The 65,893-nt window shown below is 41.4% G+C and overlaps 1 protein-coding gene and 1 pseudogene across 1 annotated transcript; one reads left to right on the top strand and one right to left on the bottom strand.

Annotated features, from left to right (window-relative positions):
- Positions 1–9,766: 9,766 nt before the first annotated feature.
- On the bottom strand, positions 9,767–21,082 carry LOC747977 (collagen alpha-1(I) chain). Its single transcript, XM_054686577.1, has 5 exons — positions 21,026–21,082; positions 15,963–16,082; positions 15,003–15,094; positions 10,300–14,900; positions 9,767–10,152 (listed from the first exon to the last, which is right to left on the bottom strand). The coding sequence occupies exons 1-4, from the start codon at positions 21,080–21,082 to the stop codon at positions 13,370–13,372; spliced, it is 1,800 nt and encodes a 599-aa protein (XP_054542552.1). The 3' UTR covers positions 9,767–10,152; positions 10,300–13,369.
- A 17,957-nt stretch (positions 21,083–39,039) lies between these two features.
- LOC129144332 (mitochondrial carrier homolog 1-like) lies at positions 39,040–62,218 on the top strand (annotated as a pseudogene).
- The last annotated feature ends 3,675 nt before the right edge of the window (positions 62,219–65,893 follow it).

Below are 65,893 nucleotides of genomic sequence, written 5' to 3'. Positions count from 1 at the left end.
AAAGACTGAAATGTTAGACCTAAAACCATAAAAACCCTAGAAGAAAACCTAGGCAATACCATTCAGGACATAGGCATGGGCAAGGACTTCATGACTAAAACACCAAAAGCAATGGCAACAAAAGCCAAAATTGACAAATGGGATCTAATTAAACTAAACAGCTTCCACGTGGCCATCAGAGTGAACCGGCAAACTACAGAATGGGAGAAAATTTCTGCTATCTACCTATCTGACAAAGGGCTAATATCTAGAATCTACAAAGAACTCAAACAAATTTACAAGAAAAAAAACAACCCCATCAAAAAGTGGGCAAAAGATATGAACAGACACTTCTCAAAAGAAGACATCTATGCAGTCAACAGACACATGAAAAAATGCTCATCATCATTGGTCATCAGAGAAATGCAAGTCAAAACCAAAATGAGATACCATCTCATACCAGTTAGAATGGCAATCATTAAAAAGTCAGGAAACAACAGATACTGGAGAGGATGTGGAGAAATAGGAATGCTTTTACACTGTTGGTGGGAGTGTTAATTAGTTCAACCATTGTGGAAGACAGTGTGGTGATTCCTCAAGGATCTAGAACTAGAATTACCATTTGACCCAGTGATCTCATTACTGGGTATATACCCAAAGGATTATAAATCATGCTACCATAAAGACACATGGATACATATGTTTATTGCGGCACTATTCACAATAGCAAAGACTTGGAACCAACCCAAATGTCCATCAATGATAGACTGGATTAAGAAAATGTGGCACATATATACCATGGAATAGTATGCAGCCATAAAAAAGGATGAGTTCATGTCCTTTGCAGGGACATGGATGAATCTGGAAACCATCATTCTCAGCAAACTATCACAAGGACAGAAAACCAAACACCACATATTCTCACTCAGGTGGGAATTGAACAATGAGAACACTTGGACACAGGGCGGGGAACATCACACACGGGGGCCTGTCATGGGGTGGGGGGGCTGGCAGAGGGATAGCATTAGGAGAAATACATAATGTAAATGATGAGTTCATGGGTGCAGCAAACCAGCATGGCACATGTATACTTACGTGACAAACCTGCACGTTATGCACATGTACCCTAGAACTTAAAGTATATATAAAAAAATGTGACCCTTACATTGATAGGGCCTCCAGGGCCTAAGAAAAAAAAATGAAGTGCTCTGAGGCTTCACCTTCATCATCATCGCGGTAAACCCACTTCTGGACAAGATATATTATTGTGGAGTTTTCTGAGAATGCTCAGTTTCTCGAATTAATGAAAAAGCTCTTCAGTTTTGATACTTGGAGATGGGTAATATTACAAATAATCAGTTGCCTGCCCAAGATGATGGATTATTCTGTTACTGACAGGGTTCCCTTTTCAAGTTTTATTTGTTGAACTATGATCATTCAAAAATTCCAGCATTTTGCATTATTCAAAAAAAAAAAGAGCCCAAATTATGATTAGCCACTTTCACGGGGTGTGAGAAATGGAAACAAAGGATTATACTTATCCAAAAGCATTGTTTTTCTCAGTATAAAATTTTCTCCTGCAGACTTAATAAGTAAGAAAATTGTATCTTGCTTGTGTTTGCATACTTTCTCCAAGAAAATTACATACAAATATTAGATTTAATTGGTGGTTGAAAATGAGGAAAGAAAATAGTAAAGCAAGGAGCCTAAACTCATTAGAATAACTTCTACAAAACTGGGAAAAAGCCATCTTTCATGTCTTGCTTAGATCTCCATGGTAGGTAAGAAGTGGACAATTTAGATAATTGCTGTAGGTAGGAAATACAAACAGTCTCTGTAGATAATTCTAGAAGAAACTTTTTTTTCAGGACGTCACAAATCAAAAAAATAATTTCCTTAATTTTCTGCTTTTACTACAGAGCATTGGTCTTTAATTTTTTTCCCTTCTCAAGTACACATTTTAACAGTCTAATATTTGGCCATATTTTCCTCACTTCCTTCTGAGGATAAAGAATGAAATAATTAAATGGCCAAAAGAGGGATGGAGGAGAGGTACAGAATGAGGATTCTCAAGAGAAGTTGGAAAATAAAGATAATATGAATTTGTGGAATAATAAATTTGTCTGGTGTGATGGTTAATACTGAGTGTCAACTTGATTGGATTAAAGGATGCAAAGTATTGTTCCTGGGTGTGTCTGTGAGGGTGTTGTCAAAGGAGATTAACATTCGAGTCAGTAGACTGGGACAGGCCGACCCACCCTCAATCTGGGTGAGCACCATCCAATCAGCTGCCACCATAAAAGCAAGAATGGAAAGAACAGACTGCCTGAGTCTTCTGGCTTTCATTTTTCTCCTGTGCTGGATGCTTCCTGCCCTCGAACATCAGACTCCAAGTTCTTCAGCTTTTGGACTCTTGGACTTACACCAGTGGTTTGCCAGTGGCTCTCAGGCCTTCAGCCACAGACTCAAGACTGCACTGTTGGCTTCCCTACTTTTGAGGTTTTGGGACTCAGAATGGCTTCCCTGCTCCTCAGCCTGCACAGGGCCTATTGTGGGACTTCACTTTGTGATCGTGTGAGTCAATGCTCCTTAATAACTCCCTTTCATGTATACATTTATCCTATTAGTCCCGTCCTTCTAGAGAACTAATACATCTGTCCTCCCTATCATCTTCTCAAACTATCTTTGGAGTATGGACTCTGGAAGAGAGAGGCCTACTGTTTGGATAAGATGGTCAGGCATCAATCAGGGACTTGCTTGGCCTGTCCAGTCTGGGCAGTAGGGTGCGTCAGGTGGGCTTAATCAGTTCAGCTGCCTCCTGTTGATAATGCATAAACAATGTTTGCAACCTTAGAACATCAAAAACAACATGAGGGGTTAATAGGGAATAATGGTACCCATATTAAATAATTGACTCACCAATAAACTAAATTTAATGCACATTTCATCTTCTTCACCAAGAATTTGAGGCAGCTCACCAGATACACTTGTCAAAAAGTAAATAAAAATTTTAAAGAGTGTGGCGATAGAAAATGGAATAGTAGGTTAGTAATCGTGGTGGTGGTATTGGGTACTGGGCAAATAGAACACAAACATCCCATCCAGAAGGGCCTGCCCGGACACTAAAATACAATGAATTTGACTCAGAAACCAAATTTGTCATCAAAACCAGTGATAAGAGAACTAGGGTTAGTTTAAAACTTTGATTAATCATGAGAGAGAGAAAAAAACTTGTTTCTTCTAGGAAGAAATGCTATTCCTATTATTGCTTTTAAAAGGAATTTCTCAAGTAAATATTCATAGCAAACAAAATAATAGATTTATAAACTGTTTCTTGTATTGTCAGTTGACAAAGACCAGCTGAGTTTTCAAAAGGCTACTGGGTGAAAGCAGCTCTTCAGGGAGTAATCCATAACTAGATACAGTTTCCTAAACAGTTCACCCAAGCATACATACGAAAACAACAAACTAAAAAGAACACCTACTATAATTCTGATACTTCTGATTCCTTCTCAATATGGTGTTGGTAAAATTGGCTAAGAGAAACGCTTCTGTCCTGGTTCTGATTCAGGTTTTCTTTTCTTTTTGTCCATGTTCTTTATAAACATTATGTATTATAGTTGAATAACTGTAGAAAATTTGTTTCTAATTGCTCTTGTTGAGATTTTAAAGGATATTTATTTGCTGCATTTTATTTATTTTTTTAAGACAGGGTCTCATTCTGTCATCCAGGCTGGAGTGCAGTGGCACTACCTTGGTTCACTGCAGCCTTGACCTCCTCCTGGGCTCAGGTGATCCTCCCACCTCAGCCTCCTGGGTAGCTGGGACCACAGGCGTGTGCCACCACACCCAGCTGATGTTTTGCATTTTTTGTAGAGATGGGGTTTTGCCATGTTGCCCAGGCTGGTCTTGAACTCCTGAGCTCAGGGGATTCTCCCACTTTGACTTTGGCCTCTCAAAGTGTTGGAATTACAGCGTAAGCCACCATGCCCAGTCTGCATTTCATTTTCTATAGCTATTTTCTCTCTTTGGATCACAGAACCTTAGTTTCTTTTTGAGATGGTAACTTGTAGAACAGAAGAATGGCCACATGGTTTCAATAAGGTTAATAGACTCCCAATACTTTTATAGATAAGATAGAGGAATATAATTTGGGCGGCTGATTTGTAACCAACTCAATAACTCTATCCCAAGGCTGTAGGCCGTCATTCTGCATGGAGGACTCTGGCATGCTGTGAGGATTAGTTCAGGTATAAGAAATGCAGAAGGAAGGGTAGTGGAGTAGACAGAGCTCAATTTTGGGCATATATGTCGGAGGTTCAGGTTGAAATTTCCTTTATTAGTTGAATATATTGATTTGGGGACAGAGAGAAAGAGACAGAGAAGGGGTAAGAGGGAAGGGGGAGAGAAAGGGGAAGAGGAAGGTATCTAGTGATATAACAAACATTTATTAAATATAAACCAATTATGTAACAAGTGATATCTAAGCACTTTACATGTTGTAACTAATGAGACCCTGGCAACCATGTCAGGGTTATCTCATTACAATCTCCATTTCACGGATGAACTGAAATATGAGTGGTGAACTACTTTTCCCAAGCCCACGCAACTGGTAGGTGGTAAGAACTGAGATATGAACCCTGCTTGAAGATAGGGATTTTTGGCCATTATCAGTAAGTAAGTGATTGCTGAAGTCATAGGCATGGCTGAGTTGCTCAGGTTGTGTGGATGAACTGAGGTACATCAATTCCTAGAGGACTCATGTGTTGACTTTAGAGGTACAGAAAAAATAAAGGCCACATTTTGGGAGACTGTGTTCATAGCCTTCAGTCCCCAAAGCTTGGAAAGTGTGATATAGAATGGGTAATAAGAAGAGCATGGCAGACACCTGGGAACGAAGTTTCAAGAAAGTGGGAATGCAGCTGACATCCAAGGACCAAAGCAAGCAGGAAGGTGCCAGAGACAGCAGCAGAACCATTTCAAAGCAAGGATGGGTGAGAAAGCAGATGGCAGTGGATGGTTGTGCACCTGAAAACTTTCAATGCAGGGTATTCTAGAAGCTTGACCATGAAGGGGAGGGAGAAAGGGTTGTGGCTAGCTACTTAGAGAACTGAAATGAAGAGAAGGGTTTTAATCTTTCAGTGAGAGAGGCTTGAGTGTATTTTAAATATTGAGTGGCAAATGGAGAAAGAAAAGGTGAAGATGCAAAAAAAAAAAAAAAAAAAAAGGGTAATACTTGGTGAAAGGTTGTGGAGGGTGCAGGAACAGATGGACTCCTAAGCCCAGGTGCTGAGAACATCTTGAATAGAATTGCGTTCTGCTTTAGGATGGAGGAAGGAGGTAATGATGAATGTATGAGCACAGCTAAATGTATAGGTAGAATGCCCATGCTTCTGACAGCTAAAAGAAAAAAAAACAGAAATTAATGTATAGGTAGAGGAGAAAACTTTATGCTTTTCATCAAGAGGAAATGGAGGCCCAGACAAGCTAACGAATTGGTGTAGGGTCAGTCTCACAGCCCTTTCCTTTATAAATCACCCAGTCTTGGGTATTTCTTCACAGCAGCATGAGAATGGACTAATACAATAACACAGTAGGGTGCTGGTTATTTTCTATTAGGTTGGTGCAAAAGTAATTGCGGTTTTAGACTGTGAATTTTAAATCATTATTACTAGGCTCAAACACATCTTTATTAATCAAAATAGGAACCATTATAGTCAACACATTTTTGCCAACAAGAAATAAATTTCTTTATTCCTGTAGAATAAAAATCTGCTTTGGGGCCGGGAACAGTGGCTCACGCCTGTAATCCCAGCACTTTGGGAGGCTGAGGCGGGCGGATTACAAGGTCAAGAGATCAAGACCATCCTGTCCAACATGGTGAAACCTTGTCTCTACTAAAAATACAAAAAATTAGCTGGGTGTGGTGGCATGCGCCTGTAGTCCCAGCTACTCGGGAGGCTGAGGCAGGAGAATCGCTTGAACCTGGGAGGTGGAGATTGCAGTGGGCCAAGGTCACACCACTGCACTCCAGCCTGACGACAGAGTGAGACTCTGTCACCAAAAAAAAAAAAAAAAAAGTGTGCTTCGGGATTTGATGAACTCTTGGAAAGCATTTTCTGCATCCTGCTCGTTGTGGAAGCATTTTCCCCACAAAAAGTTGTCAAGATGCTTGAAGAAGTGGTAGTCGGTTGGCGAAGGGTCAGGTGAATATGGTGGATGAGGCAAAACTCTGTAGCCTAATTCGTTCGACTTCTGAAGCGTTGGTTGTGTGATGTGCAGTGGGGAGTTGTTGTGGAGAAGAATTGGGCCCTTTCTGTTGACCAATGCTGGCTGCAGGTGCTGCAGATTTTTGTGCATCTCATCGATTTGCTGAGCATACTTTTCAGATGTAATGGTTTCGCCAGGATTCAGAAAGCTGTAGTGGATCAGACCGGCAGCAGACCACCAAACAGGGACCATGACCTTTTTTTGGTTCAAGTTTGGCTTTGCAAAGTGCTTTGGAGCTGCTTCTCAGTCCATCCACTGAGCTGGTTGTCACCGTTGTCTATAAAATCCACTTTTCATCGCACGTCACAATCCAATGAAGAAATGGTTCATTGTGCATAGAACAGGAGATCACACTTCAAAATGACGATTTTTAAAAATTTTTGCTTAGCTCATGAGGCACCCACTTATCGAGCCTTTTCACCTTTCCAATTTGCTTCAAATGCCAAATGCCTGTAGAATGGCCGATGTTGAGTTCTTTGGCAAGTTGTAAGAGGATCAGCTTGGATGATTGCTCTCAATTGGTCAATGTCAACTTCTGATGGCCGGCCACTATGCTCCTCATCTTCAAAGCTCTCATCTCCTTTGCAAAATGTCTTGTACCATGACTGCACTGAATGTTCGTTAGCAGTTCCTGGGCCAAATGCATTGTTGATGTTGCAAGTTGTCTCTGTTGCTTTCTCGAATAAGAAAACCGCTTGAATTTGCTTTTTGTCTAACTATCATTTCCATAGTCTCAAATAAATATAAAATAAACAGCAAATAATAAGTCATTAGCAAAAAAAAAAAAACCCCACAAAGTGTGAAATGTGCATTAAAATGATGTATAACATAACCACATTTAAGAATGTATTCCAATATCAAATAGCAAATTTCAACAATGCAAAAACTGCAACTACCTTTGCACCAACCTAATACATGCTGTCTTCCTCCTCTTCCTCCATACTTCATGTCTGAAAAGGCTGAGTTACGCAGCATTCCTCAGGTTCCCTTGCCAGCTGGCTTTTGATTGGAAGTCCTTGTTAACAAAGAAGGAACGAGCCTTCTACTAGAGAACATAGCTGTGTTAGGATGTTCTCATATGGCTGTAAATACCTGAGGCTAGATAATTTATAAAGAAAGAGGTTTAACTGGCTCATGGTTCTGCAAGTTGTATAGGAAGCATGATGCTGGGCTCAGCTCCTGGGGAGGCCCCAGGAAGCTTACAATCATGGTGGAAGGTGAAGGGAGCAGCAGGCACATCACAAGGCCAGAGCAGGAGCAAGAGTTAGGGCGTGAGGTGCCACACACGTTTAAACAACCAGATCTTGTGAGAATTCACTCACTGTTGTCAGGATAGTACCAAAGGAATGATACTGAACTATTCATGAGATATCTGCCCTCATGATCCAACCACTTCCCACCAAGTCCAACCTCCAACATTGGGGATTACATGTCAACAAGAGATTTGGGCAGGGACACACATCCAAACTATGTCAATAGCCATAGTTCTATTAAATTGGAAGCTAAGACTCTTAGTTATTTGGGGCTTCTTTTGCCACTGTATGTACTACCAGATTACCAAGGGGAAATTTTGTCTCTGCCCTCTTCTCCCCACTATTATCTATCTTCTGCTGTGTTTTACCCCAGAAGGCTGATTTCTGTGGGTTATGTCACCCAATGGCTTCCACCAATAGAAGGTCCAGGCAGGAAATAGAGAAGTGGGAGAGGCGGAGATCTGTTTTCCCTACTCACTGCTTGCCCAAAGTGGAAGCCCTTATAGGGCTTGGGTGACACTTTCTTTACCTTGGCCTTTCTCTAGGTAGGTTCTGTGCGAAGCAGCCCCTGATACTGTGCCCGTAGGAGGTTAGCTGGGGAGCGTTCATGGGATGACCACTTGGGGTGGGGGAGTGAGAGGATCAGGATTGGGCAGAGTGGGCTAGGATGGCCCTGTAGTTAGTTGTCCCAATTTGGGGCATGTGAACTGGATCTTCACACCTCTGCACAGACCAGTCATTGCATGAGGCTGCCCCAGGGAAAGGGGGCATGCTTTTGGGTGAGGAAGTTCCCCTTAGGCAAGGACAGGTCCCAGAGAAGAATTTAGTTGAGACCTTTTGGTCCTGGCACTTCCAACTGCTAGTAGATGAGTACTCCATTCCTGGGGTGGGGAATCGAGGTGGTGCTCCCTTCCACCCCTTTGAACCAAGGATTCATGAAGGTTTCCTGCTCTTGCTAGTTCCTGAGTGCCGCAGCACCTCTGGTTTTTGTTTCTTCATTAAGTTCTCTTAGTTGAACCCTCTGAGTTGATTTGTTTCTTTTCAGGGCCCTAATATAGATAATAATAAATTATATAAATAGAAACACTTAAATGTTCAAAAAGTTTAGTAGTCTAGAATAGGGAGACTTGATCTGGCCTGGGAGGGGAGGGCAAGTTTGGCCAAGGAAGTGACATCTGAACCAAAATCTGAAAAGCTGACTGAACAAAGGAGAGAGAGAAGGGAGAATGGAGGAGGCATTGAATCCATATGGCCTGGATTCAAGGTGGGGGAGGCAGTACAGGAGGAGGGAGACAGGAAATCGGCTAGAGAGAAAGGTAGGGACAACACTCTCTGGGCTTTGTGGACCTCATTTTTGTTAATCCAAAAAGTAATGGAAAAGCTTTACAGATTTTTGAGCTGAGGGAGGGGGACACAATCAGATAAGCATTTTAAGAAGATCTCTCTAGCTAATCAAAGACCAGTGTTATTTTTAATTTGGTGAGAAATTACCACTTGCCTATGTCCGTTAGAAGCAGAAAAGTCTCTTTTTGGTTTACTAGTCTCCAGACTGGCTGGACTGAGGTTTCTACCACTTGGCTAATCCTGCATATAAACCACAGTATTTCATGGACAGAAGACTGCTACACGCTATACCCCACGGTGCCTGTTGCATCTTTTTCGCATCATGGCAATTTTTTTTTTTCCCTAGCAGGTAAGATAATACAAAAAATGTATCAATCATTAGACTTTTAATTCAGGAACAATTTGTACTATATATCAAAAAGTTGGGAAATAATATAGTCTATCTGTACATTCCACTTGTTTTTAGTGTCTTTAAAAAACACACAAATGTCCACAATTTTTGGTCTTGGAATTGATTTAATAGAATTTCCCTTTAGATATTAATGAAAAACAGAATGGAGAGTGTTTCTCATAATCACACACACACACACACACACACACACACACACACAGCTTAGGCCCCCAGGGCTCCTTTCTTCTTTCTCGGCTCTTGATGACTATTGAGCAGAGATGAACAGTCATGGGACAGGGCCCAACTGCTTAACTTAGGAAGTGACATTAAATTCTTCTTGGAAGAAGTTGGCACAACGTTTTTGTTCTGTTTTATATATTATTTAATGGGATGTTAGATGGGGAGTTGTGACTGATGCATCAAGAAATGACAGATACCAAAATCACTTACGAAATTTCAAAGTAAATAGCTGAGGACTGCTTAGATGCTCAATCACACAGGCTACAAAAGACTCAAGTGACTGCAGATGGAAGAGGGCTTTAGAGGATTTATTTGGACAGGGCTGTGCTGAGAGTCCCACCCTCACCCCACAATGGGCGGGGGCACTGGCATCGAACACCAAGCTGAGTGAGAAGGGCTCCTCCAGGCCTCGCAGGGAGCTTGCTGGCTTCTCCTGGCTGACAGCAGACTGGGCCCGACTCCCATCGGAGGAAGGCCAGCATCCTAGGGCAGCCAGTGGAGGGCTGGCAGCGGGCTGTGCCTGGGAGGTCACTGTACTATCTTCCAACCACACTGTGTGAGTCTCAGATACCATATGTGGAATCTGCAGCAGGAAGGTCAGCTTGAGGTCATTTTAAAAGGGATTCTTTGGAAAAAGTCTCACTGAAGGGTTGGCAGGACCCTGATGGTAAGAGTCTGCATGGAGGGGACAGAAGGAAAACCAAGGTTGGGGTAGAATAAGCAGCTAGAGAAAATTCATTGCCAGCGTCAGGAAGCATGGCCAAACATTCCCAGTGAGGGCTCACAACAGTGTTCACGGAAGAGTCACTTTCAAATACCCACCAAGCCCAGCGTGGGTGATGCCATTCCACCAGAGGTCCAGTTCAGTACATGCCTTACTGCCGGCCTCCACCCCTCTCTCGCCTGCTAGCAAGTGGGCTGTGGGAGGGTGACATCGGGGAGGAACAAAGCTCCTTGCCCGCACTTCTGTCCATAGGAGACCCTGTTGGGGAAGGGGACAAGATTTGAATTACTGAATTAAGAGCAGGGTTTTTCCTCTTAAAGTAACAGGATTTTCTATTACCTGAGAGAATAAAAAAGTTATGGGACTGCCTGAGTTTCATTCTGTGGAAGAGGAAGAACTATCCTCATGGAACAGATTATTAACGGGACAGCAGAAGACTAAAAATTCAGTTGCTTTTATGGATACACCCATGAGTCCTGTTAATTCCATGTTCTGGTTATGTATAGAGTTTACATTCCGCTTCTGGAGTAGTGAAATCATTCATTTTATAAAAAAAATTCTATTGATATTGCCCCAGGATTACAAATTTACAAAAATATGCTTGCTCTCTTTTTATTAGTTTATGTGGCTAAATCATAATTCTTTTCAAACCAATGGGAAAGTCTCAAGGGAACAGAAGAGGGAATAAACTAAAGAACAATGCTGGGCCGGGTGCTGTGGCTCACGCTTGTAATCCCAGCACTTTGAGAAGCTGAGGTGGATGGATCACCTGAGGTCAGGAGTTCAAGACTAGCCGGGCCAACATGGTGAAATCCATCTCTACTAAAAATACAAAATTAGCTGGGCGTGGTGGCAGGCACCTGTAATCCCAGCTACATGGGAGGCTGAGGCAGGAGAATCGCTTGAACCCAGGAGACAGAGGTTACAGTGAGCCAAGATCCTGCCATTGCACTCCAGCCTGGGTGACAGAGTGAGACTGCATCTCAAAACAAAAAACAAAAAACCCACAATAGACTGTTAAAGCAATCAGGAAGTAAATGTTATACCTAAGGGACTTGTATCTAGAATATTCAAGGATCTATTACATCTTGATAAGAAATGGACAAAAATTTGATTTAATAATGGCCAAGAATCTGAACAGACATTTCTACAATGTTATCTTTTTCCAAAGAAGATAGGTAGCTGATAAAGTCATGAAAAGATGCTCATTATCACTAGCTATCAGGAAAATGCAAATCGAATCCACAATGAGGTATTATACCCACTAGAATGGCTGTAATAAAAAAGACATAAAAATTAGTGTTGCCAAGGATGTGAAGAAACTGGAACCCTCATACATTGCTGGTTGGGAGGTAAAATGGTGCAGTCACTTCGGAAAACAGATTGGCACCATGACTCATCAATTCCACTCCTCGGTATGTACCCAAGAGAAATGAAAACACACGTCCACACAAAAACTTGTACACACATGTTCACAGCAGCATTAATCATGATAGCCAAAAAGTGGACCCCCAAATGTCCATTAACTGATGAATGGATAAACAAAATGTGGCATATCCAAACAATGGGATATTATGCAGCCTTAAAAAAAGAATCAAAACTGATCCATGCTACTCCATGGATAAACTTTGAAAACATCACACTAAGTGAAAGAAGCCAGTCACAAACAATCACACATGTATGATTTCATTGATATGAAACCTCTACAATGGGCAAATCCATAGACACATGAGTGGTTGCAATTGGCTAGTGATGGTTTGGGAGGGAGGGAACTGAGTACTAAAGAGAACTGTTTTTTTGAGACTGGTGTGATTAAAATGTTCTGAAAGTGATTATGGTGATGTTTGCACAACATTGTAAATATACTAAAAAGCACTGAGTTATACACTTTAAATAGGCAAATTATATTGTATGTAATTTTTTTTTTTTTTTGAGACAGAGTCTGGCTCTGTTGCCCAGGCTGGAGTGCAACGGCACGATCTCGGCTCACTGCAACCTCTGCCTCCCGGGTTCAAGCGATTCTCCTGCCTCAGCCTCCAGAGTAGCTGGGATTACAGGCCCCCACCACCACGCCCGGCCAATTTTTGTATTTTTAGTAGAGACGGGGTTTCACCATGTTGGCCAGGCTGGTCTCAAGCTCCTGACCTCAGACGATCCGCCCTCCTCGGCCTCCCAAAGTGCTGGGATTACAGGCGTGAGCCACGGCGCTCGGCCATATTGTATATAATTTAAAAATGTTATGCATGGTCCACTACACGAGAGTCTCATGATGGCAGGGACAGAGCCAGCTTTGCACATTACCTTATCTCTAGCCAGTGCCCAACACACAGGCACTCAACTAGTATTTCTTGAGTAAGCAGCATGCTTTTATACCGTTCCTGATGTTTATCCAGTGCTTCATAAATTGCAAAGCATGTTTTTTCACAGCAGCAGTTCCTTTGAGCCTCATAACAACCCTGAAGGTGGTCAGAGTAGGTGATACGAAATAGTTACTGGCCCACATTGTAAAAAATGAGGCGCTGTACAACAGGATAAAGACCAAAACACCACCACCACCACCACCACCACCACCATCACCACCATAACCCGTATCTGTCGAATAAGTTTTATTTGGAGGAGCTCTTTCCCAGGCCCATTTGTCTCCCACTGCTCCTGTCCCCCAGAGAGGGAACGCGCTTCTCATTACAATCAGCGCTGCTCTGGGAGACTGACTCCCAAAATGCCGTAAAACAGAGGAGCAACCAGGGTCAACTGGAAAGCAGAAACCAAAGAACCCAGATTCCTTTTCTGAGCAAACACAGCGATGGGCCAGTGGGATTTTAGCTTGGGGATATTGGACCCAGTCTTCTCAAAAACTTCCTACCAGAAGGTTTGTGTTAGCGGGTGTCCCATGACCACGATCTCAATAGCATGTGGCTTACATATCTTCCAGGCTCGAATTCAGGGTTCTAGGTTCTAGTCCTCCACCCCTAACTAACATGCTTGGTGGAAGAAACTCAGATTAGTCACATTTCAGCTTGGACCTTTCCAGCTGTAGTAGCAGGCAGCCACAGGGGGAGTCACCTTGCTGAAAAAAACTCACTGGACGCCCCCTGAAAAGAGGTCTTGAGTTGTTCCGATTCGGACGCTGACTCCTAGTCGGCTACAGAACCCTTGGCCACTGGACATTTAAAGACGTTCTCTTTGAGGTCCACCCGGGCGGCCCAGAAGTGTTGGCCACCTTCCAGAAGGGAAGTAGGAGAGACCAGGGGGACCCCGAGGGGCCCGGGGCGTTCCCCGCGGGGCGGGGCGCTCCTGACTGCGGAGCGCCGTGGGCAGGGGCGCAGGTGAGCAGAGCGAGCGGAGCTGGCCGCGGTCGTCCTGGCGCCTCCGCCTTCCCGGCGCCCGCACTGCGCTCCACCCCGGCCCGGGGGGCGGGCGAGGGCTCTGCCCCACCACCTGGGGGCTGCCAAGGGGAGTCGGGGCGGCGACGTGGGCGTCCCGGGACTGTGCGCCCGCGCCCGCCCCGGCAGGGTGCGCTGAGGCGCCGGGGCCGCCACTGGCTGCGGGCGCTGGGCGCGGTGGCCGCGGGAGCCGCAGGTGGTTCCCGGGCCGGCCCTTTTCTCCTCCCCCTTTCCTTTCTTTCGCCTCCCCTCCCTCTCGCCCGGTGTCGGCGGCACTTCCCTCGCTTCCTCCTCCCTCTCCAATCCGGAGGGAGGGAAGGAGCAGCCGGCGCTTTCCTGCCCGCCTGCAAACTTCAGCGGGACTCGCGGCTCCCCTCGCCGCCGCGGCCGCCGCCGCCCAGAGCTGCCCCTGGAACTTCCTCTCGCCGCGCGGCCCGCGAAACCCTGCGGGTGGAGGAACGCCGCTGGGCGCCAGGCAGCCGCGGCTCGGACCCCAGTCCTGCCCCGCGCCGCCCGGGTGCCCGCTCGCCCGCGCGCCCGTCCGTCCGTCCGTCCTTCCTGCCCGCCCGGCCTCTCCCCTGCGGGCAGGGGCCGCCAGGCTTCCCTCGGCGCCCCGCCGCTGCCCGGGACTTCCTTTGTGTTGGATGCAGGCTGGCGCCCCGCGCCGACGGGGGGCGGACTGAGGGATCCCGCGCCGCCGGCCCGCCCCCGCCATGCCCTTCCACCAGAGGACCCTGGAGCCCGCGCGGCTGCGCCGGCCCGAGGCGGCGGGGGCCGGGGCTGCGGGCGCGCCGCTCTTCCGCTCGCTGGAGCAGGTCAGCTCGCATGCCCTGGGCTGCCTGCTGGCGCAGCTGGCCGACCTGTCGCGCTGCGCCGGCGACATCTTCGGCGAGCTCGAGGGCCAGGCGGCCGCGCTGGGCCACCGCACCGCCGCGCTGCACCGCCGCCTCGACGCCCTGCAAGCCGCCGCTGCGCGCCTGGACCACCGCCGAGTGAAAATCCGTGAGTGGCCGGCGGGCCGGGGGAGGGGAACCGGCGGGGGAGGCACCCGGAGAGCTGCTCCCGCCCGCCCCCTGGCGGCCCTGGGTCGGCGCGGGGGCCGCGGAGCCCCGCGATGTCGGGGTCTCCAGTGGGGACTGCCGGACCCCAGCGGGAGGCTGGGCAGGTGGCAGAGGCGCAGAGCGCTCTGTGACTCTCGGACTCCTGGAGGGTCTTGGCTACCTCGAGAGAGTGGGCGCGGAGGGTGGGAATTGGACAGTCCCCTCGTCTGCTCCTTCTGTCTGTCTGTGTCTGTCTGTTTGGGAGACCCCGGGGCGCTGTAGACAGAGGAGGAGCCAAGGTCGTGGGAAAATGGTCACAGGCAGGTAGCCTGTTGGAAAAGCCAGGGGAGAATATAAATTTGGGCATATAGTAGTTACAGTTTTGGAGACTTCAGGACGATCCGTTTGTAAAACCCTGGGGATCTCGGCGAGCGTTGGGGCTGCTTGCCACCTCTCTTCCCGCCGCCTACCTGCGTTCTTACCGACAAGCAAAACTATGCAGACTTTAAGGGTTTTCCCATTTGGCGCAGAATTTTCTTTCTTCTCCCAGACTGACCCACCAGCTCTTTGTGATTCAGAAGACCTTGACCTTGAGTTCAGGCTCTGAATCCCATTCATCTTTGTCCGGCTTCCTCCAACCCTGAAAGTCAAGTCTATGTCCTGATATAGTGATCTCTCCGATGATCCATTTCATTTCAGCAGCTTAACTGGCTCCGGTGAATGAAGCAACTGGAATTTCCTGCTGGCCCAAAGCAGAGAAACTTTCAGTGTGATGTCTCTGTGGTTTCTCCCTTTTAAGTACGTGAACTTGGTCATAATCCTAAGTGTAAAGAATAAATTGGAGATGGTTGATGGGTTGCTGGGTGGGAGGGGAGATGTTGGTGTAACACACGCCTAGATTTCAGCAGCTCTGGATGAAATAGTTTTTTCTCCTAGAATCACTTCATATGCGATCTCGAATAGCTCGTTTTCCAGCTAGCTAGAAAAACTTAGCTATATTTTAACTACCTTACAGCCTAAGAGTTCAAAATTTTCAATTATTTAATTTCAGTGAGATTGCTTGCTATAATACATCTTTCTCCAAGTTGTATAATTAATTCGTGGCAGTTTTACATTTTTGCGTTCATCTCTTTGATTGTGCCGTCAACACATTCATATGAATTGTGGACAGTTCCCAACCTGGGAGAGCCTCCCCCTCCAAGAAAAAAAAAATCAGTGGGGAGGAATGAAAGTGATCTCATAAGGTTGTTGACATAATCAGAATATATCTACTTAATGTGAGTGATGACTTCATGCATATGGTAGGATACACTGTCCTAGTAGGATGTCATGGTCTACGCGGCAATCACGAGTTGCTTCTATGCGTTTTCTGTCTAGGGTGTAGGTACGTGGGAGAACCAGAATTTTACCCTTGACAAAGAATGTGATGAGGGAGATCTGATTGATAGGTGAACTGATCTATTGTGGGAATTAAAAAACAAGAGGAAACTCCCTGAAGGTCAAGAACTCCTTCCTTTACTAGTTTGGTTTTACATTTAAATGTATCACTTTTCTCTGTTCTTTAGTACATATGCCCCAATAGGCTACTGTCCATAGCCAGAAATCCCCCAAATTCTCCATATTAACTAAGGTTGTTCTAATTACAGTAACTGAAATAACTCTTTTCAAAACTTTTCACAAGTTTGTTTGAATCTTAAGTGGTTGTGATTTCATACCTGTCTTCCAGGCTGGAGTGCTGTGGTGCAATCTCAGCTCACTGCACCCTCCGCCTCCTGGGTTCAAGCAATCCTCCTGCCTCAGCCTCTAGAGTACCTGGGATTACAGGCGCCCGCCACCACGCCCGGCTAATTTTTGTATTTTTAGTGGGGGTTTCGCCATGTTTGTCAGGCTGGTCTTTAACTCCCAACCTCAGGTGATCCACCTGCCTTGACCTCCCAAAGTGCTGGGATTACAGGCATGAGCTACCACACGTGGCCCCATTTTTTTTTTTTTAATAATCATGCAAGAAGGCTTTTTATTGAATATAATTATGCCTGAGTATAAATGTACATGTAGAGAAGAAAGCTGACTATCAAGACATTAATTTTTGTGGTTTCTTTCACCTTCACACACTTTGCTTTTTTATATGCTTAAAAGCAGTGAAATGCCTATGCATTACCATCTGTTAGGATTCTTTTAAAACAATGCCTCAAACCTTGTTCCTGTGTAAAAACTACAGTTTGAAGTTGTTCTGCCATTTTAGGCAGGTCTTCAGAATATCATACTCCATTAGTATGGATGGCTAGACTTTTAGACTTGGAATTGACCATAAAGGCCATCCATTTCGTGAACTCTTACCCAGAGAGGAAATCCAGTCCAACAGCATTGCAGTTAATTCACCCCAGGTTAGGCTGTGGGTAATGACACATCCGGGCCTGAAGCCCAAACCTTCTGATTGTTTCGCCTGTCGTCCCACTGCCTGTGTTCCTTCCCTTTAGAAGAGTGTGGAGCCAGGCACAGTGGCTCATGCCTGTAATCCCAGCACTTTGGGAGACCAAGGTGGGCGGATCATTTGAGGCTAGGAGTTCAAGATCAGCCTGGCCAATATGGCGAAACCCCGTCTCTACCAAAAATACAAAAATTAGCGAGACTGTCTCAAAAAAAAAAAAAAAAAAAAAAGGTGTGGAAATGGGGAGCAAAGTTTAGATCTGTTCCTTAAACAGTCCTAAGGATAACTGTGACCGTTAATTCCACTCTTCTTGTCAGATAAACCATTTAATGAGTCTCCCCAGGAGCAATTAACAGAATCCAGCAGTTTACCAAAAGCCTCTAGCAGTTGGGGACAGCATATTTCAGTGACCAATAATAGCTTTCTACCATAAGAAAGGATGTGAGAATGTCAGTGGAACAATTTAAAAAAATGTATAAACACTCTTTGCAATACAGAGACAGTATTTTAGTCCTGTGGGCTGGCCCTGCTGGCCTCAATGATCCTGAGAGGTATTTCATCAAGTTTGCCATTCCTCAAAATCTCATGGGTAGAAAGTTATCCAAAATAATTTTTTGTCATGCCTTGGGGAGAATGCATGTTATTATTCTGTTCATTGAAGACTCCTACTTTCTTTCCCTGACACCCCCAGGTTGAGGGGCTGTTCCCATGGCATTGGTTCACCTCGATCACCACATTTACCAAGGGGACTTCTGCACCCCTCTGCCAGACAGCAGGACCTTTGAGGTCCAGGATGGCCGAGTCTTTGTTTTTCTAGAGTTTAGAACAATGCCTGGATGTGATAGCTCAATAGATGTTTGAATTGAATTAATACTTAGTGACTTAGTGCTTACTGTCAGGAAGAATAACTATAAAAACCTTAGGGAGGAAGGAGGATGGATCTTTTGAGGCAGGTGGATCAGTTGAGGCCAGGAGCTCAAGACTAGCCTGGCCAATATGTCGAAACCCCGTCCCTACTAAAAATACAGTACTAAATACAATACTAAGTACAAGTACAAAAATACAATACTAAAAATACAATACTGCTACCAATGTAAGTGATCGAGACAATTACTTTACAAAAATAAAAATGTAAACTTTCTGCCTTTAATGTTTAGTGCTTAACCACCAATCTCTGCTCCTGTCTGTAAAAGTCAGACTTCATTAATTTTGCTGACACAGTAAGTTCTCATGGAAAATAGTGACAACAGCCAGCAATGTGAATAGTTACATCTTGGCTCTGTAAACATCAAAACAGACTTTGCTAAGCAGAAATCAATAGACACTCGATCAAATAGTCTGTTTTTATTTTTTTATTTTTATTTTAATTTTTTTGAGATGGAGCCTTACTCTGTCACCCGGGATGGAGTGCAGTGGCGCGATCTCAGCTCACTGCAACCTCTGCCTCCCGGGTTCAAGCAATTCCCTGCCTTATCCTCCTGAGTAGCTGGGATTACAGATGCCCACCACCATGCCTGGCTAATTTTTGTATTTTTAGTAGAGATGGGGTTTCACCATCTTGACCAGGCTGGTCTTGAACTCCTGACCTCGTGATCCACCCGCCTCGGCCTCCCAAAGTGCTGAGATTACAGGCGTGAGCCACTGCGCCTGGCCCCTGTTTTTATTTTTAAGCCCTGTGTGATTGGGTTTTCTTTCTCTTTAAAAATAGTTTTGTTGAAATAAAATTTACACACCATACAATTCACCCACTTAAAGCATACTGTTTGGCCGGGTGGAGTGGCTCACACCTGTAATTACAGTACTTTGGGAGGCCAAGGTGGGCCGATCACTTGAGGCCAGGAGTTCGAGACCAGCCTGGCCAACATGGCGAAACTCTGTCTCTACTAAAAATACAAAAATTAGCTGGGCATAGGGGCACATGCCTGTAATCTCAGTTACTTGGGAGGCTGAGGCATGAGAATGACTTGAACCCAGGAGGTGGATATTGCAGTGACCCGAGATGGCGCCACTGCACCCCAGCCTGGGAGATAGAGCAGGACTCTGTGTCCAAAAAAAAAAAAGTGTACAATTTAGGGGTTTTTAGTGTATTCACAGAGTTGTGCAACCATTACCACAATTTTAGAACATTTTTATCACCCCAAAAGAAACCCCATACTCATAACTAGTTATTCCCCGTTTCCTGTCAACCCTCCCATTCCTAGGCAACCACTGATCTAGTTTCTGCCTCTATAGATTTGACTTTTCTGGACATTTCATACAGATGGAATCATGTGCCTGGCTTTTTTTACTTAGCACAGTGAACTTTTCGAAGTTCATAATTTGTTTCTTTTTATAATTAAGACTATTTTATGATTGAAAAAGTATCATTCATATTTATTACTTGATTAAAAACCTTGTGAGATAGGAGGGAAGGCCAGGTTATATTATCCACATTTATTACTTTTTAATTGATACATAATAATTGTACATATTTATCATTGTACATTTGCAAATACAGTCTTTGCATAAACAGGACTGAGAATTTGGCAGACACAGTAGGCTCATGGTTCTGAGGAGTATTTTAGGTGTTGAGATGCATTCTCATACCTCACAACAGACTGTCCCCTCACCTAACCAGAGGGTGGCTGGTCCTGATGTCAGAATATCTTTGCTTCTTCCTCAGAATGCAAGGCACTTGTCAGAGTTCTAAAGACAGAGTGTTCACTGCACTTCTTCTTCTTTTTTTTTTAATTTAAAAAGAGATGAGGTTTCCATACGTTGTGCAGGCTGGTCTGGAACTCCTGGGCTCAAGCGATCCTCCCTCCTTGGCCTCCCAAAAGAGCTGGGATTACTGGTGTGAGCCACCGTGCCTGACTGACTGCATAAGAATAGGTTGTATGGCTGTTTTTGTGCCTAACTACTCATAAATGTTTGGCGAAATTGGCATAAGATTTGCTTTCATTGACACATACCACATGCTAGAGAGGATGTTGGTGGCTGTGTGGCCCGTACCCCCCTCTAATCCCAGTCCCTCAATTTATTAAGAGAAACTGACAGTAGCTGAGTGGTCAGATTGCACCATCAGGTTAAGGAGGCGAGGTGATTCCTATACTTGACTAACTTTAAGAACTGCTTGGAACTTTTGTTAAAATTAGAGATTCCCAGACCCTTCCAAAGCCCTGTTGAGCCAGAGTCTCCAGTATGTTTAACAATGCCATGCTGTCCTTTGGCCAGGCAAATTGAGAAGCACTGCAATCGTCTAGAAAGCTCATTGGATTAGGAATTGGGAGACCTGAGCTTGGCTTCACCTCTGCCATTTTCTAACACAGATTTTGAGCAATTTATTCAACACCTCAAGGCCTTAGTTTTCTTATCTGTAAACAGAGACCTTGACAAAAATAATCTCTACTGGCCTTTCCAATTTTGGCATTTTGTGATTCTACTGAGGGATTTAAAAAGTTTTAATTTATTTTGACAAAATAAATAGGAAAATTAAAGTTGCATGTATTTATGGGAAACAACTATTTTATTTTATTATTATTTTTTTAGACAGGATCTGGCTGTTGCCCAGGCTGGAGTTCAATGGCTCAAGTGATCCTCCCACCTCAGCCTCGGTAGTAGCCTGGACTATAGGCACATGCCACCATGCCAGGCTAATTTTTATATTTTTAATAGAGACAGGGTTTTACTGTGTTGCCCAGGCTGGTTTCAAACTCCTGGGCTCAAGCATCTGCCCGTTTTGGCCTCCCAAAATGCTAGGATTCCAGGTGTGAGCCACTGTGCCCCACCAACATGATATTTATATATTGTGGCTTGGGTTAATCAAGCTAATTAACATATAGGCATTATCTCACATACTCTTTTTTTTTGGTAAGAACACTTAGAAGTATGCAATACATGTTATTAGCTATGGTCACCATGTTGATTATAGATCTCTTGAACTTATTCCTCTTAACAGAAATTTTGTATCTTTTGACCAATACCTCTCCAATACCTTCTTCCTACAGCCCTTGGTAACCATCATTGTATTCTCTGCTTCTGTGAGTTTCATTTTGACTATTTGATAATACTATATGAAGTGGATACTATTATTTCTGTGTAACAGATGATATAACTAAGGCACAAATAATTTGTTTGCCCATGTTGATAGCTGGTAAGCAATGGAGCTGGGCTTTGAATCCAGACAGGGTTCAAGTTCAGATGAATTTGTAAGTACAACTTTGATAAATAATCTCTTTGATTCTTTTGATGAGGGATTTAAAAAAAAAACTTTGTGTCTGAAATAAACTCTTCATGACTGTATGGACTCTTTTTACATTGAAAAATTATTTATTTATTTATTTTCAGAAATTGATGTCTCACTGTGTTGCTTAGGCTCATCTCAAACTCTGGCCTCAAGCAATCCTCCCACCTTGGCCTCTCAAAGTACTGGGATTATAGGGGTAAGCCAGCACACCCAGCCTGTATGGGCTCTTTTAGCTAATATTTTATTCACATAGAGTGCGTGGATCGTCACATGTTGAGGGATTAGTCACTTGCCAAGCAGATCAGGCAGGTACTTGTTTCAAATTTGTGTATATTCTGCCCACAATACATTCATAGCTTCCTCCTCAGCTTTAAAAAGTGCAATGTCATTATGGAAAGAGAATTATGTTTAAATGCATTTGCCAAATATTCAGATTTCTAGGAGAGTTATTTTTTGAATTACGAGAGTATATCCTTTAAATCAAAACATCAGTCTCCTCATTGACTCTTGGGTATTGGGAAAATGATAACCTGCTTAAAAAGCTACCTACATTTAGGTTGAAATTATTTATCTAGCAGTAATCTAGTTTTCTGCTATATTAAAGAAAACCCTAATATTAACATTTTAGCTGTATATATTTTAAAATCAAGAATAGCAAATGAAAAAATTTAACAAAAGAGAAACATTTGAGTTTCTTAATATTTTGGGGAGAAAATTCAGAAACAAAAATAATGCAATATTTGCCTCTGGCAGTCATTTTATTATGTTTAAAAAACCAAGTTTTTCCAGCAGTGAAGGTGTAAAAAGAAAAAAAAAATCATTTTAAGTATAAAATAAAATGGCTTGCACCTAACTAGGCCCCTAGTAACTTACTTAATTCTGTTTCTCCTCAAATTGGTTTCTATCCTGGAATGAATGACTTCTGCAGGAACTGAAGTTCAGATGCAGCAGGAGGGTACTGACCGCCATCTTGTTCCACATGCCGGTTTCATTTGTGGTCTGCACTTGTCACAGTGCGCACTTCAGCTGCACTTTGGGCAAAGGTAGAAGAGCTGGAGCTTCTGTGTTTGACTGAGGAACTCTCTGAGAAAAGGAGCTTACAGGCCCCCCATTTTTTTTTTTTTTTCTGAGACGGAGTCTCACTCTGTTGCCCAGGCTAGAGTGCAGTGGCGTGATCTTGGCTCACTGCAACCTCTGCCTCCCGGGTTCAAGTGATTCCTCTGCCTCAGCCTTCTGAGTAGCTGGGATTACAGGCGCACGCCACCACGCCCAGCTAATTTTGTATTTTTAGTAGAGATGGGGTTTTGCCATGTTGGCCAGGCTGGTCTCGAACTCCTGACCTTGTGATCCGCCCGCCTTGGCCTCCCAAAGTGCTGGGATTACAGGCTTGAGTCACCACGCCCACAGGCCTCCCCCTTTTTTTGGACAAATGATGTGTCTATGAAAGCCTTTGGCATTATTCAAACAAAATATGTCATTACTGTTACCAATATCCAGGCAGTAGCATAATTCTGCTTTCTGATGTCAGACTGTCTTTGCAGGGAATTTTTTTTTTTTTTGAGAGGGAGTCTTGCTCTGTCTCCCAGGCTGGAGTGCAGTGGTGAGATCTCGGCTCACTGCAACCTCTGCCTCCTGGGTTCAAGTAATTATCCTGCCTCAGCCTCCCGAGTAGCTGGGACTACAGGTGGGCACCACCATGCCCAGCTGATTTTTTGTATTTTTAGTAGAGATGGGGTTTCACCATGTTGGCCAGGCTGGTCTCAAACTGCTGGCCTCAAGTGATCTGCTCGCCTTGGCCTCCCAAAATGCTAGGATTACAGGCATGAGCCACTGTGCCCAGCGCTTTGCAGGGATTTTGTATTGCCTGATGATGCTGTTGACGAATGCTGGACATTGGCCATACGCCAAACACCTTAATATGTACAATGGCTCTGTGAGATGGATATTATTATTATTTCTGTGTGACAGTGATACAGTGAAGGCACAAATAACTTGTTTGCCCACATTCACAGCTGGTAAGCAATGGAGCTAGGCTTTGAACCAGGCCAGGGCTGTCTCCAGGATTAGTCTGCCCAAACATCGCGTGGCAGTGTCTCTCAGTTACCTGATCTAACTTCAAATTATGACCTTCCCATACTCAGATGAGGCCGGGAAGATACAGTGAAAACCTGTCAAATATCTGAGGAAAAAACAAGAAGGCTTTTGGGCTTTTCCCTTTTCCTTCTCTTTGTTTAGAAACCTCTCAAACTACTAGCAGATGGCCAAGAAATTTGAGACACGCATCAAAAGTACTTACTTAGCACAGCGCCTGGCACATAGCTAACATTTATTTAACATTTGCTGCTGTTGTTTTGGTGACATTGAAGGCTGAGTTAGCATGTGTGTGCGTCTGTGTCCCTGTATCACCACAGATGGCCCAGTCTGCAGGAGGCCGTGCCACTGAAGCCTGGAAGATGAAAGCTGACCACGGCTACATGAGAGCTGGTGTCAGAGATAAACACAAAAATACCTCTGGTTGGAAAACCAGAGAGTTCTGCACAGGCATGTGAAAGTATATGTGGCTCCCGAGAGCAGTGTGTGGAGGGCTGTTGCTTTCTGTCTGCTTCACTGGGGCCGGGGAAGCCAGGCCTGTTTCCGGGGCCTTTTTATGGACATGGACACGGGCTTGCTTTCACAGAGCCCTCTCGCCCCCATTTCCTCCTGCCGTGGGAACTGGAGAGCCGCTTAGCTCCCACCTCGCTTCCTAGCTATGGGAGAGCTGTCGCTTGTGCCTCACTTGGCCTGGGGTTGGCTATCCGAGCCCCCAATGTCACGTTTTCACCCGGAACTTGATGGGCTCAGCCTGCACCTCGGCTTTCCTCGGGCGTCTTGGAACGTGCAGCAGCTGTTCATCTCCGGGTTACCCACACTTTCTGAATCATCAGAGTCACTGGGGGCTTGGTGAAAAACACCCCCAGGTGGCCCCGCCCCTGGAGATTCTGAGTCAGCGCAGCCGGGTGAGGCCAGGAACAGACCTCCCTAGCAAGGACTCCCAGGTGATTCCAATGAGGCGAATTTGGGAAACACCCATCTAGGCCGTGTGTGAGGCATCTTGTTTATTCAGGGCGGCAGGACATTCATCCATTCATCCATTCCTGAACTGTATTTTGAGTTATTCTGTTAGTGCTAAGTGGTGGGGATTACACAGGGTCCTTCCTTGAAGTACTTGACAGTTTCATGTGGATGGTTAGATATATAACTAAATAATAAGGAATAGAATGACCATTTATAACATTGTTTCTAGAAGAAAATCTGTTCTGAATTCCAAATCGCCAATTTAAATTGCATTTTGAGACTACATCAAACTTAGAAAAGCTGAATGTAAGTTTCTGGGATGATGGCACTCCTACACATATAAAATAATGATTTTAAATGTTTACAGCATATTTTATCTAAAAATTAAACTCTGAGAAACAAATATAAACCCTTCTGGAATAATTTTATTTTTCCTTTGGGATGGTGGAAATTTTCTTCTGTTTTATTTTCACTTACCCTTTTGATTGGTTTCATAAGACATTTCCACCCATGTAGAAAAGCAGTTACCAGCCTGGCCAGCATGGTGAAACCCCATATCTACTAAAAATACAAAAATTAACTAGGCTTGGTAGCAGGTGCCTGTAATCTCGGGAGGTTGAGGCAGGAGTATTGCTTGAACCTGGGAGGTGGAGGTTGCAGTGAGCCAAGATCACGCCACTGCACTCTAGCCTGGGCGACAAGATCAAAACTCCGTCTCAGAAAAAAAAAGAAAAGAAAAGCGGTATCTTACTTTGGAAGGATAGATAATGGTTTTAGATTATTCCTGTAGGGAAATCCTTTATTATACTTTACTTCCCCTGCACTCCCCGTTATGATTAAAAATTGTTAGAGGTGTTATCAGTAATATGCAGAGGGCTGTGTAGTAACTAGCTAATTTAAATTACAATAACACATGGTGAAATATGAGGGCTTTCTGCATGACAGCATTACACATCTGATAAAATGTTCTGAGGACTCAGAGACCACGATGTGTAAAAAAAAGGAAATAGAATTAAGTGAGGGTATGTTATGCATAATCCAATTATACCTGATTATGTTGGCATCTGAGAACTGCTGTTGAGGTGCACTGTGGTTTCACAGCTGATGGTCTTGCTGCTGGGACCACCATCCAGGCAAGGGCACTAGCCTGCTTCTCCCAGTATATTCCAGGTGTGCTCATTAGCTAGTTGGTGGGCCCTCAGCTCCAGGCAGCCTGACTCCATAGCCCGTGCTCCTTACCTTTATATTACATGACGACCAAGGTCAGTGGAAAAATCATGATGCAACCCAAGTAACCTCAGCATAAATTTTCATGTAATTTATTGAATAGACAGTAATTTACATTGTTAAAAAATATGCATACACAAAGGCCATGCAGTGAAAAATCTCACTCCTTCTGTCCAGCATCAACTCCCCACTCCAGATAACCACGTTTACTAGTTTCTTCACATGCTTCCAGAGGTTTCTGTATACAAATATGAAAATATTAATTTATGTTATTTTCCCCTCTATTTTTTATACACACAATTTCTGGGTTATCCTGTTGCTCTTCTTCATTCATATATATAATCCAAAGTATTATTTTCCTCATTGTTCTGTATGTCTTTTAGCTGGTTTCTTTTTTGTGAGATCTCAGTTACATTTCGTTGTTGTTAGGGAAGTCTTTTGATTTGGGAAAAAAGATTAATTAACATTGGAATAAATTGTTAAACTCTTAATTTTTTTATTGCTTGATTTTTAGGAATAGTTTATGAGCTTCCCAAGAGATGATTAAGCCTTTCCTATATTAAGAAAGGTAAAGGGGGCTGGGCACGGTGGCTCATGCCTGCCATCCCAACACTTTGGGAAGCTGAGGCAGGCAGATCACTGTGACTCAAGAGTTCAAGACCAGCCTGGGCAACGTGGTGAAAGCCCGTCTCTACATTAAATACAAAAATTAACCAGGCGTGGTGGCTCGTGCCTGTGGTCCCAGCTAATTGGGAGGCTGAGGCTGGAGGGTCGCTTGAACCTGGGAAGCAGAGGTTGCAGTGAGCTAAGATCGCACCACTGCACTCCAGCCTGGGTGACAGAGTGAGAACCTGTTTTAAAAAAAATAAAATAAAAGAGGAAAAGGGAGGAGAGGCTTCTGTTAAATGTCTGCAACAACATAGTTGGGTTTATTTAAAAGTAGGCATTTTCTGCCTTTTAATCTCGATATCCACATGCTAAATGTGAATTGCTTTCTGACTTAGGAGTATGTTTGTATCTAGAACTGTGTTTGAATTTTAGTGTGGAATGTTTTACTCTGAGATGGTGACTTCATTTGCTAAGTAAATGCAATTGGTCATGAGTCCTGTTTGGTGTATTTGATTTCACTGGGTTGGTTTTAACAACCTGACTGCGGTGTACTAGGTGGTGCTGCGACAGTGCAGAGTGACACTGACAGACATTTGAATAGAGCAGCTGTGGTCAGTGGAGTTATTTTTCTCTAGTGGTTAGCCAGTTTAAGACCAAAGATTTGTGCTGAATTACTACAGAAATGACTAAAAAGAGCATTATTCATAAGTATGGACTCAGACACATAATCATTGAATTACATAACCCACCATGTAAGTTTTGTGTAAATAAAAATACATCAACAAGTTTTCAGTCTTACCAAGTATGCCGTAAAATGTTTCTGATGATAAAATTGAGGTATATCCATCCTAAATTCCAAACTTGTAAAGTGCAGAAAATATAATGAAGAAAAAAATCATAACCTAGAGAGTATTGCTTCATTTTCTCTCTTTTTTTGGCCAATATATTTATATGTTTGGATCTATCTATATTTAATTATAGTAATCAATAGCATTTTAAACTGAAGTGGGTGCATCTTTCTCTGTTCATGAGAACAGAGAAATTTGTGTCCTGAATTTTGAAAGTGTAGCTTATATCGTGAGCTATTCCCCCATGTTGTAAATATCTAGAGGCTGTTTTAAATACGAGAGGCACTGGGGTGCCTCTCTCTGACAATCTGTTTTGGATCCCAAGTAAAGCCCTTTTGATGTCCTCAGGGGTCTGCGTGTTCACACAAGAGTTATCAAGTGGACAGAAGTTTGTTATTCTTCTGGGCTTCCTAGGGCCTCTTCTTCAAGGATTTAGTTATTTGTGAACCTTTCAATTGTACTCATGATGTGTTATTTAGGAGTAGATGTGTTTTTCTATCAATTACTGTAGTATTAATATATTGCTAACTCTTAGAAGTGGCCACCATTATCTTCTAAACAAAAAACATATTTTACGTCTAAGATTATTTGCCTATGAGGACAGTTCTCTGTATCATCATCATCATAGCTAACAGATTGAGTCAAAAAAGTTAGTTGTCTCCTCACTTCCTTATGGTTCTTTACTTGAGCAGCATGCCTATTGGTCTAATCAATTATTATGTTGCTTTTTTTTCTTTGAAGTGATGTTTCTCTTTTCCTCTTAAAAAGCATGTGGAGTTTTCCCTTTCCCCTTCACCAAAATGGCAGTCTGACATCTGTCTCAACTTTTCTCACCTTGGTGGTTGCCTGCTTTTGGCAACATATGGGGTCTGTTTAGATTTAGCTCGGTAAGATTTTAAAACAAAGGTCTGTTGCATCTCTTCCTGCAAATTTGGTTCTTGTCTTGTGGAAAGATGAGGATTAAGCTTAGATCTGCTGCTCCTCTTATTCTAAATGTTGGACGGTTTAATTGAAAAACATAGCTTATAAAAGAATTGGGGGACTCTGGGCTGATTCACTCATGATAGAGGTGGGAGGCGATGAAGGTGTGAAATGAGGTGGGAAAAATGTCTTTGAGTGCCTTTAGTACTTTTCACATAATCTAAACACATTGTTTTGCAAATTTGCAAGTTCTGATTAATATTAATAATTTATAGTAACACTTACAGGATAACATTTGTAGCTAACACTTATAGGATACTTACTATGTGCCCATTTTATTTAATCCTCATAAAAATTGTAGGAGAGGAACATTTTACCAACCATCCATTTTACTGATGAGGAAACAGTGGCAAGGATAGGCAAAGTAATTTGCCTCAGGTCACACAGCTGGTCAGTGATAGAGATGAAATGATGAAGTATGGTATAGGTGAGTTCATACTGCCTCTGTAATGTGTTTAAATACTTCATCTGCATAATTTTATGTTTTAATTTTTGTGAACTTTTAAATTCATTTTAATTTTGAAAAATTTCTGAGTTTGGCTAGGGGTTAACAGGTATTTTCTGTCTTAGCCTGATTATTTTAAATCATGGTGCTACTAGTCCAATGGCATGACTCAGGGAGGTGAATTAATGTCCCATGTGACAATGCTATTATGAATCTATAGAGAATTCAGAAAGTTTCTCCGGTTCTTTGAACTGCACTGATGAAAGGTCATCTAGTCTCTAAATACAAAGTCTTTTTGTTAGTATTGCCTATCATTCTGGCCTCTTTTGCCAGACATTCATGATCAGTGTCAGAAGATAAGTGATATAGGAACAAATGAAATTTTTGGCTTACTTTTATTTATTATATGTTAGGAGAAAAAATCTTCTTTTTTCCCCTTTCCCTAAACTTGCAATATTTAAATAGTATGACACCATAAAATGCCACCTCAAGCCTGCATTTCAAGGTAATTGCTGAATTTTCCTTGCTAATAAGTGGAGGATGAGAGCAGCAATGAGAACTAGCTGGTTGTTACTCTGCTCTGCAATACTCTGCTCTCTCTTTACTGACAGAAAGTACCTTTAATTCTGTGGTGCTTGCTGGTGGCACCAGCCAAGAGAATGGTGACCCATACCCCTTAACTTACATCAGTGGTTCTCAAAATGTGGCCTCAGAAGCAGCGTCATAAGCATCTCCTGGGAACTTGCTAGAAATGCAAAATCTTGGCCCTACCACAGACCTACTAAATCAGAATCACTGGGCGTGGGCCCAGCAGACGTGACATAAAGAGTCCTCCAGGTGATTCTAACACACGCAGCAGTTTGAGGAGCAGCAGTTTGAGACTACCATTTGCAGTATCCACTGGCCCAGGGCCAGAGGACTGAATCTGCGTAGACACCTTAGCATGTGGGCTCTGCTTGGGGCAGTGATTGGAGCTGCCAACACTAAATTTCCAGAGGGTTCTTTAAAAAGCTTTTGCCTCTGGTCAGGACAGTACTTTAAAGGCTTAAGAACTAACGCTTCATTATCATGCAACAGTGAGTCTTGTTTTAAGCACCCGTTTGTTCTTTAGAGGTACACTTGGTAGCAGGCCTTCACTATTTCAAGATTAGTAACATGGCCACTGGCTTGTTCATGGGCCTTTGGGCTTAGGGCAACCCCTCTTGATTTCCCTTTTCCTAGAACTTTAAACAGCATCCAGAGAGCTGAGAGGTGACTCGACACAATCACAGGGTAGGGACATACTTTTTAAACAAAATTGGAGGAGAGAGGATTATGCTCTCTAAATACTCATTGCATAAAACCCTCATTTTGATATCTTAGAATGCCTCCTAAAAAATGTAACTAGGAAAACTTGAGGCAGACATAGGAAATTTTGCTTGTGGATGGGACATAAAAACATTTGAATAAACATGAGAAAAATTTACAAGCACAAAACTTACTGAGTAGTTGATGTTCTTTTGCTTTTAGTGGAATCTTGCTTTGCTTTACCTAATTCAGCTTTATAATTTATTACTTAATTCTGTAACCTGTCCATCAGTTAGCTGTTAGTACAGTATAATCCACTGTAATTTGGAGAGGTCAAACATGATTGAAACAGTTTGATAAAAGGCAGCAGATGGCCTGGGGCAGTGGCTCACGCCTGTAATCCCAGCACTTTGTCGGGGCTGAGGCGGGTGGATCACCTGAAGTCAGGAGTTTGAGACCAGCCTGTCCAACATAGTGAAACCTCGTCTCTACTAAAAATACAAAAATTAGCCAGGTGTAGTGGCGTGTTCCTGGAGTCCCAGCTACTCAGGAGGCTGAGGCAGGAGAATCACTTGAACCCGGGAGGTGGAGGTTGTAGTGAGCTGAGATTGTGCTGCTGCACTCTAGCCTGGGTGACAGAGCTAGACTCAGTCTCAAAAAACAAACAAACAAACAAACAAAAAGTGGAGGCAGTAGAGCATGGCATGTAAGAGAGAAAATTTACTAGCGGTGTGCACTTGAATATATTACCCTCTCTGCTTAAGTTCTTTCCTCTGTAAAATGGGCATTGTACTAATACTTGAGATGGTAATTGTGTGGATAAAATGAGATATAGAACAGTGCCTGTTCTATAATAAACAATAAATATTAGCCGATATTTTGGATTGGACCTTACTATTTTTTAGACTAGTTTTATTTTTTTTTCTGAGTGTATTTTAAAACCTAAGTGTAAATAAAGTCAAGATGTTAGAATAAAGGACTGGACCTTAATAATGTAAGGTTTCCTAGTGAGTGTCCTTATGTTCTGGTTGAGTTTTCTCCATAGCTGATGGTTAGATTTGTTAATTGGGTTATTTTGAGGTTTTTGGATCTTTTTTTGATATCATGATATTCCATTCTGAAAGTATAGAATATTGGATTAAATTTATTCAGCATGTTCTCTAAAATGGTGTTTTGAGTACATCTCTGATGTGAACTTATTTTGATGTCATTTTCCTCTTTTCAAATCGAGATCCAGTAAAATCAAGTTAGTTAGGGTTTTGCTTAGTTGGGTTCCAATTAGTTTAATTATATGCCGGTAATCTCTAATTTAGAAACCTGTTGAGATACAGAAGTTAATTTTTAAGTTATTTTGAACTTGTAATATATTTCTTCTTAAAAACCATATTTCCAAAGCATGACCAGGCATAGGGCAACCCCCAAAAGCCTGTTCAACCTCAAATATAGATATGTAGACCTACAGTGCAGTGAGATATAATCATGTAAGAATTTTAGGCCAGGTGCGGTGGCTCATGCCTGTAATCCCAGCACTTTGGGAAGCCAAAGCAGGTGAATCACCTGAGGTCAGGAGTTCGAGACCAGCCTGGCCAACATGGTGAAACCCCATCCCTACTAGAAATACAAAAATCAGCTGGTGTGGGGGCATGCGCCTGTAATCCCAGCTATTTGGGGGGCTGAGGCAGGAGAATCACTTGAACCGAGGAGACGGAGGTTCCAGTGAGCTGAGATCACACCACTGCACTCCAGTCTGGGTGACAGAGCGAGACTCTGTCTCAAAAATAAATAAATAAATAAATAATGTAAGAATTTTCTGTGGGAAAATGAATTATAGGTGACAATCAGTATACCAAGATGACATTTTCCTACTCCTCCCACCCTCTTCCCTAAGCTGTGTGACCCTGACCTCGTCTACAACATGAGTGATTTGGGTCAGGCCTCCACTTGCCTTTTGGAGGGTGAAGGGGGTTCCTGTGGTATCATGGTGGCAAGATATGTGGTTGTGAAGCTTTGGAAGCAGCAGATAGCTTTAGGGTAGTTTCTAGGGTGCTTTGGCTTGTGGGACTGAGAGCTTTAGGCTCTAGAGTCTCAGCTGTGGGGATTCATTGTAGATGAGAGCACCAAGCCAGAAGAGGGAAGGGGAGCCACCAGCACCCTGCAGATCCACTGTCAGGCAATTGGTGACTGTAAGCAGAACATTTCTATCTGAGTGTTTGTAAATAGGGGGCTGCTTGTAGTGCCTCTTTTAATTTTTTCCTGGGGGATTTTTTTTTTTTTTAGGAGACTGGTGGCCTAGGTTGGAGGATAATGACAGGATCATAGTTCTCATAGCTCACTTAACCTTGAACTTCGGGGCTCAAGCCATCCTCTCACCTAAGCCTCTGGAGTAGCTGGGACTACAGATGCGTGCCACCTTGCCGAGCTGCTGGGGAACTTTAAATGGATGATGGCCAGAAGTTTTATCAGTCTTTACCCAGCAATCCTATTACTGGGTATGTAGCCAAAGGAATATAAATCATTCTGTTGTAAATACACATGCACGCATATGTTCATTGTAGCACTGTTCACAATAGCAAAGACATGGAGTCAACCCAAATGCCCATCAGTGATAGACTGGATAAAGAAAATGTGGCATGTATACACCATGGAATACTATGCAGCCATAAAAAGGAACAAGATCATGTTCTTTGCAGGGACACGGATGAAGTGGGAAGCCATTATCCTCAGCAAACTAACGCAGGAGTGGAAAACCAAACGCTGTATGTTCTCACTTATAAGTGGGAGCTGAACAATGAGAATACATGGACACAGGGAGGGGAACAACACTTACTGGGGCCTGTGGGGCAAGGGCGGGCTAGGGGAAAGCATTAGGAAAAACAGCTAATGCATGCTGGGCTTAATACCTAGGTGATGGGTTGTTAGGTGCAGCAAACCACCATGGCACATGCTTACCTACGTAACAAACCTGCACATCCTGCACATGTACCCTGAAACTTAAAAAAAAACACACAATAAAATAATAAACCAAATTACACGCTTGAAAAATTAAAAAAATTATATCAACAGATGCAGAAAGAGCATTCAATACAATTCAACATCCTTTTCTCATAAAAACTCTCAGTAAATTAAAAGGAGAATTTTTACCTAATAAAGGATATATTTTAAAAATTGAAAAAAAAAATTTTGTTGCTTTTTTTACTTAGCTCTATTGCTGGAAATGATTATTTTCATGTATATGTAGTTTTATCCTTGCTTTGAATACCATACCTTAGTTTATAGCTTTGTATCTGTAATCCCATTTATCTACTGATAAAATACAAGAAAACATTCAATTTTATGAGGGCATCCATTTACCTTTAATTTCTGTTTAAAGATTGTGGTGTGTATGTGTGTTTTAACAAACAGCATGCTGACCATTAAAAGCCCTTCCCACTTGCACTATGCAGTCTTTGTAAAAGGATCTGAATGTTTATAGAACCCTGCAAGCTTTTGGTAAAGTACATGTTTTTAAATCATGTTAATCGTGTAAAGAAAAGACAGACTTGAGCTTGTTAAAAATTATTCCTGTCAAGTGCCATGTAGCTTCACATGTCAAACATGACTTGAAAATGTTTTCCCCAAGTGGCCATGTCTTAACAATTTATGTTCCAGAAGGAGTTTCTTGGAAGGAATTAAGTAATGAGAGGTCACATTTTTCTTTCAAGTTCGATTTCCAAAGTGAAAATTAACTTCTGTTTTTTAACTTAAACTTGAAAAAAATTCAGTGAGAGCCTTTAGACTTGTGCAATGATTGTGTTATATGGAATTGGGCTTCCCTATCTCTGTTGCCAGAAATGAAACTTGACTGTGTGTGTGTTTTTTTTTTTTTTTTGTAGCTGTGAAAATGAAGAAATAGAAGAAGTAAAAAATGCTGAGTCTGGGAAACTGTTCTAGTCACTTAAATCTTAGCTACATAAATGTGTGTTTATATTAATGGGGCAGGACAAAATAAGAAGAGTCTTTTTTTTTTTTTTTTCTGGTTAAATACTGCCCCCTCACCCCCACCCACCAAATATTGCTTTGCAAATTCCTCAGACTTTCTCATTGAAAATATATGAATAGCTAAAAATGAGTATTTAGCATGATTAGAAAATATCATACAGTTTTTACAGTGAAATTCCAATCAAGTTACTGGATTCCAAGTTACAGGAATTCCAGTTGGTTATTCATTTTTTCTTGATATTTGAGCTAATGGAGAAGAGAGATAATAGAAATAATCTAGAAACATTATCTATCTATCTATCTATCTATCTATCTATCTATCTATCTACCTATCTACCTATCTATCTAGCTATCTATGAGACAGTCTTGCTCTCCCAGATTGGAGTGCAGTGGTGCGATCTCGGCTCACTGCAACCTCTGCCTCCCTGGTTCAAGCAATTTTCCTGCCTCAGCCGCCCGAGTAGCTGGGACTACAAGTGCGTGCCACCATGCCCAGCTAATTTTTGTATTTTTAGTAGAGACAAGGTTTCATCATGTTGGCCAGACTGGTCTTGATCTCCTGACCTCGTGATCCGCCTACCTCGGCCTCCCAAAGTGCTGAGATTACAGGCGTGAGCCACTGCGCCCAGCTGAAACATTTTTATTATAGGTTCTCAAAAAGGAATATATCTCATGTTTTAGGAGACATAATGTAGTATTTGAAATTGAAATATGGTGAATGTCTGTTTCAAAAAGAAGTGGAAAGTGTTCTGAATTAGCTATTATGTTCCTTTTGCTCAGATATTCTGCTTGTACTTGATTCCACTTTAGAATTAGACCATATTGCCCCTCAGATGGCTTCACAGACCTAGACCGAGCTGAAGTGTTCTTTTAGTATACTATGGTTTTTAAAAAAATTTTTCCTGGGTTGTAGATAGTAATTACCTAATTCCATTTTTAGTTTTATTGTTGAGTGGTGGGCGGTCAGAGGAATAACTATGAAGGGGAAAGAAAATCATAGGGAGGAGGTAGCGATGAAATTCCTTCTTGACTGATAGTTACTGCACGCTTTAAAAAATAATGTATCCTCCGTAGCATTCAAGGATGTAACTGTTATGAGATTGTTAAGCTGCCTTCTTTGACTTTTTCCCCAATGGTTGTAGAGGATTTATGGTGAAAAAGTTTTCATTTCATGCTGTATACAGTCTCTCTTGGTGAATGAGCTGACTGCATGGCCACAGACACGAGCACTGGGCATGAACCAGTGTGAAAAACCTATGGTCATGGGTAGTCATTCAGAAATTTTAGCTGATTTTAAAGAAATTTTCTTCTGTATCTCCAAACATTACGCTCCTTTTGCTCTTTTGCGGTTTTTTAGTTTTAAGTATTGGTATCTATTGACCTCTCAAGATGGGAATTTAGCCCTTTTTTCCTTCCCTCAACCCACCCCGCTATAGGTATACCTCCCATCCTACATCTTCCCTATCCTCTTTCATTGCTTTGTTTAGTTCAGCATTCAGTGTGTATAGCGTTAAGGCAGTGTCCACCATTCGAGCAGAGCCACATCATCAAACACGATTGCTTTTCCTTTATTTTACAACTTTTGTCTCTCCTGACATAAATAACGGCTTTTTGGGGTGTGTATATTTCTATATGTTTATTGTTGTTTCAACTTTCAACTCTACCCTATCAGTATCTTCTTTTTGCCTTAAGAATTCACTGAGTTTTGTCTTCTTGGAGATATGACTCCTAGAGCCTTCCAATCTGATTTAATCTAATCTAGATGAGTGTTCCTCCGTGGCTGGTTCTCAGCCATCTGTGTGACCTCCTTCACTGTCATCCTAGAGACTTCCTTTCTCTTCTGATGCCTGTCTCCCCTAATAACTTTCTTGGTTTACTTCTTCATTTGGTGGAGCCCTGCCTCTGATATCTTTTTTTTTTTTTTTGGAGACAGATTCTCGCTCTGTTGCCCAGCCCGGAGTGCAGTGGCACGATCTCGGCTCACTGCAACCTCTGCCTCCTTGGTTCAAGTGATTCTCCTGCCTCAGTCTCCTGAGTAGCTGGGATTACAGGCATGTACCAACACACCCGGCTAATTTTTGTGTTTTTTAAGTAGAGATGGGGTTTCACCATGTTGGCCAGGCTGGTCTCAAACTCGTAAGCTCAAGCAGTCTTCCTGCCTGGGCCTCCCAAAGTGCTGGGATTACAGGCATTACTGTGCCCGGCCCTCTGGTATCTTTCTAAGAAAGATTAGTAGATGCATATTTTGTGCATGTCTCCTCTCTCATTTAATGGATAGTTTTGCTGGCTAAGAAGTTCTAAATTAAAAATCCCTTACCCTTTCTATTTTGAAGACATTGTTTCTTTAGCTTCTTTAACCTTTTAGTTTCCAGCGTTGGTGGTGAGAAGCTTAAGACATTCTGATTCCTGCTCATTTGTATGTATGTTTCTTTTCCTTGATAAAAACTTTTGTGATCAGTTTTTTAATCCCAATGTTTTGAAATTTCACAGTAATGTCCCTTGAGGTGTGTGTTTTTTAATTAATATTTGTTGGGTACTTGATGAGTTCTTTGAATCTAGAAGCTCTTTTCCTTTAGTGCTGAAATATTTTTTTATTTAATTCTTAATTTCTAATTATTTTTCTCTCTTTGTATTTTCAGATGTTAGATCTCCTGGACTGATCCTTAAACTTTCTTTTCTCGGTGCTTTTCTGTCTCATTGTATTTTAGTTTCTGGGCCATTTCTTTCTTTCTTTCTTTTTTTTTTTTAATTTTGTTTTTGTCTACATAGCAAAGACATTGATATTTATTTTTATTTATTTATTTTTTGAGACAGAGTCTTGCTCTGTCACCCAGGCTGGAGTGCAGTGGCGCGATCTTGGCTCACTGCAATCTCCGCCTCCTGGGTTCAAGCAATTCTTTTGCCTCAGCCTCCCGAGTAGCTGGGATTACAGGCGCACGTCATCATGCCCGGCTAATTTTTTAGTAGAGACGGGGTTTCACCATGTTGGCCAGGCTGGTCTCGAACTCCTGACCTTAAGTGATCTGCCCGCCTCGGCCTCCCAAAGTGTTGGGATTACAGGCGTGAGCCACCACGCCCAACCTATTTTTATTTTATTTTTTAGAGATAGAATCTTGCTCTGTCACTCAGGCTGGAGTGTAGTGGCGTGTTCATAGCGCACTGCAGCCTCAAACTCCTGGCTTCAAGTGATCCTCCTGCCTCAGCCTCCTGGGAGTATCTGGGACTCCAGACATGCACCACCATGCCTGGCTAAGTTTTAAAACACTTTTTGTAGAGGTAGGAGTCTCACTGTGTTGCTCATCTTGAACTCCTGGCCTCAGCAATCCTTCCTCCTCAGCCTCCCAGGGTGCTGGGATTACAGGCATTGAGCCACTGTGCTTGGCCTATCTGGTCCATTTCTTATTCTTTCTTTTTCAGTCCTTCTACTGAGCTTTTCATTTTTGCTATCAGGTTTTTCATTTGCAAGAGCTTGTTTTGTTGTTCTTGTTCTGGGTATTCTTTTATATAACATCCTGCTTTTAGCTTATTGATGTACTGTCTCTTCTTATCTCTGAGACTGAGTTTTTAAAGTTTTTTTTTTTTTTTTTACCTTCAACGGTGTTTGCTGCAAGTTTTTTTTTTCTGTTTAGATCTCTTTTCCATTTGAATGATTTTCCTAAGGTGTCTAGTAGTCTCTGGCTGTCTCTATTCATGTAAGAGGGTGGGGGACTCAAAGGCTGCTTGGAAGGTCTGAGTGTTTGAAGGGGGCTTGTTGGCTGGGTGGGAGCGTTGTGGGGAAGAGGAACTGTCAGTAACTTTATTGATTGATTGATTGATTTTATTTTTATTTTAGTTTTTGAGATGGAGTCTCACTCTGTCACCCAGGCTGGAGTGCAGTGGCGTGATTTCGGCTCACTGCAACCTCCACCTCCTGGGTTCAAGCAGTTCTCCTGCCTCAGTCTCCCAAGTAGCTGGGATTACAGGCACATGCTACCATGCCCGGCTAAATTTTGTATTTTTAGTAGAGACAGGGTTTGACCATATTGGCCATGCTGGTCTCAAACTCCTGACCTCGGATGATCCACCCACCTTGGCCTCCCAAAGTGCTAGGATTACAGGTGTGAGCCACCGCACCCGGCCTGTCAGTAACTTTATTTAGGTCATCTTAGGCTGCTCAGTTTCTCCAAAGAAGACCCCTCTACTCTCTTAGCTGGCTGGTAAGGCCCAACTGTCAGCTTTCCAGGAGCTGTGTGGAAAGAAGCCTGGGTCTCAGCATTCAGAATGCATCTTTTTACTTACTTCCTCTATGTTTGGTAGGTTCTCAACTGTGCTTTGTATTCTCAGACCAGAAACCTTCTGTTTTAACCCTTTAACATCCAGTTTCCTGCCAGGATGGGAAGGGTGGCCACTCGTGGCTAGGAATGTGGTCAGGAGATGTAGGGTTAACAATTTTCAACCAATTCTTCTTTTAACTGTTCCTTCTTCCCCAAGAAAATCAATTCACCTCTACTTCCAGAAGTCCTTGTTACCGCCAATACCTGCACTTTGGGAACTTGGCAGTATAAATAGCATAGGTTCTTAGCTTCCCCGCCGAGTTGGTTTAAGATTGTCTTCATCAAGTCACCCGTCTGTTATGGCTCAACCTTTATTCTCCACTTTACGAAAATTTTTTTGTTACCTCTTCCCCCATTCTCTCCATCTTCTTAAAACAATCTCTTTGCTGCAGTTTCAGTGGGGCTTTGAGAGGGGTCTGGATTTGACATCTGTGTTCAGTTCGCCCCCTTTGCTAGAACTCCAGGACACGTTCTATGTGTGTGTTTTCCTATCTTCTCAAGCAGAATACCTTTCCCTGTGCTTTCCTCGCCTCCCCTGTTCTATGAAGGATACCACCATGCTTTTAGCCATCAGACCAGAACTTAAGGGTCAGCTTAAGTGTGGAATGTTTTACTCTGAGATGGTGACTTCATTTGCTAAGTAAATGCAACTAGTCATGAGGCCAATTTCCCTTGCTTCCTCCATCGTGTATCCAACCAGTGAACGATTTTTCTTGTTTCTAGGGCCGGGTACGGTGGCTCACACCTGTAATCCCAGCACTTTGGGAGGCCGAGGTGGGCGGATCACAAGGTCAGGAGATTGAGACCATCCTGGCCAACATGGTGAAACCCTGTCTCTGCTAAAAATACAAAAATTAGCTGGATGTGGTGGCACGTGCCTGTAGTCCCAGCTACGCGGGAGACTGAGGCAGGAGAATCGCTTAACCCGGGAGGCGGAGGTTGCAGTGAGCCGAGACTGCGCCACTGCACTCCAGCCTGGCTACAGAGCAAGACTCTGTCTCAAAAAAAAAGAAAAAGAAAAAGAAAAAAAAATTTCTTGTTTTTAAATTCTTTTTTTCTTTCCTTTTAAAAAAGTTTATTTCATTTTTAATTGACAGATAATAATTGCATATGTTTATGGGGTGCAACATGATGTTTTGATAATGTATGTATGGTGAAATGATGAAATCAGGCTAGTTAGCAAAACAATTTCTTTTCTTTTTTTTGAGATGGAGTTTCGCTCTTGTTGGCCAGGTTGGAGTGCAGTGGTACGATCTCAGCTCACTGCAACCTCCGCCTCCCAGGTTCAAGCGATTCTCCTGCCTCATCCTCCCTAGTAGTTGCGACTACAGGCATGAGCCACCATGCTTGGCTAATTTTATATTTTTAGTAGAGACGGGGTATTTTGTATTTTTAGTAGAGACTAACCCCTGACCTCAGGTGATCCATCCACCTCGGCCTCCCAAAGTGCTGGGATTGCAGGCGTGAGCTACTGTGCCCAGCCACAATTTCTTTTCTAACAAGGTCTCTCACTCTGTCTGATAAGTCACCAGGTCCCCATGTTCCTGGAGGGGCTGCCCATGCTGGTTTAACCTGTGGTGTGTATGTCCACTAAAATGAATTCTTTCTGAGTGGTCCTAAGTGTACCACACAGTCAAAAACAAAGATGTTAGAATATTTTTTTTGATTTCAAAGGAAGTTAAATATTAACTATTAAAATTATAGAACTGTATAAAATTACAGAGCTATGAAGAAAGTAGTGAACTTTTTTCATAGTCCTAACCCTCAGATATAATCACCATTAGCAGTTGGTACATAACAGAAGCATTTGAAAATCAAGAATATTTTCTAATTATCAGCACTTCACTTGATATTCTCCTGTCTACATTAATGTTAGTGAGAAAATAGAAAGGACATGAAAGAAGAGAAGATAATGAACAAAATATACATTCCCTGAGCAGGCAATTAAAGAGTCTGAAATTCTTTTTGTTAGCTGTTTTGCATTTTGATTTACTTGGAATTTGGTGAGTGAATGAAATTCTAGAAGAGAACTGAAAACATTGTGATTGAACAAACATTGACATTTTATCCTCCTTTTCTTTTCCTCTTTAGAATAATGTCTCAAGTATATGCATTTCCAGTCAGTCTTTTCTAGAGAAATTATGTAATGCTGAGTGATGGTTATGCGATCCTCCTTAATTTTTTATATACAGCTTAACAGCAGTTTCATTGACATGAATTTTGCATTGTCTCAGATTATGGTATCATGTATAAAAATCCAAGGTTTTGGTGTAGAGTAGAACGCAGTTCTTAGTATTGAAATTTTCTGTGACTTCAGGTTATCTTTTAATAATTTAAAAAATTTACTTTGGTTTTTCTTGTTATGCTTGTTCTATTAATTAAAATTAGAAATGGGACTCCTCTTGCCTCTTTCTACATTTAGAGCTGTAGCTGGGGTTGCAATTCTAGTTCTTTGCCTTTGCTGAGGAATTGCCATATTTTAGAAATATTGACAGCAGGTGGTATTGAGGGCCCCAAATTATCTGGTGGAACACAGCTCTGGAACGCTAATGGCTGCAAGTGGAAAGATGCAATTGGACATTAAAAGAAACTGACAAAAATTCTGTACATTTCAGTGAAAGCATTCTTTTCATAATAGTCACTTGAGAGAGTATGTGTTTAATTCACTATCGTTGGTGTTGCTAAAAACATTGTTGGATTTAAAAAAAATTGAATCTGGAATCCGTGAATATATTTATATTTTTAGTCTGTACTCTTATTGGTGGTATGATTAAATTCCCATGGAAGAGATTCCAGCGTTATAGAATTTATGCCCTGCACGCCTCTCTTCAGAGTGAGTCATCGTCAACATTTGAGTGTCCATCCTCACATTCTGTGTTATTGTTCCCCTCCTGTATATCAATATATGTATATACATTCCTTTCTTTGAAAAAAATGACTGGGATCATATTATATATAAATTGTGACTTGAGTGTTTTTTCTTTTAACAATATGTCTTACAGTTTTCCATGTCTGTTCATACAGATTTGTCACATCTTCTTCTTTTTTTTTTTTTTTTGAGATGGAGGCTTGCTCTGTGTCTAGGCTGAAATGCAGTGGCGCAATCTCAGCTCACTGCAAGCTCCACCTCCCAGGTTCACGTCATTCTCCTGCCTCAGCCTCCCTAGTAGCTGGGACTATAGGCGCCCACCACCACGCCTGGCTAATTTTTTTGTATTTTTAGTAGAGACGGGTTTCACCGTGTTAGCCAGGATGGTCTCGATCTCTTGACCTCATAATCTGCCTGCCCAAAGTGCTGGGATTACAGGCGGGTGCCACCGCGCCTGGCCCTTGTTTTTGTTTTTGAGACGGAGTTTCGCCCTTGTTGTCCAGGCTGGAGTACAATGGCGCAATCTCGGCTCACTGCAACCTCCACTTCTGGGGTTCAAGTGATTCTCCTGCCTCAGCCTCCCAAGTAGATGGGATTACAGGCGTGCACCACCACACCTGGCTAATTTTGTATTTTTAATAGAGATAGGGTTTCTCCATGTTGGTCAGGCTGGTCTCGAACTCCCGACTTCAGGTGATCCGCCCGCCTTGGCGTCCCAAAGTGCTGGGATTACAGGCGTGAGCCACTGCGCCCGGCCAATTCTTTCTTTACTGTGTGTGTCCTTATGGATTGAGCACCTCAAGAGCTAGCATTTGTCTTACGGATAATTTTATTCTCAATAGACACAGTGTATGACTGAATAGTGGGGTTAACTACAGAGAGAGCCTGGGGCTTAAACTGGGGAGAAACTTAATCACTTGGGAGTAAAGCTTGTGGTTAATTCAGTGGGAAAATAAAGTTTTTTTTTTAATTAGAGGGGCGATAGGATTATAGCTCTAATTAGAAAAATTAAGTGTTAGTAATGTCTAGGATGCAATAGAAAACTGAGACAGAAGTTAAAACAAATTGGGATATGATGAAAGTGGTCTGGCTTATATTTGTATAGTAATAATGGAAAAAAGGGAATTAGTATTAATAATTTGGAATATAATTTACCATAATTGATAAGTTATTGTGTTCAACATTCATTCATTCATTTATCCATCCATCCAGCCAACTTGCTGAGCAGCACTGTGAGTCAGGCAGTGCACTGGGCATTGCTGGTAAAGTGCAAAGGACAGGCTGAACCAAAGGTGCTGAGCGGGCCTTGGAGAGTAGGTGACCTCTATGAAGATGAGGCCGACCACAGAAGTTGTAAAGTCGGGAAGAAGGAACTGGTTTTGTCCGACAATTTTGTTAGCTTTTAGACTCACAGATGTTAAGCTTCCAGGGGATATTCAGCAGGATGTTGGCAATATGAATATTTTGAAATAGATTTTGAGTTTAGTCTGTGTGGTTGAAGATGGTTGAAGCCACAGAAGTGAAAAATGGCAAAGAATTAGAATCAGAGTTATTGGAAAGCTAAGTTGATCTGTGTTATGACACAGCACATAAGCCAAGTGTTACTAGAAATAGAAATAAAAACTGAGAAATTAACGCTGAATTTGGGTAAAAAAAGAGAAGATGGAAAATAGACAAAATAACTCCTAATTTTATTGCATCTGTCTCTTCACTTTTCTGACTTGGCTTTGGTGATGGTTAATATGATGTGTCTACTTGCTAGGCTATAGTGCCCAGATGTTTGGTTAAACATCAGATTAGATGTTGCTGTGAAGCAAGTTTTTTTTCATTTGAGTAAAGCTGGGTGGGCCTCATCCAATCAGTTGAATGTCTTAAGATAAAAAGCTAAGTTTCCCCACACCCTGACCCCAGGGAGAAATTCTGTCTCCAGACTGCCTTCTGACTTGAGCTGCAACATCAACTCTTTCCTGGGGCTCCAGCCTGCTGGCCTGCTTTGCAGATTTCAGATTAGCCAGCTCCCACAATTGCATGAGCCAATTTTAAAAATAAATCTTTCTTTTTCTAGGCTGATCAGTAGATAAAGATAGAGCTACAGATTGGTCTGTATGTTTGCCTATATCTTTCTGTTGATTTGTGTCATATTCGTTCTGTTTCTCCGGAAGACCTTGACTAATACAGATTTTCACATAGCTAGAGTCAACATTGTGTTTTCTATTTATTGAGCTTGTTCTTTAGCATTTAGCTCCATCCTTGATTCTTTGAGTCCTTTGACAGACAATTCCTCTCTTTCCAGGCAGTTATCTGATTTTCCTTTTGCCCAGTAAGTGCTCTGTGTGTACCTCTCTTAGGCCATTATGTTATTGTAATTCTTGGCATATGTGTTTTTTCCCTAAAACTAATCTGTGAACTTCTTGCACACTAGAAGCTCCTACTAGCTTGTGTGGCTTGGGTACCCAGCCTACTTGGCGTGTAAGAATTTGTCACTGTGTGTTTGTTGAGTGAAAGATTAGCTCTGATCTAACTCTTAAGTATGACACTAGGAAAGAAATGAAAAGGAGAAACATTAAAATGTAAAGTAAATGTGACCAAAAAGCCAGGAGAGGTTGGCAAGCACATGGTGAATATCTTCTGGATCTTCCCCTGGAACGCAGGTGTGAAATTTATTGTGGTGATCTCCGGAACACCACAGTGACCATTATCTAATCCGCATTTGTTTGTTTTTCAAATTGTCAATCTTTATCCAGACTTGACTTTGCCCAGTGAAGGCCAGATAAAGCCAGACTTTGAAATATTTCAGCGACATTTCAGGAAAACACAGAAGTATCAAGAAGGACAAATAAATGCTTGTAACCTCATTATCTGCGGTTAACTATGAACATGTTTTGTGTAGATTTTCCTAGAATGTTTTTTTTTCTTTGAGACAGAGTCTTGCTCTGTCACCCAGGCTGGAGTGCAGTGGCACAATCTCGGCTCACTGCAACCTCCACCTCCCAGATTCAAGCAATTCTGCTGCTTTGACCTCCCGAGTAGCTGGGACTACAAGCACTCACCACCACACCTGGCTATTTTTTGTCTTTTTTAGTAGAGACGGGGTTTCACCATGTTGACCAGGCTGGTCTCGAACTCCTGATCTCAGATGATCCACCCACCTCAGCCTTCCAAAGTGCTGAGATTGCAGGCGTGAGCCACCGTGCCCGGCCTAGAAATTTTTTTTTTTTTTGAGATGGAGTTTTGCTCTTGTTGCCCAGGCTGGACTGCAGTGGCGTGATTGCGGTTCAACACAACATCTGCCTCCTGGGTTCGAGTGATTCATCTGCCTTTAGCCTCCCGCGTAGCTGAGATTACAGGCATGCACCACCACGCCTGGCTAATTTTGTGTTTTTAGTAGAGACGGTTTCTCCATGTTGATCAGGCTGGTCTCGAACTCCCGATCTAAGGTGATCTGCCTGCCTCGGCCTCCCAAAGTGCTGGGATGACAGGCGTGAGCCACCACGCCTGGCCTAGAATTTTTAATATACACAGACATATACAATGACAGCATACCATATATGCTGTTTTGTTACTTGCTTTTTTCAAGTAAATGTCGTAACATCTTTTGCTGTTACTAACTATACATTATTTTTAATACCTGCATAGTATTCCACTACAGGGAAATATGTATTATTTGACAAATATCTGATTATTAGACATTTAATATTTCTTTTTCTTTTTTTTTTTTTTTGCCGTGAGTTCGGTGAACATATTTGCACATGTAGCTTTGTGTACTTGGCTATTATTTCCTGAAAATGGATTGTTAAAAGTAGAGTTCCTGGGTCACAGGTAACCATTTTTTTTTTAAAGGGGGTTTTTGCTATTTGTTACCTAAGTGGCCTCCAGAAATTTTTTACCAATATACATCAATTCCAGAAGTGTATGAAAGTTGAAGTGTGTTCTTACAACAGGTATAGGTACATGACTGATTTTTTTTTTTTCTTCTGAGACAGGTTTTTTTTCCCCTAAGTCTTGAGTATTCTTTATCAGATCTTGTTCAACCTGTTAAGCCTATTAGTGATTTTACCAGGATAAATGAATAGTCATCATATATCCATGCTTGTTTGAACAAAATACTCAAGCATCCAAAATATGAGTAGCCAGTCTTGCAGCATTTGTGAATGACTCACTTGTTTGTTTGAAATGAGAAAACACAGGAGGAGGCAAGTCAAATGACTATGAATCTTCTTTAAAGGAGCCATAATACGATACGTAAGACCAAAGGACTAGCCCCAGTCCAAGGCTTTGGGGGATATACATTCAATCATGTTTTATTTATTGCCATACAATTGCAAACTAAAACAAAGGATACAACTATCAGTTAAAAATAATGGCTTTCCAAGGACCAGGATCCTAACCTTTCAGTTTGTACCTTAATGTGCCTCTGAGAAGAAATGTTAAAAGAGTAATATTATAGGTTCATTGCATTTTTCTCGTGGATTATGGTTAAACTACACTTGTAATGTTATTTAATGACAATCCAGGAATCTTTTAGATCAGAAAGGAATCTGTGAAAGCTATGGTGCTTATTCTTTTTTTTTGTTTGTTTGTTTATAAAGATAACTATTTAGGGCAAAGGATTATCATTCTAAGATTTTTTTTTTCTGAAAAAAACTTATTCTAGAATTAAATCTGTTTCTAGCTGAAATTATTATTGTTATTACTGTTTTTTAGAGATGGGTCTCCATCTGTTGTCCAGGCTGTAGTGCAGTGGTACAATCATATCTCACTGCAGCCTCAAACTTCTGGGCTCAAGTGATCCTTCTACCTCAGCCTCTCAAGTAGCTGAGGCTACAGGTGCGTGCCACCACTTCTGGCTAATTATTTTCTAATTTTTTGTAGAGACAGAGTCTTATTTTGTTACCCAGACTGGTCTCGAATTCTTGGCCTCAATCAAGCAGTCTTCCCACCTCAGCCTCTCAAAGTGCTGGGATAATAGGCATGAGCCACCTGCCTGTCCCAAGCTGAAATTATTAAAGAATCTTTTTCCTGCTTAGATTTACTTCATTCTCTATTTAATGAAGACATGCTTTAACAGAATTAGTTGTGGTGTTTCTTTCTTTCTTTTTTTTTTTTTTTTATTTGAGACAAGGTCTCATTCTGTCGCTTAGTCTGGAGGGCAGTGGCACAATCATGGCTTACTGCAGCCTTGACTTCCGGGGCTCCAACGATCCTCTCACCTCAGCCTCCTGAGTACTTGGGACTACATGTGTGGCCCACCAAGCCCAGCTAATCTTTTTTTTTTTTTTTTTTTGAGATGGGGGCTTGCACTGTTGCCCAGGCTGGAGTGGAATGGCATGATCTCAGCTCACTGCAATCTCCGCTTCCTGGGTTCAAGTGATTCTCCTGCCTCAGCCTCCCGCGTAGCTGGAATTACAGGCACCCACCACCTTGCCTGGCTAATTTTTTAAAAGTTGAACTTCTACAGAGAGTACAATGGTGTTACCAGGGGCTGGAGTGGGAGGTGGGAGAAATAGGAGATGTTGGTCAAAGGGTATATACAGTTTCAGTTATGCAGTAGGAATACATTCTGGGGGATCTAACATACAGCCTGGTAACTATACATGATAATGTATGAAATTTGTTAAGAGAATACATCTGAAGTGTTTCCACCATACACATACATAAAAAAAGTAACTATGGGAGGTGTTGGATATGCTAATTAGCTTGATTGTGATAATCATCTCAGAATGTATATCAAATCATGTATGAATCTTCTTTAAAGAAGCCATAATATAGTATATAAGACCAAAGGACTAGCTCCAGTCCCAACTGGGACTACAGGCGTGCGCCACCACGCCCAGCTAATTTCTGTAGTTTTAGTAGAGACCAGGTTTCACCATGTTGGCCAGGCTGATCTCGAACTCCTGACCTCATGGTCCACCAGCCTCAGCCTCCCAAAGTGCTGGGATTACAGGCATGAGCCATCGTGCCCAGACAATTTTTGTATTTTTTTTTTTTTTTTTTTTGTAGAGACAGGGTTTCACCATGTTGCCCAGGCTGGTCTCAAACTCCTGGGCTCAAGTGATCCACCTGCCTGGGCCTCCCAAAATGCTGGGATTATAGGTGTGAGCCACCACGCCCAGCCTGGTGGTGGTATTTCTTTTTTTTTTTTTTTTTCTTTTTTTTTTTTTTGAGACAGAGTCTTGCTCTGTTGCCCAGGTTGGAGTGCAGTGGCGTGATCTCAGCTCACTGCAAGCTCCGCCTCCCGGGTTCATGCCATTCTCCTGCCTCAGCCTTGGTGGTGGTATTTCTTATCTCTCTTTACTGCTGTTAAATTAAGGAGGCATAGGGGATGGAATAAATATTGCTTTCTGTGTCTTTGGTCAGGGTCTATATTTTTCTCTCCGAGATTTCGAGGGTGGAGTACTTTTATTATATAAATGGTTCTGTATAATCAAGTCTGAGTTTGATTCCTTAAATATTCAGGTGGAAGTACTGAGACACATGTCAACCTTAGATTCAAGTAATAGATCCCTGACATCTTAGATGTTTCAACACAGCTCAGTTAAGTAGAGGAAGTATACAAAATGAATAAAGGATTTAAAAGCAGTGCTGATACTGGGTATGCTACTGAGAAAAGGAACTACGTAGGTGTATTTCCTCCTGCTAGCTGTAGTTAAAACTGCTAGGTTAAGCCACTGGAGCTCATGGGTCTTCAGAGATGCAGTGTTTTGAATCAGCCACGGAGTAAGAGGAATGTGAGGTGTTATTTGAAGAAAGGACATCATACAGGTGTTTTAGAAAATATGTTGTAGGAATGGCCAGGCATGGTGGCTCACGCCTGTAATCCCAGTATGTTGGGAGGCCAAGGCAGGTGGATTATTTGAGGTCAGGAGTTTGAGACCAGCCTGGCCAACAGGGTGAAACCCCGTCTCTACCAAAAAATACAAAAATTAGTCAGTTGTGATGGTGCATGCCTGTAATCCCAATTACTCAGGAGGCTGAAGTGAGATTTGCTTGAACCTGGGAGGCAGAGGTTGCAGTGAGCTGAGATCGCTCTACTGTACTCCAGCCTGGATGACAGAGTGAGACTCCATCTCAAAAAAAAAAAAAACAAAAAAAAACATGGTAGGAAAAATAACTCTTAATTAGCTCATTATGTTAGTTGCTAGACTTAGATTATATTCAATTAATGTAATAAGCAAAACGTCATGAAGTATTTTTACCACTGGGTATTTTTATAATTCCTGTGTTCTTCCATCCCCAAAGAGTCAACTGTTAGGTGTTAGAACATCATTCTTTCAGCCCCAGATGCTAACTTGGCAGGAGGTGCCCACCGTTTTCTTGGCTATTCTTTGGTTTGGGAGAAATATTAATTCTCCTTCACAGCTGCCATTCAGAAATATCTTAAATTTCAAAATATGTTCAGTAGTAGCCAAGAGGAGCGTGAGGGTGATTTTTACAAACATTAAGAATTACAGTCTAGGCTGGGCACCATGGCTCACACCTGTAATGCCACCACTTTGGGAGGCCGAGGCAGGCGGATCACCTTAGGTCAGGAGTTCGAGACCAGCCTGGCCAACATGGTGAAACCCCGTCTTTACTAAAAATACAAAAATTAGCCGGATGTGGTGGTGGGTGCCTGTAATCCCAGCGTCTCAGGAGGCTAAGGCAGGAGAATCACTTGAACTCGGGAAGTGGAGGTTGCAGTGAGCCAAGATCTTGCCACTACACTCCAGCCTGGGTGACAGAGCGAGACTCTGTCTCAAAAAAAAAAAAAAAAAAAAAAAAAGAATTATAGTCCACATCTCAAGCATGTTATACATAGTGACTTCCTTATTCCCTTGCCCTTTGTCAGTATATGTCAATGTTTGGTTGGTGTCCAGCCCTGTCTTAGTGTGAGTACAGGTCACTTTACCAGGCTGTGGACATAATAGGTATGGGGGAAACGGGTACAACTATACATTTAAAAGAAACAAAACGTAAGAAAAGTCCATCTCCTTCCTACTAGCTCCAAGAAATTCCTTTGGTCATCAGAGTGGATTTTGTTAACTTATTTACAATTCCTTTAATCTCAATTTAAAATTAGAAGGATTTCGATAGTGTTATTTATGGACCCAGCAATCCCACTACTGGGTATATATCCAAAGGAAATGAAAAAAATCACCACATCAAAGAGATACCTGCACTCCCATGTTCATTACAGCATTATTTGCAATACCAAGATATGGAAACAACCTTTGTCTTTCAGTGGATGCACGGATAAAGAAAATGTGGTGTTTATTTACAATGGAATATTATCCAGCCTTAAAAATAAGGAAAGCCCACTATTTGCTACGATATGGATGAGCCTGGAGAGGATGTTATGCAAAGTGAAATCAGCTAGACATAGAGTCAAATATTGCATGATATCACTTATAAGTGGAATTTTTAAAAAGTTGAACTTCTACAGAGTACAATGATGTTACCAGGAGCTGGAGTGGGAGGTAGGAGAAACAGGAGATGTTGGTCAAAGGGTATACAGTTTCAGTTATGCAGGAGGAATACATTCTGGGGGATCTAACATATAGCCTGGTAACTATATATGATAATGTATGAAATTTGTTAAGAGAATCATCTCAGAATGTATATCAAATCGTGTTGTACACCTTAAATATATACAATTTTTATTTGTCAATTATACCTCAGTAAAGCTGAGGGCAGAGGAGGAGGTGGAGAGTTAGAGAGACTCCTGTAGCCTCATTTATGGACCATAATAGAACTCAGTAACAGCTAGAGACTTCATTTTCGGGAGATGGCTGTAGATAGCAAAAGATTTCTGCCAAGATAGTTTTACAATTTCCTCATCACTAGTTTTATTATTTTATTATTTCATAAACTAAGAAATATGTTCAGTTTTTTCTTTTAATATTTTTAAATATTAAATCTTATATTTAATTATATCTTAAAACTTTTTTTGGCAGTTGTTTTCTCATTGAAATTATTTATAGACTCTTTTTTTCTTTCTTTCTTTCTTTTTTTTTTTTGAGATGGAGTCTCGCTCTGTCACCCAGGCTGGAGTGCAGTGGCGCGATCTCGGCTCACTGCAAGCTCCGCCTCCCGGGTTCACACCACTCTCCTGCCTCTGCCTCCCGAGTAGCTGGGACCACAGGCGCCCGCCACCAAGCCCCGCTAATTTTTTTGGTATTTTTAGTAGAGACGGGGTTTCACCGTGTTAGCCAGGATGGTCTCGATCTCCTGACCTCGTGATCCGCCTGCCTCGGCCTCCCAAAGTGCTGGGATTACAGGCATGAGCCACTGCGCCCAGCCTAGACTCTTTTTTCTTACCTATATTTAGTTCATTTTTCAAATAGTTCAGGGATATTGTAGAAGCACCCAACTTCCAGACAGAAATTGAAGAAATGTTTCATACAGACAAGGTGAATCAGCCCTAGTGTTGCTTCCCTCTCTTTACTATGTTAACAAGTGTAATAAAAGGTAAATCTATGAGAAATGAAATATAAATGTTTTCATGTTTGATCATTCTTACTATTTAAAAGAAAAAGCATTGGCTTTAGGGCTGACAGCCTGCCAGGATCTGTGGATCTTCCAAAATAGGAGGAGCCAGGTCCTGAATGACATTGTTGAGCAGCTGCACTAATCCTGGATGGATGGACTGACTGCAGACTGGACGTTCTGTTACATGAGGAAAAAAAAGTCTGTTTACCCCAATGCAGGGGTTTTTTTTTTTGTTGCAGGTGAAAGCATTCCTAGTGATACGTTATCTATGGGGAAAAATTAGCACCACACTTTTCATTGATCTTGTTACTGAGACTTGAAGGGCATCTAGAATATTATGGGGAAATGGAAGCTCTGATCTAGATAATAAATCCACATATGAATGAGAAGGGAGAAACCAAAGTTGCTAATGTGTAATGAGGTGATAGACACAGGCACACTGAGGATTTGCATCTGCAGTTGACCCCTAAATAAAATTGACATTCCATCTCCAGGCTTGGATATACTTAGGCTTCCCTTTTTTGGCAGCTTCTTTTGAAGCTGAACGCTTTTTTGGATCACATCAATAGCTCATCCTAATTAGCCAGCTAGGAAAACATTATTAAGAAACCCGAGGCAGGTTCTCAACACCACAAATTATCCTACGAGGACAACCACAAAGAAAACTTATGTTTCCTTACACACCATGTTTTAATTACTCATTTCCATGTTTATCAGCTGCAGTAATCCAATCTCATTTATAGAAGATTTAAACCTGACGTATTATCACTTGAATCTGTCTTCACTATCCTCCACCCTGTAAAATACACATGCACATTTCAGCTCACAGGTGCTGATCTTCTGCAGTTTGAACTGGATTTCCATGCTGACTGTACTCATGCATAATTGGGCAAATCACACAAATGCATTGCTCTGAGAGGGCCGCATGATTTACAGCCAAAACAACATCTTAGGAAGGTTCCCATACCGAGGCACCTGAAAAATCAACACAGATTTTGTTCTGTTGAAAAACCAGATTTTATAAAATTGGAGTTAATGCATTTTTAATTCTTATTTTATTGAGCTTTTCTATAATTTTGTAAAAGAAACTTGTAAGTTTTCAGAAAAGTTTTATAAGCAAATTATCAGAGGTCTTGGGTGACATTAGAAACACAGTGCCAAAGATTCATGTTTGTAAAGATACCAGAAGAAGTCATTCCTTTCATCGAGGACCGGTGCTTAAGCATTTTAGATCCACAGTTTGTGTCTTTGTCACATGGGTTTCTCCTCAGTCATGAGTTGCCTGCGGCATCTCCAGGACCCATTGAAGGCAGAAAGAAGAGGAAAGAGGGAGGGCTTTCTCTGACTGAGGTTTTTTGGGGGAGGTAAGCTCTTTCTGGTGACTTCTGCTTTCATCACATTGGAACTGTGTATGTCAACTTCCAGCTGCCTTGGTGGGGGTCTTTTGTTTTTATCAGGGCACACGGCTGCCCTAGAGAGTAATTGGTGTTGTATTAATACAAAAAGGGCAATGGGTACTGGATTGGCACAACAGTATATGCCATGTTATGCTTTTATTATTTTGTTGATTTTATTTGGATATAATCCTTTTGAAATAATTGCTCCCATCAAAGTGGTAGTACTTCATGTGGCTTTGCTGAAATTTTTTTTTAGTTTCAAAGTTATGAAAATAAACTTAATACTCATTGTATTAGCAAGTAAAGGACAATTGTAATTTTGTTTTCAACTATTGCTGTTGAATGTGATCCATTTTTCTCTGACTCATCTTGGTGTTGTAAACTAGTTAAAAGTCATGCCAAGTTAGGTGTCTATTTCACGGATTTTTAAAACATCATTCCACAGCGTCTTATGAAGCAGCTACTTTTCTTGGGAGAATGGACAGCAAGAGATCAGTGGATGGGAATGATAAGAAATATCCTCTGACCTCAAAGAGCTTCTAATCTGCTGGGTCAAGCGGGAGAGCGGTTGGTAACTATAGTGAAAGGAAGCATGAAACACAAGCTGGATATGGAGGTTAAAGGAAACATTTCTACAAGTCCTGCGGGAAGAGGGTGACAGTGAGGACATAAAACAGAGGTAGTGTTATTGTTTAATTTCCATATTTTTAATTGTATTTTTATGAAACTCAATTAGTATATTACAGACAGATCTTGTCACTTTAGTGAGGAAGGAAAAGGGACTTTATGAGTCAAGGATGTCATTAGAACATGTTAATTCCTCTTAGCTTCTTTCCCTCCTTGTTTTAGAGCTCTGCCAACTCCCAGTGCTTCAAATAGCCACTTTCAGTGGGTGAATATGTTATGGATTTTAGTTTCCCCAAATAAAATATTGTAACCTAATCAAATTATCCACCAGTATGGAAATAAATTCTTAAAAATCAAAGCTTATAGAGCAGACACTGTCAACCTCTTTTCACACATCCTCTGACTCATATCATTCATGTGCACACCCCTTAGAGCGTGGGTGGTTTCTTTTCACATAATTAGAATCATACTGTATGTATTGTTCTGCAACTGGCTTTTCCCCACCTCGTAACAGCTTTTAAAAATTCTTTTCTCCTCAGTATACGTGGAATAGTGTTTTTTTTGTTTTGTTTTGTTTTGTTTTTCAGTCAAGGCTGGTACCACCCTTACCTGGGGATTTAAAAAACAAAATATGTGGGAGCATTTTATGGAGGAATAGTTGGCCCACAATACTAATAACATCTCATTGAGAAACAATGATATGTGTACTGAAAAGAAATTGAATTTGTCACATAAAAAAAAGAATGATATGGAAATACCTGCTGTTCTTAATATTTCTTTAAAAAAATTAAAATAATTTAAAAAATATGATTGTACCATAAGTATTTTCTTATCAATGGCCAGTGTCTTTACACATCTATTGGTTTGCATGTACAAGAACATAGCACAAACTAGAAGAATTGCTGGGTCAAAGGATATGCATGTTCAAAATTTAATGATGCTCTCAAATCACTCTCCAAAAAGGCTGTACAAAATTGCAGTCCTAATAACAGCATACACATTTTCCCACATCCTTTTCAACACTTGATAGTATCAGTTAATTTTTTTTGCAAGCATATTAAGAAAAAATAAAGTCTTGTTTAAATTTCCATTTTCCTGTCCAAAAAAAGTCTGCAACAGAGTACTTTCAGTTTAATGATAAATGACTAATTTACTCTTAGATATGCAGTTAGTGCTCGTCTGCTCTGGATTCTCTGCTGCCTATTTCATGTTTCAAAAACAGACTCATTTACAAATCAGTCACCTCTTTGGAGTGTCTTTTTAGTCCCATCTGCACAGGGTGTCACACTGATCCTCATTGGCAGGAGTAAATTTTATGAAGAACTATGAATTGGTATTTGCATAGAGGGAGCTGTATTTTCCAAACTGTGGTTGCTACTGCATCACTGGGTTGGTGAAATCAAATTAGGGACAATGAGCAATGTAAACAAAGAAATAGAATATAAAATATTGGAGCGTATCATACAGTAAGGGTAAGACATGTTTCGTGAAACATTTCATATGTATTTGTGTTTTGAATATGGGTTTCTATGTACATATATATGCATATATCATATGTATACTGTGTGGTGATGTGAAATATCTCTGAGCTATGGAATGCTGGTATGGAGAATCTCAGCTTTAAACATTTATTCAAGGCACAGTTTATTTCTGCCCTGCCTGAGGCAACAGTTTCATACTTGATTGTGGCATTTCACAAAATAAGTTGCCAATCATAACAATACTTTGTGAAAGGTTAAAGACTAAGGCTTTTTTTTTTGAGACAGAGTCTTGCTCTGTTGCCAGGCTGGAGTGCGGTGGTGCGATCTTGGCATCTCAGCTCACTGCAATCTCCACCTCCTGGGTTCAAGTGATTCTCCTGCCTCAGCCTCCCGCATATCTGGGATTACAGGCACATGCCACTATGCCTGACTAGTTTTTGTATTTTTAGTAGAGACGGGGTTTCACCTTGTTGGCCAGGATGGTCTTGATCCCTTGAACTCGTGATCCACCCTCCTCGGCCTCGCAAAGTGCTGAGATTACAGGCTTGAGCCACCGTGCCTGGCCAAGACTAAGGCTTTTTAAGAGGAACTTAAATGCTTAGAAATACATGTCACCTAGTTAGACCTGGAAATATAATAGATGTGGAAAGTCAAATTGTCTTGAGTGCAGAATGAAGAAATGAAGTTTTACACCCTACTAAATTTAATTTCACTGAGCAATTTAATTTTTCCTTGCTCCAGTGCAGTTACTGAACTTGACTCTGTGGTAGCTGTTTAGCTCTGCAGGCAAGAGAATGCAGAGGAAATCCTTGAATTTCAACAGCCTCTCCCTGTGAGTGGGCACAAGTGCAACTGATTATCCAAAAGTAGTTGCTTAAACTAATTTAGACTATTTAGCTAACCTCAATCCCAGTGCCGATCTTATGTTGCTTAGAAAATTACCTGTTGGTGATTATAATAAATGGAGGTAATTAAAATTTTAAAAAGTGATGGAACATTCTGCATGTGGGTGTATTTAATTATCTGGCAGGTGTTCATATTTCTACAGTGTGAAACTTGTGCATAAACAATGGCCTTTCTGTTAGAAATTCTGTTCACACTTTTGTGTTTCTCCCCTTTTAGAGGTAGGTATTTTCAGTTGCTTGGAGAATAACAGTGATGATCTAACTAATTTGTTTTGCACTGTGTGTTTCCTAAGTGGTTATATATTTTTTTGCTTGTTTTACTTCAACTGATTCTAACTTTTCTTACTTGAATTACTCTTATTCAGTAATTGCATCTTCATAAAAAATGATATGAATGGAAACATGATTTTCTAGATTTTAAAGTAATTTTAGAAAAATTGGGCTTTTAAAGTTCTGTGATATAGCCATACCTTAATTTTTTTTTTTTTTTTTTTTTTTTTTTGAGATAGAGTTTCACTCTTGTTGCCCAGGCTGGAGTGTAATGGCGCGATCTCGGCTCACCGCAACCTCTGCCTCCGGGTTCAAGTGATTCTCCTGCTTCAACCTCCCGAGTAGCTAGGATTACAGGCATGAGCCACCACGCCTGGCTAATTTTGTATTTTTAGTAGAGTTGGGGTTTCTCCATGTTGGTCAGGCTGGTCTTGAACTCCTGACCTCAGGTGATCTGCCCACCTTAGCCTCCCACAGTGCTGGGATTACAGGCATGAACCACTGCACCTGGCCAGCCATACCTTAATTTAAATTTTATAAGGTATTACTGATACATTTTAGCAAAGGTAAACACAAAATAATAAATATTATTTCATCTAGCAAAGAAGATGAAGTGAAAGTTCTTTAAGGACTATCAACCAGAACATAAAATTATTGAATACTAATGTTCTGATACAGTTTCATGGTCTATATTGTTAATAAGAAATAGAAGCAGTATTAACATTGAGTATACTTATTGTGTTACTTTAAATTTAGGTAAAATTATTTAACCCCAAAAAAGTGTGAAATAATTTTATACATATTCAGTCTAATCATATCTTTGTGATGGTATTTTCTATTGATCTCATTTGTGTTTGGTCAGTGGTAGCAAGGTATCTGATACCTATTGTGATTTCCAGTGGGCACCTCCTGTCAATGTAACTTTGCTCATGTAAGCGCCTTGAGCTCTTTGCTGGTGGTGAGTGTGATGACTGACATTTCTGTCCTGTAGCTTCTGGAATGTTGTTAGACAGGAGATCCTTCACATGAGTATATGGATAGTATATATGCTCTGGATCCATGTTATTACCCTTATTCCCTTCCTCTTGGAAAACGTTCCTTTCCGTTCACCTTCCGTCTAAAGAAGCTGCTGCTACATCTGGAAAGAGGAGACAAGGTTAGGGTTAGGTGATTTCTGAGTGAGCATTGAAGTTTCATTGTTTCTACAACTATTCTATTTTGTTAACGTGTGTCATAACTTAAAATGATGTAAATGCTAATTAAACCAATTGGCTTGATGAAAGAAGCTTGCATATTACAAAAAGAAAGTCATATTAGTAGATGTTTAGAAATACAAAGGAAAACTGTCATACCACAGTTTGTGCTCCAAAATTTATTTTGTGAGTTTCTTTGAATAGAATTCTTTGTGTTCCTTAACGTTTTTGCTTTTCCTAAGATTTGACCTCTCCAAATTTAAATAATAAATGGAAAAAGCTTGTCAACATTTAGGTTAAACTGAAGAAATACCAATAAAGGTCAGTTGTAATACATATGCTTTTTTTCTTTGAAAAATATTAGATATTACATTAAGTTGGTTGGCATGTGTAGCTATTAAAGCTTAACAGATGAGTTTTATGGCATGTTATCAAAATACGAGGTAATTTAGAAGAACTTTGTTACGATGAGATCGAACTTGCTTTAATTAAGGAAGACCCAAACACAAAGCCTTACGTGCTGGGGAGGAAGGTCCTCTATCTGCCAAGCTTCTTCACCTACGCCAAATACATTGTGCAAGTGGATGGTAAGATAGGGCTGTTCCAAGGCCCGAGGCCCCAGCTGATGTCCAACGCCCTCTTCACTGTGACCCGGGTAGCATGAAGAAGGCTTTTCCTCTAGATGAGATCTAGCAGGTTTCCAACAAGGGTGGTATGAAGACTTCCCTGAAGAAAGTTGTGAAGGAGACCTCCTATGGGATAATGATGCAGTGCGTGTCCCGCATGTTGACCCACCCCCTGCATGTCATCTCAATGTGCTGGATGGTCCAGTTTGTGGGATGGGAAGCCAAGGACAGTGGCGTGCTGAGCTCCATTGAGAAGCTTTTCAAAGAGGAAGGGCTGCTGGGATTTGTTGGATTAATCCCTCACCTCCTGGGTGATGTGGTTTTCTTGTGAGGCTGTAACCTACTGGCCTACTTCATCAGTGCCTACCTGGTGGATGACAGCCTCCACCAGGCCCTGGCCATCCGGAGCCACACCAAATGCTTGACAGGGATTGCAGTAAGCATGCTGACCTACCCCTTCCTGCTAGTCGGCGACCTCATGGCTGTGAACAACTGTGGGCCGCAGGCTGGGCTCCCCCGTTACTCCCCGGTGTTCAAATCCTGGATTCACTGCTGGAAGTACCTGAGTATGTAGGGCCAGCTCTTCCAAGGCTCCAGCCTGCTTTTCCACTGGGTGTCATCAGGATCACCTTTCACCCTGGAGTAACCTGAATCATCTAAAAACCACAGTCTTAACCTGGCCACCATGAGTGAGGCCTGACCATCTCGGGATACCTGCAAGATGACTCCAACCCAACAACAACCAGATGTGCTCCCGCCCAGCCGGGCTTCAGTTTCCATATTTGCCATGTGTCTATCCAGATGTGGAGTTGGGTGGAGGTGAGGCTGCACCCAGTGGATTGGGTCACCTGCCAGACCTGGGAAAGGTTGGGAGAAATGGGGAGTTGGCAGAATCCCCATACCTCCTGGATTTGTTGAGTCTGTCTTCTGCAGAGGGCCGGAGAATGGCTCGTGGGGGCCCAGGTTGGATGGGGAAAGGATAATGGGGTCAGAACCCACCCCATCTACCCCTCCAGTCAGCCCAGAGCCCATCCTGCAGCTCAGCTGGGAGCATCATTCTCCTTCTTTGTAAATAGGGCGTGATCCCCTGGCACACGGCCACCATCATGTCTAGGCCTATGCTGGTAGGCAAATGCTAGGCTCTGCCTGCGTTTTTCTCAACACTACTCTTTTTATATGAGGGCAGCACCTTCCTCTGAATGGGAAATCATGTGACTACTCAGAATGTGTCCTCCTCATCTAATGCTCATCTGTTTAATGGCGATGCCTCACATATAGGATCTGGTTACCTGTGCAGTTGTGAATACCCAGAGGTTGGGCAGATCAGCGTCTCTAGTCCTATCCAGTTCATAGTAAGATTTGACCCCATCTCCTGCAAATAAATGTATTGATGGTGGAAAAAAGAAAAAAAAAAAATAGAATTCCCTGGTTTTTTTTTTTGGATGGCTTTATAGAAGGAAATAAGGATATATATTATATATAGGTCCAATTTAAGGAAGATCCATAGAGTATCAAGTTTCAGAATGGCTTCATTGACTTGAGGAAGTAAAGCTATTAAATACAAAGGGTATACGGAATGAGAGTATTCTCTGCCTTTCCTAGTGAGAGACGACTGACTAGATGAAGTGTATAGAGCCGACACCCTCCCAGGCTAGTGGACTGTGAGAGGTTCTGGATGAAAGGTTAAAAGATTGCTTGTTCTTGTCTTTCCACTGATTCTGCTGGTTAGCCTGACACCCTAATGGTGGATGAAGTGTATACACTTTCCTGTAATAAACCTGGTGCATCATTTCCCTTGTTCAGCTTCTTGAAGATTATGTGTTGCATAATAACTAAGCCTCTATATACACCTCCTTCTTAATTTTACCAATAAACAAGTTACATTAAAAAGGTATATGAAGGACTACATTTTTATACTAATGCTGTTCAGATATGCTATTTTATAGTTGACTATATTCATTCCTCACTGCCAATCTACTTCTCATCTATTGCCTTGCTTTCAAATATTTTCCCAGAAATTAAAAAAAAAAATCTTGCCTCTTCTATGCTCTTAGCCCCCAGGAATACAGTATAAGTTCTGAAGATGGAATATAAATTGCTCTTATGATCTGTTACAGTGAGGGCTCCAAGAAAACGACTGCTTTCAGTATTTACACCATTGGGTAGGCCCTTCCTTCTGTGTGTGGCATAAGTCTGAGACTTTAACTGATAAAATCAGCAGAATCGATACTGTGCAAGTTCCAGGCCTAAGCTTTGAGAAGTCCCAGCAATTATATCTAAGAAGTCCAGTTATTTTAGTGGGAGGTCACATGAATGGAGAGAGGCCCTAGGACTACATGCTGGGAGAGAGGGAGGCTTGGCCATCCAAGTATCCTACCTGGTCTCGGTCAGCTAAATGCAGCCTTATATGATGGCTGGGGAGGTGAGCAGAAGAACTGTTCAGCTAAGCCTTGCCTAGATTGCAGAATCTTGAGCAAAACAATCCATTGTTTTTTTTTTTTTCAGTGTCCGTAAAGTTTTATTAAAACATAGCCATGATCATTCATTTATGATTGTCTACAGCTGTTTTCATTTTTTTAAGCCATTAAGTTTTAGAGTGGTTAGTTATACAGCAGTAGATAAGTGAAAACACTCCTACATTGATGTTTATTGATAGATGCATTTTAATAACTGCTTAGCAACTGTGTGTGTGTGTACGGTCTGGAAAAGTAAAATATATATTTTTGCTAATCAGCTATAAAAATAGGTTCATCAGTGTATTATGTGCTATTTACTAATATAGTTACACCAAGAGGGAAGGAAACAATGAAATTGAAGAGATTTGAATGTCATGCAGCGCTGTTATAATTAAATGCAAGCTTCCATACCGTAACTCATTAAAAGTAGTGGTGACTTTGAAAAATTTGGCAACAATTTAAACTGCAAAGTTGAAAGAGAAATGTGTGTAAGAAAATTAGACACCGGTGCAGTGGCTCACGCCTTGTAATCCCAGCATTTTGGGAGGCCGAGGCAGGTGGATCACTTGAGGTCAGGAGTTTGAGACCAGCCTTGCCAACATGGTGAAACCCTGTCTCTAGTGAAAATACTAAAATTAGCCGGGCATGGCGTGCACCTGTAATCCCAGCTACTCGGGAGGCGGAGGCAGGAGAATCACTTGAACCCTGAGGTGGAGGTTGCAGTGAGGCGAGATTATGCCACTGCACTCCAGCCTGGGCACAGAGTGAGTCTCCATCTCAAAAAAAAAAAAAAAAAAAAGTGAGAAATATTTTTTGATGGGATCAATTTTTAAAGTTCTTTTTCCTCACAAAATTGTTTTCAATTGACATTTCAAGCAAAATGCCTCTGTAGGTTGACTGATTACAAATGTTTTCACTCAAGCACACCGGCTTCTAAATCTGTCTGTAAGCTGCTTTCTTAAAAAAGTGAATAAGCTTAGGAAATAATTATTCCTCAAAGTACACAAAACTCCCGAGCAAGCTTTTGTTTTGTAGACAGATCTGATTCATCAAGAAACATCAAGATAATTGTCACGATTTAAAATTTTGAACGGAACCCAGGAGTCTTGGCTTAAGTATAAAACTTTCTGTTGCTTTCTTGGCATGATGCCTCCAGTTGAATATTTTGTGCTGTACGTTGCTCCATTTTTTTGTTTTGTTTTGTATTTTCGCCCCCAGGACAGGAAACTACAGAACAAAATATATTCATTTTGGTAACCAATGCTGGTCCTTTGGTGATTCACTGTTTTTGGGAGGTTAGTATAGAAAGGAGAAGCTGAGAGTTGGATGTTGTGTCCTAGTGGATGCAAATGATGACCAAGATTTTACTCTCCATCACAGATGTTTGTAAAACTGGGAATCACAATTTTGACACATGAAGAACAACATTCACATTAAAGTACTCACGTCTCATAATTCATTTATTTCAGGCAGTAGTGTGTGCCATTTTAATTAAAATTCTTAATGGGCTCAAACAGTTCTTATTTGAATACACCAGTGTTTCCTCCTTGGGACTGTGTGATTGTGTAAAAGTAGAGAAATGTTTTCTTACCAGGTTGTAAGCTGCAGGAGAGCAGAGTCACGTTTCATTTGCTCGTGACTGTAAACCCAGAATGGAGGACAGACCCTCACATTTGTAAGTACACACTCAATTTTTTCTTGAATTAATGAATTTAGCTTTTTAATCAGTTTACCCCTCACCCCTTACCCTCAGGAGTTGCTGATTTAGGTAGAACTTCAACAATTCCAGATTGGCAGATTATATTGAGGGAGTTGTGTATTCCTACTTTTTCCTCCATGGATAGTCACTGATTTATTCTACCACATTTCCATGAAGTATTGATAAGAATTTTTTTTTTTTTCCTCGAGACAGTGTCTTGCTCTGCCGCTCGGGCTGGAGTGCGGTGGTGCAATCTGCAGGGGCTTATGCAACCTCTGCCTCCCAGGCTCATATGATCCTCCCACCTCAGCCTCCCAAGTGGCTGGTTGATAAGAATTTTTAATTCAAGTACCTGTATATGCTGAGTCTTTTCAATATATTATTTCTAATCCTTACAACAGGTTCTTTGGAGTTAGGGGTTAAAAATATTGGTGTATTTAATTTTCTTGTAATTCCGTATTGAAAACCTATAACAAGGGATTTATGTGGTATGTAACAAGGGATTTGTGTGGTATGTTGAGAATGTTAAGATGTTTCTGGAATTACTGAGTTGGAAGATGCTTGAGTAAGAAAGATGCATTGGAAAGGCTATTGTATTCCTATAATTAGATGACAAGAGGAAATTGTAGGTTCTTGAGAACTTGTACTAAGATTCTATGGTAACTGCTTGTATTTAAGTTTTTCTCCCACCTGAAAGAGTATAAAGAAATGTTGGCTCTAGGTTTATCTTTTTGCTGATTCTATCATACACTCATTCATTTAAAACATTTTTAACAGTATACATTGAGCACTTATTTTCTGCCAGACACCTTTTAAATTCTTCAGGTTCTTCAGTGAACAAAAAGACCAAAATTCCTGCTCTGGTGATGTTTGTGGAGGCAGAGAGAAAACACTACAGGCCAGGTGGGGTGGCTCACGCCTGTAATCCCAGCACTTTGGGAGGCTGAGGTGAGTAGATCACAAGGTCAGGAAATCAAGAGCATCGTGGCCAACATGGTGAAACCCCGTCTCTACTAAAAATACAAAAATTAGCTGGGCATGGCGGTGCACACCTGTAGTCCCAGCTACGCGGAAGGCTGAGGCAGGAGAATTGCTTGAACCTAGGAGGTGGGGGCTGCAATGAGCTGAGATCACGCTGCTGCACTCCAGCCTGGGCAACAGAGCAAGACTCTGTCTCAAAAAAAAAAAAAAAAAGAAAAGAAAAACACTACAATAACAAAAAGTCAATATTATAGTACGTTATAAGGTGATTAGTGCTATAGAACAAATAAAACAGGCTAATGGACATCCAGGAGAGAGAGAGAGGCTTACAATTTTCAGTAGGCCGGGTAGGCCTCATTAAGGTGACTTTTGAGCAAAGATGGGAGAGGAGCCGGAGAACCTTTGTGGTTGAGGGAAAGGCCAGAGTGCTGAGTGCCCGGGGCCCTGTTGGAGGAATGCATTGACGTTTCAGTGTGGTCCACATTGCTGTCAGATCATGCTGGTGTTCGTGGACCTTATTGAAAATGATTATCATATATAACTCTATTATCCTGTCATCAAATCATACAATAACACTAAACAGAGACATCATTAGAACAGAACCACATAGTAAGATGTGACCTGGAAACATTTATTTTGCCTTTTATGGTTTTAAAGGTTTACACACGTCATGCTGTGCCTCAGTGACAGATGACTCTTGTTCCAGAATTCCTGGTCAGGCCCCAGAGGCCTTTTAGATGTTTAGGTTTCAAAATTATTGACTCTGTATTCAAGGTCAGAGACCATATAAATCAGCTGTAGGATAAAGGAGTTGAAGTATGTAAAATTCCTTAAATCTGTGCCTATACATAGTAAGTATTCTACCAATATTAATTGACTCTAGAACAAACATTTTAAGTTAGTAGATACATTTAAAATATGTACCCGTGTAAAAACACATAAACTAAGTTGAAACTTTTATTAAGAAATAATAATTTATCGTTTGTCTCCTTCATTTTGTTTCTTATCACCCTATTTCCTTATCTCATAGTCCCTGCTCCTTTTAAGTAAAAACCAGATTTTCAGATAATAACAGTATTAATAACACAGCAATGCCTGTGTCTCTTTTTTGAAAAGGTGGTTTTATTTGTATGTTTTATGTTTTTAAACTTTTCAATACAGATGACTTTTTCAACTATGTGATACTTCAGAAGAAATTGCTTTTTTTTGTTGTTGAGATGGAATCTCGCTCTGTTGCCCAGGCTAGAGTGCAGTGGCACAGTCTCGGCTCGCTGCAACCTCTGCCTCTCGAGTTCAAGTGATTCTCCTGCCTCAGCCTCCTGAGTAGTTGGGATTATAGGCATGCACCACCACGCTTGGCTAATTTTTGTATTTTTAGTAGACACCAGGTTTCACCATGTTGGTCAGACTGGTCTCGAACTCCTGACCTCGTGACCGACCTTCCTCAGCCTCCCAAAGTGCTGGGATTACAGGTGTGAGCCACCGCACCTGGCCAGAAATTGCTTCTTATTGAATATTATAATTTGAAAATAAGTGTTTTTGAGAATTGTTTTGCAGTCTTATTCAATGATTTCCTTTTTAAATGACTAATTATATAAATTTGAGAAGTAAGTTTTGTTTGTAATAAAAAGATACAATTCTCAAATAACCAAAACACTTTTCTGAATCCCAAGATAGAGGCACTTGAGCTGCTTAGCTTTTTTTTTTTTTTTTTTTTTTAATCTTAGATGGAATCTTGCTCTGTTGCCCGGGCTGGAGTGCAGTGGCACAGTCTTGGCTCACAGCAGCCTCCGCCTCCTGGGTTCAAGCAATTCTCCTACCTCAGCCTCCTGGGTAGCTAGGATTACAGGCACCCGTCACCATGCGCAGCTAACTTTTGTATTTTTAGTAGAGATGGGTTTCACCATGTTGGCTAGGCTGGTCTCAAGCTCTTGACCTCAAGTGATCGACCTGCCTCAGCCTGCCTAAGTGCTGGGATTACAGGCATGAGCCACCAAGCTGCTTAACTTTTATTGAAAGTGTAAATCCTCCAATTCTGTTAAAATAGTACCTAATTATATCCTAATTTTGATGACTGAGATATATTTATTAAAAGCATACTATTTGTCAGAGGTTCTAAGTGCTAATTCAGGTATGTTTCCATCTTATGCAACACATATAGTATGGGATAAATATTGGCTCTGCTAGTTTTAAAGGTGTACCCTTCTTCAGGTTGATCATTTTTGTTAGACTGAGTTTAATAGTGGATACACATTATTATGTATTTGTCCAGACACATAAAATGTCAACACCAAGAGTGAACCCTAATGTGAACTATGGACTCTGGGTGATAATGACGGGTCAATGTTGGTTCATCAGTTGTAACAAATGCACCACCCCATGGAGGATGTGGATAAAGGAGGAGGCTGTGCAGGTGTGGAAGTAGGGAGGTTGGGATCTGTATCTCCCTCAATTTTGCTGTGAACCTAAAACTGCTCTAAAAAAAATAAAGTCTTAGAAAAGGAACTAACGATACCTACAGAATTGTGAGGAGGAAAGATGATGTTGGCAGAAGGCCTAGCACAGTGTTTGACACATAGTAAGCCCTCAGTAAATAGTAGCTGCTGCTAAAAAATATCATCTCACTATCTATCGTATTGGCTTGATCTGTTTTCTTTAAAACATCTTTAAGATGTCTTCTACCTGCTGTTTTAAGCTCATGGTAGGGATAGGTAAGCTTAAAACACCAGCCTTTTGAAAATAACCACTTGTGTTTGATGAGGACGTTTATGAAGCAGATCCAATATTTAAAGGAATCTTAGAGTGAAATACTTTGGGAATGGTTACCCTTTAATTATGGTGTCTTTCTTTGAACTCTCAAGCTTCCTTTGTATGATTTTCTCCCCCCAGCGACCCACCGCCCTTATCTGCGTGTGCCTACATCACTGTCTGAACCTTCTTTTGGCTCTCCCTACTAATTACCACCTCCCTCTGCTGCTCGCCCTCTTCACTGCTGTTCTAGTCTTTACATTGTTGACAGACCTGATTCTCTAAAACATCCTTCCATTCTTATTTTCTTAAAATTTACATTGGCTTAAAAAAAACTGAAACAAAAAAGCCAAGTCTGAACTCCTTTTCCTAAACTTCATGGTTCACTACAATCTGGAATAATCATATTTTTTTCTTTATTCAGTTTGACTTTCCATGATTTCTAAACCATTTAGTGGAGACACACATCAACCAACACTGTACATTTCACATGCGTTCCTTGAAGCTTTTTTGCCCATGTCATTCTTTCCTCTTAGATGGTTCTTCATCTTCTCTGCCTTAAGTCAACATTTTATAAGGCTGTATTCAAGTTCTATGTTCTCTTCAAAGTCTTTTCCTGACTCATCCAGGTTTTGGTATTTTTTTGCATGTGTGTATAAAATTGTAAATTAATTAGAGAATGTATACAGCCTGAAGTGCTCATTTTAATCTAACACTTGAGGAGAAATATAAATTAAAAATTTTAATTTTTAATTTTTGTGGGTAGAGAAATACAAATTCTTGTAGAATTAGGTATTCTATAACAGAGTCTGGCCAAGTATTGACAACTCAAAAATTTAAGTGATTTGATTCTCTAAACTCTTATTTTTAAAAATTGATTTTTTTGCATGAATTTGGGAACATAATATGGGTTATAAGAGAAAGTTTAATGAGATGTCACCTGAATTTTTAAAAAGAATTCATTTGTAATAAATGTAACATGATACCTTAAATTTTTTCTTTTTATAGTCTGAAATGATATGTTAGAGAACATGGAAATTTGTTACTTCAGAAAACTTTTTATGTGAGGGAAGCATTGAAATATTTATAGAAATCGAAGAAAATATAGGAGACAGGAGGTGGGGACTGAGAGTGAGGGAATATCTTTTTAG

The sequence above is a fragment of the Pan troglodytes genome, chromosome 5 (genome assembly GCF_028858775.2).
Source record: "Pan troglodytes isolate AG18354 chromosome 5, NHGRI_mPanTro3-v2.0_pri, whole genome shotgun sequence".
NCBI lineage: Eukaryota > Metazoa > Chordata > Mammalia > Primates > Hominidae > Pan > Pan troglodytes.
Note: the sequence above shows the minus strand (reverse complement) of the source record. Positions and strands in the feature narration are given on the sequence as shown.

Excerpts from the sequence above, each read along its gene's own strand:
- LOC747977 (XM_054686577.1), bottom strand. The coding sequence starts at position 21,082 with ATGAAACTCACAGAAGCAGAGAATACAATGATGGTTACCAAGGGCTGT. Across the intron at positions 15,095-15,962 it reads AAGCAACTCGTGATTGCCGC|GTAGGCGGCGGGAAGAGAGG; the intron begins GTAGACCATGAC and ends GTAAGAACGCAG. Across the intron at positions 14,901-15,002 it reads GTCCTGAAGTCTCCAAAACT|CGCCCCGGGGTCTCCCAAAC; the intron begins GTAACTACTATA and ends CTCTGTCTACAG.